Here is a 71713-nt window from a genome sequence, read left to right on the forward strand (position 1 = left end):
CTTGTTTTTTGGACCCGGGGGTGGGAGACTGGAGTACCCAGAGAAAACCCACACACAGCAAGGGAGAACATGCAAACTCCACACAGAAAGGCTTCAGGCTGGATGTGAACCCATGATCTTCACACTGTGAGGCGAGAGCACTCCCCACCGCGCTGAAGAGAAATACTTGAACTGTTGAAATACACAGATAAACACAAGAATACACTTTAAAGACTTTGTAATTTGATAGAAACTGACAGCGTGGGACTGACAAGAGTTTGATGACATAACAGAGGAAAACAGCTTTTCTCCTGCGACTATCGATCAGCTGCAGTAATTAAACACAAAGTGGTGTGATGATCCATTTGGGAAGCTTTATTGATTTAAGTCCACGTTCATCTCCTTCACGTGACTGCAGTTTCTCTGCAGTAAATCAGGCAGCATGTGACAGGTGGCGAGTGCTAATGGTTTGTTTCTATTGTAACTCCTGGCACAGCGGCGGCGCTCCCGCCGCCAGCGTTGCCAAGTTGGACGACAGTCAGGAAACTGAGCGATCAAGGACGAAAACACTGCAGCACCCAGGATCTGAGATCAGAAGAGAGATACGATGCGGTTTACTGTATAAATGAGCTCCATCAGATGGCGATACGCATTTTGCATTATTTCACACCGACATTAGGTGTTGATTTATTCAGTGTGGGTTGGTAAAATCAGTCCCCACTCATAGAGATGGAAGCTTCTTTACCAACAGACCAAACAAAATACATTGAATAAATCTATTTTTAAGTCAAACTTAATGGAGCCTTTTTTTCTTTTTCTTGATTTATCTCAGCAATTCCATGGCATTGATCTCGATCTACTTCAGGACAAACTACTTCATCATAGTTTAGTGTGGTTCAGCTCTACTCACCACAACATAAGGCCATCTGTCTCTTTTCATAGCTACCAGTCTTAACATGGAATCACTGACTAAAGGAGCAGCTCAGGGCTCCTCTCTGGGACCACTTCTGTTTTCCATTTTTATTGAATGATTCGCCTACATTTCTGTCTGACTTTGAAATAAATGTATACTCTGATGATACTGTAAATCCCTAATCTAATGCAGATAAATCCATAACTAATAATTGTCCACAACATGAGTTTGCCTCTTTCTGGACTTACTGGTCCCAGATGGGCTAATGAGACTTTCGTTTGATCCCAATATTCACTTTACAGACTATATTGACTCAGTTATAAACAAAGTAGGTCAAAATATTGTCATATCGTACTGTTCATCCTGATTTACTCCCTTGATATGAAAAATATCTATAACGTTGTTATTGCCTGTTATAGCAACCGGATGATGCTAATTACTGAATTATTATCTCCAGCTTTTGTTGACTAACATCGAGATTTATTGTATTTCTAGATGTAAAAGTTAAACAGTGGGATAATTATACTCATCGTGTTTTGATATAGTTTCATATAGTTGGTTTATTTATTGGTTTTTAAAAGGTTTGTGGTTCAAAGGAATGACTCACAGTCTCATGATGAGTGAACATTCAGATTATGTAGGAAATGTGTGAATGTTTAACAGCTTGCATGTGTTTTCTGGCAGAGGAAGACGGTTGTGTTGGATCTGCAGTTTCTTTCTGGGTCTCCCTGTAACTCTACACTCCTTCAGTGTGGCATCCTGCCAGCTCCGCTCTGCCTCAGACACGTGACTCCTCTTCCTCTCTCCTTCTCTTTCCATCCATCTCTCAGTATCTCCAGTCTCTCTCCTCTGATGAGTTCATAGATCAGGAGGGTGCCGATTCAGTTCAGGCTCATCAGTGATCGATCGGACCTGCGTCGTCCAGACTTCCTCTCACCGCAGTGACGAATCAGTGTCCAGGGATGATCTCTGTTATTCTCTGAAACAAGGGACCGACACAGAAACCAGATTTGAGGAGCTGTTGTCAGTGGGTCTTCACCAAAATTTAAAAAATCTGAGCATCGATTTTTTTTCAGAGGTCGTGAACTCGAGGGCTAAAATTAGCCGACACGGTGCAAACACAGTCCCTCTCTGAGGCGACACATCATATCTGTTTCATCCCGTCTTTAGCGACGAGGAGACACATCGTCTTTCTCACACCTCTTCCAGACAATACCCCCCTCCTCCCTCCCCCCTCCCCCCTTGAGCCACCAACAACTGGACAAAGGCCTTTTCTGTGAGCGGTGTCGCTGTGGGAACAGTGACTCCGAGGTGTGAGAAACGGAGAGGTAGCGAAAGAAACACAAATGAGGGAAGGGACGCGGCAGTTTTACCACATTTCAAACAGCTATCCACCATTAGTGGTCATTAAAGACGGATAATGAACGAAGAAGCCTGAGCTGCAGCAAACATTCATGTGATGATGTTGAGCCTGACGGCTTTGAAATGGGGCAGAAACATCAGTTGGGGTCAAAGGAGGGAGAGTTTTCACGAGCGTCCTGCCAACTTAATCACAAGTTCTCTTTGTTCTGTCGACTTCACTTCTCGACGTGCTCGTTCTCTCCCACCGCGACCATACGGCCGCTCCAATCTGTCGCTGCTGGCAGCAAACCACAGTTCACCATCCTCGACTGAGTGACTTTTCCTCAAACACAAGAGTCTGTTGTCTGCGGCGTTATTGGCGCGTAAAGTCGTTCTGCATCAGCGCGAATCGGAGCGGTGACAATTGGAAGGAATTCAGTTGAGCCCATTTGAGAAACTGCCCGGGGATTTATGTCCACAAAGAGTGAAAAGTGGACTGTAACTCAGGAATCATACGGTGAACAATAAAGATATTTCAGACTGGAGTGTAGCATGAGGGGTTAAATGTTACTGAGCACTCATGTTTCACTCGCCGATGAACTACAAGTGAAATCGTACAGCTGTTGTAACGTTTTGTGTGTCCGGTTCCACGACAACGGTTCTAGGAGTCCCTGCAACCATCACTTGTTTATACCGGCTCCCAAAGTGGAACTTTTCTTTCATGCATGTGTGGTTTCATTAAAACAAGCAACATCGCCATCTCGTGGGCCGGCATACTCACTACATAGTTAGTCATAGTTAAAGTCTCTGCTGTTGCCGTTTTCTGAAATGAAAGAGGCAGTGTCACTTGGAACATTCTCATGTAAACACAACTTTGTGAGAACGGCTCCCAAGGTGGAACTTTTTGAAAACGCTCTGACTCCGTCATCGTGTCAACGGGAGAAAAGGACACTTTCTGGAAACGTTGGGGCTCCGTCCTGAATGGAGTGAGCAGTAGAAACTCAGCTACTGGTCGTGGTCACCATGTTGGTAGCAACTAGTAGTTCTGCACATGCTCAGTAGCTGGACAATCAGAACAATGTTTCCTCTTGTCGTGTCATGACTCCCAGTCCCTATTCTCCTGGACTCAGGAGTTTTATTTTGACAGTTACTGTAATAACAACTGAAATGTTTGTGCTCTCCCATTGTTAATGTTTAGAGCAGAATGTTCTCTGCTGCATGTGTGTGTGGTTTCAATACAGAAACAAACAACAGCGCCAAATAGTGGGCCAACCTGAAAACTACATTGTTTTCTGTGAAAAAGACTTTGTTGCTGTGTTCACGTGAAGCTTTTTTCAAATGAAAACAAGTCGTTTTCATTTGAAACGTTGTCGTGGAAACGGGGCCTTAAAGATGTTGACAGTCGGCCGACGGGCCGGACGTTACCTGCTTCCATGTATCGAGCTCCCAGGAGGCCGTTCGTATCGCTGCTGCATCAGTGTCACATTGTTCCCAAAATAAATCCTGATCAGAGCGGGATAATAAGATTTACCGTCACATTTCAACCTGAGGATCCTCGCAATCAACGAGTGAACACGGAGTGTTGAATTGTTTGTGCCTGAAGCTCTTTCACACAGCGTCAGAGCTGATGTGCCATTTCCTCTCCTGTCCTCTCTGTGACACCATATTTCCACTCACACACCCCCAAAGTCGACACTAATTAATTTGCACATGAGACTTTTGGCCGAACATGAATCCTGAAGAGGAGAGTAGACGCTACAAAGTGCTGATGTATCTCAGCACATTTTGAGGACTCCTCGTCAGCCATTAAGTTCAGTACCAAGCATGATTTCTTTTGCATATTTCCACTAAAAAATAAAGTGCCGTGGAGCTCTGGAGAAGCTTTATAATCACCCAGGAGAAGTGACAGTGGCTTACCAGAACCGGGCTGGAAAAGCTTGTTCTAATCTGACACCTATGATGTTTTTTATTATGTAAGAGTCTTTAAACCCCGAGGTCACACTGAGCTCCTCTGACTCCTCGCCCTGAAGTCCAGGCCTGAAACGAAACACCAAACTTTGTTCTATAGATTTTCTGGATCTATTTTCACATCTGGTGCGGTGTTTTTACCTACAAATGTCTCATTTGAGGAGCTTCATCCTTTTTTTGAGTCGTATTTTGAGTTGGGGAACATTAATTCATGTGTTTCTTCAGATCGTTTCCCACAACAGAACACCAAGTGGCGCTAAAGAGCTGTACGACACTTCATCTAGTAGGATGATTGTTATGTCGACTAAGCGCTATGAATGTTTGGATATTCTTGGCTGTGAAACACACATCCTGAATTATGTGTTCCCACAATAAGGGGGCCGTCGTCAGCATTGCGACAGTGTTGTTATGACCTCGACTCGACCTTCGACGGTCGGTCACATCCTTGATTAAACTCTTTATCTTCATCACTGAATTCAAAACAGACGCTAGCTTCAAGGTGAACACCTTTAACTTCCCGATTTAGCCAAATCAAGAAGGAAAACAGGCTCGTCTTGTCATTAGATGTGCTCCAGTATTCATTGACCCTCTTAACAGTGTTGTTTTCTAAACGTCCACTAACATTCATAGTATTGAACTCAGTCGTCAATATCTGACTTTTACCAATCATGACCTAGACTAGTTGTGAATATTGTAATTGGTTGAAGGCAGATCAATGGTCAAGTTTGAAAAAAACCTCTTTGACCAAAACGAAACTAAAGTTGGATCAACTTGGAGGTGCTTGAGTTTGCTGGATTCCCCCTGTCGTTTGAATCCAGGCATAATAACAGCAGCTCTTCTCTTTTCATTCACAGGTATGAGGAATAGGAGGCTGTTGCAGTCGTCCCACGGGCGTGTTTGTCCTCTCCAGCCGGTGTGTCTCCGCTATGCACACACACACTCTGGGCGGCAGAAGAAAGACCTTCTAAAAATAAACTGACATCCACCAGCAGCAGAAACACAAAATCCAACCAACAAAAATAGGAGATAAAAAGAAGTGTTCTCCCACTCTCTCTCTCTCTCTCTCTCTCTCTCTCTCTCTCTCTCTCTCTCTCTCTCTCTCTCTCTCTCTCTCTATCTCTCTATCTCACCCTGTTTGGCTCTTCCGCTGCTCTACTTCTGTCTCTCCGTCCTCATTACAAGAGGAGGTCATGTCCCAGTCTGGAAAAGTCCTTCATCTGTATGTGGAAGTGAGGTCTGCCCCAGATCAGAATGGAGGGAAGGCTGCGTTCGGAGAGGGTGAAGAAAGCCTTGCTCAGGGGCACTCGGTTAAGGAGAGTCCTGCAGAGCTCCTGTCGCAGCTAGCGAGCCAGACGAAGGCATCGGCGCCTCACCGCCTGGTCCAGGACTTCCCGCACAGCCAGTCGCCTTCTCGACACAACGTCAGCTTCCAGCTGAAACCAGCCGGCAGCTCCCCGACGGCCCCGCACTGGAGTTCTCCGCTCCACTCGTCCCCCTCGCTCGGGAAAGCTCCTCAGGAGGTCGGCGATGGCAAGCGGTCGGTGGTCACGTTCAGCTACGTCGAGAAATCCAATGTGAAGACATTGGAGAGTCCACGCAACTCCGTCCGTGAGAGGCGAGTCAGAGAGGAACGATCCACTCCCTCCCACTTTCGAAAGCGCCTCAGTGACCCCGTTTGGCTCGAGAGTCCAGATTCATCGTGCAGCTCCAGTCCCAAGCTGACGTTCCGATCCCCAGGAAGTCACCAGCAGACGTTCTCCCCCGGCCTTCGACAGCCTCACCTAGACCCCATCGGACGGGCAGCTACCCAAAGGGCTGTGGAGGAGTTTGGCTCACCGTTACTGAGGATTAAGCTGGCTCACGCCCTGGAGCAGGCCTCCTCCCCCTCTTCCTTTTCCCGCTACAGCCAACAGACCCGCTGTCAGTCCTGGGCCGGGTCTCCTGTTCAGCGTCAGAACATTAGCATTAACTCCAAAGACCGCTTCACAGATCGGAGCCAGGCCGTTTATGGTCCGCCTCGGAGCCCGGTGTCAGACCAGCTCTCCTCCAGACAGTCCTCACAGTTTAGACCCAGGTCCTGTGGTGAATTCGAGAGTCCTCTGCACTGTTCCGGAGTGGGCAAAACCATGGCAGGGCAAAACATTGATGGGGTCTGCACCAGCAGTGCCTCACCGCAGGGAGCAGTTCTACAGCTTGGCAATAATGGAGTCGAGGGTTTGAACCAGTTGAGTGACAGTAAGTCTTTGGCTCCAGCTCAGAGTCCAGAAGTCGCCCGCAGGCTCGCCGAGGAAGCCACCGATTTCAACTCCATTTTCACAGAGACGAGGAGGTCCTCGTTGCACAACGCTTTAGGTGAGCTCGGGACCAGCTCACACTCTGGAGACTCGGCTCCAAATGCACAACAATCTAAACAAACGCTGAAGATGAACATCCCTTTAAACGACCAAAACACGCCAGCACCCGACAACACAGACCCTCACCAGCCTGAACACTTGCAGTCACTTGAAACAAACTCTCATACGAACTGCGACGCACACCAGGAGGACTTAAATCAGATCTCAATTCTGTCTGCGGCTCAGAGTTCTCCTGCCCTGCCGTCTCGTGTCCTTCGTCCCACTCATCCTCCCACAGAATTCGGTTCTCCTTTGAGGGACCCCAGATTGTTTCAGATGGAACTTCGAGCGCCAGACACCCCCACCCTGCACCGCCGCCAGCCCCCACAGTACACCGGCGACTGCTGGTCCCCGACCCTGGACCGGAACTCTGACCCGGCTGCTTTTGAGAAAGGGGACTGCACAGAGCTGGCTCGGAGGCTTTTTATAAACCAGAGTGTTGAGGAGGCGCCGGTGAGCTGGACATCCAGACAGCAGTGGGGGAACCAATTGGACAGCAGCTCTACACCCAAAACTGACGCTCAACGAGAGTCCAATGGTGACCAGACCTCCGACTGTCGGTCCAGCCAGTGCCGCCGGCCACTCAGCCCCACCGCCCAGCAGAAACGGGCCGAACAGCGGAGGAGAGAGATCCTCCTCCTGGGACCGGTGGTCCTGGACTCTGCAGACGAGGACGACGGCTGTGAAGATGAGGACCAGGGATACGAGGTGGAGGTGTCCAGCTCTCGGAGGGCAGACGAGCCTCCAGAGGTGGAGCACAACGGAGTGATGGGTGGAGGCTCGTCCTCACGGAGCTCCAGCGGCGTCACCGGCAGTTTGGGGGACCGGGACTGTGTGTCGCCAGAGTCCAGCCAGTCCAGTCACCAGAGCAACGAGACGGGCGCCGCCACCTCAGGAATACAGGTGGGAACTGGACGGTTCGATCCAGAAATCCACACAATCGTAGAAATCAGTCGTTATGGTCACACATGAGGAAGAAGTGGAGAGTTTTTACAATTTTTTTTCATTAAAATCAAAGTTAATTCATGGCAAAGTTAGCTTTTATGTTTTCCAAATGCAAAATTTTACGTCTTCTTTTGGTTATTTCTTTTTTTCTTCCTTAATCATATTGTTACCATAGTAGTTTGAAGTTTTGAAACTTTCTGCCGTCGTGCCCATATCCCAGATCAGCAGCAGTGATGCTCATTTTCCAAACTGGGACTCGTCCTTCAGCTCCGCACTGCAGCTTGAGTTTGTCTCGGTGTGTCTCTTGCAGACGGACAGTGGGAGTGCGGCCCCTGTGCCTTCGCTGCACTGTCAAAGGATCGCTCGTGCTAAGTGGGAGTTCTTGTTCGGGAGCCCTGCTGATGAGGCAGCGAGTCGCGGGGAGAAAAGTGAGAGTCGATCCGTCTCAGTCACACTGCTTCATATCAGCTTTCAGGCTTCATCAAAGACGAGATTTTAAATATTCTTTAGGAAAGTTCACAGTAACAATGCCACAAACAGACACGGACAGAGTCCTTTCTTATGGGATATGGAAATGCAAACTTGTCATCAATTATAACATTTCTCAAATACATTGTGCTAAGAGAGCTTCTTCCTCTAAGATCCAAATTATAGAGCATCTTCCTTCTCTAATATCCAGATAATAGAGCATCATCCTTTTCTAACATCCAGATAATAGAGCATCTTCCTTCTCTAACATCCAGATTATAGAGCATCTTCCTCCTACTAACAGCTCAGCTGATGTGTCACATCAACACTACAATAAAACAGTGTGAAACACTGAGGGAGGAAGATAAATGTAATGGAAAGTTACATTTCATTGGTAGTAGCAGGTGGGTAAACTACAACTTTTTGAAAAAGTCACTAGTACCTGTAATCGTTTGTCCTATTGCTTCCATTTGTCCCTTGTTTAGATCCTCTGGAGGGCTCCACTGCACCACCCAGTGGTAACTCCAGCGAGTCCCCCACCCCGACGCCCCCGTCCTCCCTCCCACTGCTCTCAGCCAATCACGAGGTGCAGCATGTGGAGGTGGAGCTGGTGACCCCTCCCCCGGCCGTTATCGGGACATCCCCTAAAACCGGCATCATCCGCCGCACGCTGAAGTACTCGGAGACGGACCTGGACGCCGTCCCGCTGCGATGCTACCGAGAGACGGACATCGACGAGCTGCTGGCGGCCGAGCAGGACGACGCCGACTCCGCCTTCGGCAGCAACCGCAGCGTGCAGGGCAACTCCGGCACCGGCAGCAGTCCTCTGGGGGGGCCGGCCTACGGGAGGACCAGGGGGGAGGAAGAAGGGGAGGAAGAAGGGGAGGACGGGGGTGGAGGGAAGGAAGATGAAGAGGAGGAGGAGGAGGAAGAGGAGGAAGAAATGGTGAGCTGGGCGAGTGTGAGGATGCAGGGAGACAGCAGGAAGCAGCAGCACGCCGCTCAGGAGGAGCCTGAGGTGTTCGGACACCTGCTGAAGAGGTACACAAACAAACAAACAAAAGAACAAAGGCTATGCAAAAAAGTAAACAAACAACAAGTAAGCACAACAAACCTAAAGCAAGTTAGCTTGAAATGAAAGATATGATAGGAAAACATTATAAACAAATAAGTAAACAAACATCCACACTTGCAGGCAAACAAACACATCAAAGCAAGTTCAAGCACAAACAAAATACAAAGTTTAACACATCACAATGGAACAACAAAAGTGAAGATGCATAATGTCCTCACAAACAAAACTACAACCAGGAAAATAAATCAATTATACACATTTACACAGCTAAACAAGCAAACTCAAAATTTGGGCACATGACACTCAAACAAGTAACACGGAAATACATCAAACACAAAACGAACAGTTAAAAATAGTTAATACAGAAGCCTTTCAATATGCATTTGCTTTAGTTTATAAGCAGCTTTTGGGATCCAAAGACAATTTGCAGAATATAGTTGGAGGCTTTCAGTGAGAAAAGTATAAATATTTACCTGGAACGTGCCGTTGCACGTCACTGATCAGCCATAACATTATGGCCAGTGGTCTCGTAAAGAAAAGGTACAACACATCACACAAAAACAAAATAGAAAACATAAACATGCATAAGAAACACATTAAAATAATATGAAAATGTTTCAGACATTAAAAAACACAAATAAAAATCTTTCAAACTAGTAAACAAAGATTCAAAGACATTAGTAAACACAAATAACAATACATGCAATTAACAAAACACTAAACATGCAAGTTAATATTAAAACGAGAGCATATCAAATAGAAGCAAGTCAACAAATGAGAAAACACAAATGTTCAAACTAGGATGCAGCCGATGGCAATTTTTATTTGCGTTTGTATTTTCCAAGTTGTTGATAAACAGGTTTGGTTGATTAATTCAGTCTCAACAGTTTTTACAGCGTCTGGTTTAAAGTGTTTGGAGTCTGACCTCCAGGGTGTTTCTCTGTTCAGACCGACTGAGACGTTCTTCGATAACCACAACCCGGCGCTGAAGTCGCCGCTGCTGGTGTCCGGCCCACGCCTCGCCGCCGAGGACACGTTCAGCCGCCACTTCGAGAGCATCATGGAGTCTCACCGCGCCAAGGGGACGTCCTACAACAGCCTGGACAGCGAGGAGCTGCTGACCTCCAGCACACAGACCGTGCTGACCTTTGACCTCCCCACGCTCACCCCCGCCATCCACGGGCCGGTCTGCCAGAGCGCCCGGCAGATCGTGCAGCTCAGCTTTGCCCCGCTGGCTCACGACGAGAGGCCCAGTTTCTCCGACTCCATCTTCACCGTCACCGGGGACTCGGACGCCACCCGGGCGCCGTCCAGCGAACGGCTGAGCAGCGGCTCGGACGACACGCCGCCGCGAGGACGACATTACACACAGCTGGGCAGCAGCTGGTACAGCAACCCCTCCTTCTCTCTACCCAGGTGAGCCGACTGACGGCAGGTTTCCAGGGAGCTTCCAACGTGTAGCATAAAGAGTAATACAGCTGATGACCTGTGGGGGCAGTGTTTCATACCTCTGAAAATCCTGTACATTTGATAGAAAACACAAATCTATGACATTCAGTGAAACAAAGTAACCAGAAATCCACAACACTCAGGGGTCATCAAGGACAGACACATGGAGGGAGGAGCAACACGACACCTGAAGGAAAACCTTCTTTCATTACAATTTTAGTCAATTTGTCTGAAAATAATACTTTTCAGGGCCAAAAACAAAATGATTTTTTTGAGCGATGAAACAGAAGTCATGATGTGAGGGGTTGTGCTCAGGGTCGGGGTGCAGGCGGCGTTGAGACGTAAAACACTAGACCAAGAGGTGAGTGTGACCCTGCAGAGCTGCAGAAAAATCTGCTTCTGCCTCAAAGGACTTTTTACAACCTGCTGCAGCGTCAAGGTGCTTCGAATCTGCTGAGTGGTATCAACGGGCAGCTTTTCTCTCTGAGCCGCAGTCCAATTCAAACTCAACTTTATTTATAGCTGGGCAGCAGCAACGTAGACAACATAGTCTACGTTGATCTAAAGCATAACCACAAACAATAAGCCACCAAACAATGACCACAGAACAAAAACCTGAAGCTCATGGAACTATGAAAAGATAAAACTGGGAAAACTACGTATGAAAACCTAAAGGAGGACAATACAGAACTCAACACCAGGGCCATCAGTTGGAGGTCATTGATTAGGACTATGCTTCTATTGTACATATACAGAAATAAAACTGTTCAAATTTAACCAGTCAGTTGCAGTTTTGCTCTATTATAGTTCGATTCACAGCAATCCTCACGTCGACCTGCTTGCAATGAATAAATAGTTCACAAGCAGCTACAAACTCCAGTTTCTGCTGGTAGTTCAGCATTAATGCAGCTTTGATCGGCTCCTCTCAGAGGTCACGACCTCTCAGAGGTCACGACCTCTCAGAGGTCACATCCTCATTAATGGACTGTTGTCGGACTCCAGATGAATCTCCATCTGTGTCGCTGCAGTGCCTTTAGAATGCTTCAAGTGAAGGTCGCTGGGAGGTGTGTGTGTGTGTGTGTGTGTGTGTGTGTGTGTGTGTGTGTGTGTGTGTGTGTGTGTGTGTGTGTGTCTAAATCCATCTGTGCATAATTTATTTTTGCATGTACGTGTTTATGCATGCATGTGTACCTGCACTGTCTGTGTATTTGTGCAGGTGCATTCTGTGTGTGCGTGTGTGTGTGTGTGCTGTAGGTATGTTGTGCAGAAGCAGATGGCTGCTGCTGCAGCAGGAGAATCACCTTGACAGTTGGAGTCCCGGAGACACTTTTTGTCTCAGACTCTAATCTGCATTTCATTATTGTTGCTCTCCTTCGTCTCGATGCTTCCCTCCACTTCTCTGTCGAAGCTGCATCGCAGCTCATGTCTGTGGCTCCTGTCAGTCACTGTCATGGAGGGAAAGCGCTGATGCGGATGTATGTGTCAGTGACTTTGTGAACGTCACCTTAACTTAATGTGACGGCACTGCAGAGGGAGAGCGGCTGTAGGGTGCTGCTTCGGCCACTAGATGGCAGGAGAGGATCGAGATCCCCAGTGCAGAGCTCCAGGTGTGTGTGTGTGTGTGTGTGTGTGTGTGTGTGTGTGTGTGTGTGTGTGTGTGTGTGTGTGTGTGTGTGTGTGTGTGTGTGTGTGTGTGTGTGTGTGTGTGTGTGTGTGAACACATTGGTGTGTGGAGTTTTAGCTGAATCATGCAGATATGTCACAAACAAACATGCAGAAACATGAAGTCACCTTGTTGTGAATGGAAACAGTTAAAAAAAAAAGAAAAACTCAGCTGGTTGCTCTGCGTTGATCTCATGGAGCTGTGCTGAAGCTGTCGGCTCCACAAGAGCCGGAGCTGCAGAAAAACCTCCTCAGGGCTCGTCCATACTTTGATAAAAGTTGGAATTTCGCTCTCCCCCCTTCCAGCCCCCTCCTCTCCATCCTCCCCCTCCTCTTCCTCTCCCTTTTCAGACCCTCTGAACAGCAGACAGTGGCTCATTGTGCCGAGCCGCTCAGCAGAATGAGAGGCGGCTCATTTATGCCTGGATGCCGTTAAACCAGAGTCTGACACTGGGACTTCTCTCAGGACCTTCAGCATTGTGTCGGCTGTGCGCTGACAGGTGGCAGAGCCCCGGACTCCAGCGCACGGCTTAGTCTGGTCATTACAAACCGTCCTGCAGGCCCGACCCAGGCTGGAGTAAACAGACTCCACAGTCTCCCGCCTCCAGGCAGCTAACAGGGACCGATCAGCATAAACCCGACACCTCGTATCACCAGAAAACAAGGTGGATGACAATTCAACAACACGCAGAACAATGAACGCTCTGGAGAGTGTGTGTAATCAGAGAGGCATAGAGAGAGAGAGAGAGAGAGAGAGAGAGGGACAGAGAGGGACAGAGAGAGAGAGAGGAATGAATGGAGGCAGACGGGGGAGGGGAGGGAGGCTGGTTTTTAGGAAAGACACGAGCCAAGTCTCATGCCAAAGCTTCCAATCCAAGGTCAGCAGGGGACGGTGAGAGTTTACACAGTGGAACAGGGAGGGAAAAAGAGAGGGAGGAGTGAAAAGAGGAGGGAGAAACGACAGCAAACAGACTGAAAAGATAGAGAGGAGAGGCTCTGCGGGACAAACGGCTCTTCTACTTTTCGGGTGGAGGACAGAAGGGGGAGGAAAGAGACTCCTAAGATCAGATGACGGTAAACACTGAGCGAGAAGAGAAAGTGGAGGGAAAAGAGTGAAGCGGGGTCCATGAAGCCTCAGACGGCGAGCAGAGCCGAGCAGCGGTCGGTGGAGGTGGGCGCCATGCGTTCAAGTTACAAGGCCAGAGGGAGGAGGGGAGGGGGGAGCCGGGGGGGCGGGCCGCGGGGGGGCGGTGGTCAGGTGATGAGCACGTCGTCGGTTCTCTGCTGTCAGGTCTCGCCTGCAGCTCAGGATGACAGGTGTCTGACTAACAGGAGGCCTTACCACAGGTACGTCCTCCAGAACCCGTCTCACCTGTCTCTCACCTGTCTGTCTCACCTGTTGTTCTCCCTTGTCGACCTTACTTGTCTGTCTCTCCTGTCTCTCTCACCTGTCTCTCACCTGCCACCCTCACCTGTCTGTCTCCCCTGTCTTTCTCACTTGTCTGCCTCACCTGTGGATATCACCTGTCTGTCCCCCTTGTCTGTCTAACTTGTCTCCCCCACCTGTGGATATCACCTGTCTGTCTCACCTGTCACCCTCACCTGTTGAACTGACCTGTCTGTCTCACCCATTGCTCTCACCTGTCTGTCTCACCTGTCTGTCTAACTTGTCTCCCCCACCTGTGGATATCACCTGTCTGTCTCACCTGTCTGTCTCACCTGTCTGTCTAACTTGTCTCCCCCACCTGTGGATATCACCTGTCTGTCTCACCTGTCTGACTCACCTGTCACCCTCACCTGTTGAACTGACCTGTCTGTCTCACCCATTGCTCTCACCTGTCTGTCTCACCTGTCTCTCACCTGTTGCTCTCACCTGTCAGTGAATGTAAACATAAGGTTTGAGGATCAGCTCCTACTTCCTGCGTGTGCTCAGTCGTTTGTCACATTCATACATTCAGACGTTAACGGTGACGGTTGCCATACAAATTCTCTTTGGAGGTTTGCCCAAGGACACACAAACAGAAGAGGAAGCTGGAAATCGAACCGTGAATGTTTGGATTGTGAGTCTCAGATCGTTCAGCAATCCTCTGATTCCACCGTGAAGTGAGACGACTCTGTGCAGAACTGGGTTTGTTTTGTACTTGTGGGGTTTCGTCCTTGAAGTTTTACTCAAACAAAAACAGTTTTTTTAGGGGTTTTTTTCCTGGAGTCTCCCTCAGTGACTCCGTCGCCTCCGTCTTTCCACCTAGTCAAGCCCTGGAAGCACCGCGGGCTTCACACTGACCACCAGGCAGACTGACAAGTTTACAAAAGACTGATGCTTTAGTTTATAAGCAGCTTTTGGGATCCAAAGACAATTTGCAGAATATAGTTGGAGGCTTTCAGTCAGAAAAGTATAAATATTTATCTGGGACGCGCCGTTGCACGTCACTGATCAGCCATAACATTATGGCCAGTGGCAGGTGCAGTGAATAACAGTGATTATCTTCAGGGCACCGATTCACCATAGACCCGTTATTTAGTGGGACAGCAGGTCAACAGCTTGTTGATAATAGAAGCAGAGAAATGGACCGTGTGTGTGTGTGTGTGTGTGTGTGTGCGTCCTGTGCTGGATGTGACCTGTTCTCTCCAGATTATCAGGTGAGTGTGTGATCTGTAACTCCTTGAGGTGTGAAGCCACAGCTGACCTTTGACCTCACTTGTGTTGTTGATGTCTTTGCTCTGCTGTGATGCTCTGGACTCAGTCTGCTGCAGAGTGAAGCTCTGGGAGCTTGTTTTGTTTCATTGTTTTGAAATCCAGTCGAGCGCTGGCCTCGTTCACAAAGTCCTTCTCACTTGTTGGATTCCGACTCGGAGCCTCGTTGTGTTTCTGTCGTGACCAGAATGTTGTGACCATGGCGTTCCGATGACAGCAAGTCTGCAGCAAAAGTCTCCAGCGAGGAGAGTCTTCAGTGAATGAACCTGGAAACTTCCCTCCTCTCCTCTGTTCTCTCCCCCGTCCATCCTTCCTCTCCTCTATTCTCTCCTCCTTTCCTTCCTCTCCTCCCTCCTCTCCTCTGTTCTCTCCCCATCCATCCTTCCTCCTTCCTCTCCTCTACTCTCTCCTCCTGTCCATCCTCTCCTCCTTCATCCTCTGTTCGCTCCTCCTTCCTCTCCTCTGTTCTCTCCTGTCCATCCTCTCCTCCTTCAGCCTCTATTTGGTCCCTCTGTCCATCCTCTCCCCCTTCCTCTCCTCTATTCTATCATCCTTTCCTTCCTCTCCTCCATCCTTTCCTCTATTCTCTCCCTGTCCATCCTCTCCTCCTCCTCTCCTCTATTCTCTGCTCCTTTCATTCTCTCATCCTTTCTTTCCTCCTTCCTCTCCTTTCCTTTCTGTCCTCTTCCCTCTCCTTCCTCTCCTCCTCTCCTCCTCACCTTTCTCACTTCCTTCCTCTCCTCCTTCCCTCTCTTTCCTCTCTTCCTTCCTCTCTTTCCTCTCTTCCTTCCTCTCCTCCTCTCTCGTTCAGAAGTTGAAGATGTGACTTAAAATGCTTCAATTTAAATCTCACAATGATTGAGATTTAAAAGGTTTTGCTCTGAACTGGATCAAGTTTAATGATGATGAAAAGGAGAAGTTATTAAACTGTATAAAAATCTCCCACTACATTAATGGAAACACATTTTTAATATCGATAGCCATTCAGTGAGAGTACACAACAAAAACCCACCAGCATTCATAGATATAAACAGAGTCGATGTATTCAGGTTCAGTTAAACACACTAAACTTACACCAACATGTCCAGCATGGTAAATATATTCGATCAATATATATACAGGTAAATAATATACAATAACACCAATATATCACCAATATGTTGACATGATATATAGTAAATTAACACATGAATATAAACGACCTGCTGAGCTCATGTCTCCCAGCTCCACTGTTATAATGTCTGAAGCGTTTCAGCAGCGGAGCTCCTGACCTGCTGACTTCCAGACCTGATGACCTGCTGACCTCCAGACCTGATGACCTGCTGACCTCTAGACCAGCTGACCCGATGACCTTTTGACTTCCAGACCTGATGACCTCCAGACCTGATGACCTCCAGACCTCCAGACCTGCTGACCTCTGGTTCTCGTCTCTCAGCAGGGACAAGGCTCGTCTGGCCACCGACTCCGAGCTGGACCAGGACCTCAGCGACCGCCTGGGTCTGGGCAGCAGCGACACCCTCACTAACGGCAGCCACCGCGCCGACGTGGCGGCCGCCAAGCGCCTGGCCAAGCGCCTCTTCAACCTGGACGGGTTCAGGAAGTCCGACGTGGCTCGACACCTCAGCAAGAAGTGAGTTCTGACGCCGATGAGCTTTACCTTCTTCCTCCGGCAGGAGTCACTCGGTTCCACGTCCTGTCGCGTCAGGAAGCTCCGTTACCTTCGTCTTACTTTCAGGTTCGGCGTGCTGCAGAGCCGCTGTCGCTCAGTGTTCTTGTTAGGACCACCGTTAGCATTAACACTCGCAAATAGTCTGAATCCTTCTTGAAGATAAAGATAGTCACGATATGAAAAGATTACATGAACAACAAACAAGCACTATCAAACTGTCACAGTCTCTGCTTGATACAATCTAATGCTAATGACGCATTCCTTCGTCAAGAAACATCAGTTTAGTAAAATAGTAACCGAGCTGCTCTTTAGCAGCTTTAGGTCATGCTAATGCTGATGCTAAAGCTAACAGAGGACGAGAACCGAGAGGAAGCAGTTCTGACGCTATAAAACGGTTTCATTCTCAAGAAAAGTAATATAACCACTGTAACTGAGTTAGAGATTTTTATACGTGAGACAGTTTCATGTTAATTAACAAAGGAAGCGTCACGCCTCCACATTAAGAGTCATTTGCTGGTGTTTTATAAGATGTTTAGCTTCTGGATGTTGATCTTTAAGAGCTGGATTACATTTAGTCCGTGTTACTTTCCTTCCTTGTTGTTCATCAGCCTCCGTCAGCCTCCATCAGCTGGTTGCCGCTGTCAGCCTCCGTCAGCTGATGAGAAAGAATCTGGGATGAAAGTTTCCTCGCTTCCTGACAGATGCACCCTGGGAAATCTCCCCCTTTTCTTCTTCTTTTTCCTGCGGCTGACAGCAGAAAGCGTCAGTCACTCCTCTCACGTTGTTTCATGTTGTTGTTTGTCTGCAGTAACGACTTCAGCCGCATGGTTGCAGAGGAGTACCTCAGCTTCTTTAACTTCTCCGGCCTCGCTCTCGATCAAGCCCTCCGGTGAGGAAAACACACTTTTACTACTTTCACTTCTGTATCCGAAAATATGCCTTGTGATTTTAGAGAATGACTGTGCTTCCACCACAGAGAGGCTTCTCGCTCTCTTTTTTTTTTTTTTTTTGTGGCTGTTTTGAGGCCTTCCCTATGACTTTCATGGGTTTAAATGGATTTTAAATATTTGTGAACAGCGCCCTCTTGAGACCATTCTGTTTATTACAAAAAGAAATCTATTTTATTTTAACTCATTTTCCAGACATGTTCAAACTCCAGATGCTTCACCATCGTTACAAAATATTGATTCTGTTACTAATGTTAAGCTGCAGCAGACGTGTGTTTTATTGAATGGATGATTAATAGGTGTCTGCAAGAAATATTAAAACCGCAGTAAAAGCACAAATACTTCTGAATACAAATGTTCCCTGGAACATTAAAGCAGTTGAGTGCAGTTTGAGTCAATGATACGGAAAAGAAAAGGTGAATACAAGAGAAAGACATGCGGAAAATATTCACAAATGTAATTAAGAGGGATTGTTAAAGCTGGAATGAAGAAAATACAATTTAAAAAAGTTTAAAATGACCATTAGCCAACATCAAATAATAAGATCACAAACAATATGCAAATGATAAAAAAAATGGATAAAACTATAGTTAAATATATAATATATATAAATATATAAAAATAGACAAAACAGCTGCAATTACTGAAGAATTACATGACTATTACAATAAAACAAACACAAAGCTTGAAAATGTCTTTATTTATTTATTAATTTATTTAATAAAAAAACAAACTTAGTTAATTCACTTTAAGACAATGTTGAGTGTTTCCGGTGTGTTTGGTGAACACACTGTCAACAGATATCCTTTATCCTGATTCAGTTTAACAATTTAACAGCAGGTTTACAGAGCTCTGCTTTACATTGTTTAACTCTTCAATCTATTTGAAATGTTCCGTCTGCTGGTGAACCCTTTCATTTCTATCCTTTACCTTCTGTTTCTTCATTTTATTTTTCCAGGTTAAGAGAGGAGAAAAGTCTCTTTAAACTAACTTGTACTCGGCTGATTACTGCAGTAAACGACAAAATAAACACATAGATTTATTAAACGAGTAGCTATAGCTTCAATGTTTTCACGTGTTGGATGTCCGGCTCAGATGAAAAGTATTTTTTTTTGTCCATTTCTGCTTTAATCACTGTGGAGGGAAGATGTTTTTTTTTTGTTTTTTTTTAATATTCCCCCTGTGGTGAAATAATAAAGCACAAGCAGAGATGTACAGACCAAAGGGTGGAGTACTCATACATTCATTCATACACTGAAGTGTAAGTAACAACTGGAGCTGAATCCAAAACTTTGGTCATAAATAAATGCACTTTAATCTTCTTTTCTGACTCTGGTTGATTAAAGTGTGAATCTGTAACCGGTTCGCGGCGTCTGTGCTGCAGGACGTTCCTCCGGCAGTTCGCTCTGATGGGGGAGACGCAGGAGAGGGAACGAGTGCTGTCGCACTTCTCCAGACGTTACCTGGACTGCAACCCCAAAGTCATCCCGTCTGAGGGTGAGACGGCGGCAGCAGCTGAAGTCTGCAGCTCCAATACACGCGCACACACTATGCCTGCACTCGTTTCTGTTCATAACATGATGACATTCTCATAATCTGTTGGATTCTTTTAGATCATCTCTGCAGATTAGTTTCGAAACTGCTGCTACTGGAGCCAAACTGCAAACTATGACTGTAAAATGTCTGTGTGCAATGACAGTTAAAATCCACCTCATCTTATTTTAACACAGTCAGTCACAGGGGGGCGCTAAGGAGTATCAGGGGGCTCACACCAGCAGGAGCAGTTAGAATCTGCTGTCAGGGAGAGTCTTTCTCCCAGCAGGGAAGAAATCAGGACTAAAATGATTCATTTCAGTGTAAAGCTATGAGTTATTTCAATAAAATACATTTTGTGGCTGAATTTGTTTCACTTGTATAGGAGAGAAAAGAAAATCATTAAATTGAAAGTTAGGGTTAAAGATGATGTTTTGTTCTGTAGATGCCGTTCACACGCTCACCTGCGCCCTCATGCTGCTGAACACGGATCTGCACGGTCAGGTGAGTGAACCCGAATCTTTCATATCTCAAATATCAAAACAACATATGTAACAACATATATTCTACACTCATGATTCATAGTTTTAATGGTGATAGTTACGACCTCCAGTACAATAAATATGGAAAACTTTAATCGGAGTAAATAAAATTATTTTTTTATAAGTTTGAATGAAATTAAAGATCATCAAAATCAAAGTGAGTTTTTGGAGCGTCATAGATAGAATGAAGGGATTATAAAGTCGTACGTGAAGAAGAGTTGAGGAGCAGCGGAGCTGCTGGCTCTCTACACCCTCCTCCTGTTAGCCACACCTCTAGTTTTTACACATTCCCACCACAGTGACGATTCTGAAAGCCGACTCTTCTGGGGCCTCGTCTGATGAACTGTGGAGGATTTAAGACTCTGATCAGTATCCGATTGTCTCTGCAGCTCCGCCGGCTGAGCTGCTCCACACCGTTAATCCTCCTGCTTCTAGAGAGTCGCAGCTTTTCTTTTGAATCGCTCAGCTCAGAGGACGGAGGATTAATTAAAGAGACGAAGGTGACGGGCTGGAGTCAGTTGGTAGATCAACTGAGGATCAGCTGGAGGATCAGTTGGTAGATCAGCTGGTAGATCACACGGGAGACCACCTACAGGATCAGCTGGACGATCAGTTGGTAGATCAACTGAGGATCAGCTGGAAGATCAGTTGGTGGATCAGCTGGAGGATCACTTGGTAGATCAACTGAGGATCAGCTGGAGGATCAACTGGTGGATCAGCTGGAGGATCAGTTGGTAGGTCAACTGAGGATCAGCTGGAGGATCAGTTGGTAGATCAACTGAAGATCGGTTGGACTGCTTGGTAGATCACCTGGAAGATCAATTAAGGATCAGTTGGAAGATCAGCTGGATTGACTGGAGGATCAGCTGGAGGATCACCTGAGGATCAGTTGGTAGATCACCCGGAAGATCATCTGGAGGATCAGCTGAGGATCACTTGAAGGATCAGCTGGAGGATCAGTTCATAGATGACCCGGAAGGTCGGCTGGGGGATCAGCTGAGGATCAACTTAGGATCAGTTGAAGGATAAGCTGGAGAATCAGTTGATAGATCACCCAGAAGGTCAGCTTGAGAAGTAGTTGGAGGACTAGTTGGTAGATCCACTGGAGGATCAACTGAGGATAAGATGGATGATCAACTGAGGATCAGCTGGAAGATCAGCTGTGGATGAGGAGGGAGGATCCATATTAAGACAGGGAAATATGTGTGATTCCTCAAGAGTTTTACAGCCACTTTGCAACATATTTCATTGAATAATTGTCATGTGACCATGTGACTTCATACTTTCAAGTTTGAAAATGTTAAATTTACGCATTTTCAGGTGTGGTTTAACTGTTAATTACACTTTTCTGCAAACAATAGGAGTGAATGAAAAATATTGCGAAAATAAAAGACAAAACATCTTTTAAACTGAAGGACGGAGTGAATAGCTGCAGTTCACATCAAACAGATAAATGAGTGCAATGATCAGTTTTTTGTTTTTGTTTGAAATAATGTGAAATGTTTTTCACTGCAGAACATCGGAAAGAGGATGTCGTGCTCGCAGTTCATCGGTAACCTGGAGGGACTGAACGAGGGCCAGGATTTTCCTAAAGATCAGCTCAAAGTATGACACACACACACACACACACACACACACACACACACACACACACACACACACACACACACACACACACACACACACACACACACACACACACACGCACATGCACACATGCACAGAGAACACACCTGCACAAATACACAAACAGTGCAGGTACACAGGCATGCATCAAACCACTTCCTGGTCCTCCTGGTTCCACCACTTCCTGGTTCTCTAGTCCACCTGGTCCCACCACTTTGTGGTCCTGTAGTCCGCCTGGTTTTCCTAGTCCCACCACTTCCTGGTCCTCCTGGTCCCCCCACTTCCTGGACATCTCCCACTGCAGCCGGGCTGGAGACTGATTGTTGTGACCTGGAGACGAGTGTTGGGCCTACTATCAGAACCAGAACCATCCGGGTCAGGGCCGGGGCCTCTGGCCTGGCGACGTGCTGAGAGAACCGGGTCGGTGCAGGTTCTCTACTGCAGCTAATGTTGATGTTTTTCTGCTCAGAGTCGGTCGGCACGCCGCCGGCGAGTCAACACGTTGTTTCTTTGTAATCATGAGCGAGCGAGGTCGTGTCCCGCCGTAACGACGGGAACGAGTTCAGAAATGAAAAGCGGCTCTGGGTATCGGGGGCAGATCGTATCAGCGAGCGGCCGCGAGCGCAGACAGAGACAAAACCAGTCGTACATTAGCGGTTTCATTTCTGCTCGTATAAATCCAGGATTTTCTTTCTTTAATCGAGCCCTCGACTTTCCAGCAGCTCCTTTGTTCTTCGTCTTTCTCTTCCTGCAGCCTGGAGCCCAACTCTCTCTCTCTCTCTCTCTCTCTCTCTCTCTCTCTTTCTCTCACTCTCTCTTCTCATCCTCGGACTCCACTTGTTCTTTATCTTTCCTCTTGTTTGACTTCGCTGCAGTTTAATCATCTTTATCTCCTCTCGTTCTCCTTCACACAGCTCTGAGCCTGTCCTCTCCTGTCCACTCCTGTCCTCACCTCTCCTGTTCTCTCCACCGCTCCTGTTCTCTCCACTACTCCTGTCCTCTCCACCTGTCCTGTCCTCTCCTCCTCTCCTGTCCTGTCCTGTCCTGTTCTCTCCACCACTTCTGTCCTCTCCTCCTCTCCTCTTCTGTCCTCCTCCTGTCCTCTCCACCTCTCCTTTCCTCTCCTGTCTTCTACTCCTCTCCTGTCCTCTCCACCTCTCTGTCCTCTCGTCCTCTCCACCACTCCTGTCCTCTCCTCCTATCCACCTCTCCTGTCCTCTCCTCCTCTCTTCCTCTTCCTTCATCTCCTCCTCTCCTGTCCTCTCCATCACTCCTGTCCTCTCCTGTCCTCTCCACCTCTCCTGTCCTCTCCACCTTTCCTGTCCTCTCCTGTCCTCTCCACCTCTAACCACAGTGAAATGAGGCCAGCCATAACTTCCTGACCAAAGAAACAAAACTCTGCTCTCAGTTCTTCAGCCTGAGCTGAAACACCAGAATGAGACTGAAACACACCTGAACTCAACGTGTCACATGACTATTCCTCCAGCAGCAGATCAGGCTCGTGGCCTGTCTCTTAAAATATGCAGGATTTCTGAATTCAGCTTAATTTGATCACAAATATAAAACTGTTTAATTTTCAATTCAGCAGAAATGTCCTTTTCCCTCCGTTTGTCATCATTATTAATAAACTGTATTTAAATCATGCCCCTGCTCTGACACGTCAGTAGAGATCCATAATTCCTCTCAACATTTTGAGTCCCGACAGCCATCAGCCTACATGCTGATCACTCTATAACGAAGCCTCCAGCTTCTGTTCCTCCTCTTTCTTTCACCGTTATCACTCCATCATTTCCTGCAATGAAACAACCTCCTTCCTCTTCCTCCTCCACCTGCTCCATCCATGTGTCCCTCATTTCCTCCGTCCATATTCTGACTTTCCCATTTCCCCTCTCGTGTCTGGTATCTGTGTTTGTACGAGCTGTAAGTACGTTAGCGAGCCAGACGATCGCTCCCTCTGTCCAAACTAAAATCTCTGTCTCTCGCCGCTTTGCTTTCCTCCTCCTCTCCGCTGGCCGCCTCTCCCTTTTCACCACCATTTCTGTCGTCTTGTCAATAATCTGATGCGCCACCTGATCAAAACTCACTGAGTAATTAGTTTAAAAGAATAAAATGAAAGGATCTAAAACAAATCAAACTCAATTAAAAAAAAAAAAATTGGATTTGAAAAAATAAATGAAATCAAAATGAAGCCTTGTTACGTTTTGCTCAGTTTTGAAAACCATTCTTGTTGAAAGTTGCTGACATGTTGAACTTTGTCTCTGGAGTTTGATTCTTTCAATCTGAACAAAAGATTTAAAAGAAAAACCTTGGTGGAGTCGTGAGACTCCTTGATGTGTCGGACATCCATCCCTCCTTCCCTCCTTCCCTCCTTCCCTCCTTCCCTCCTTCCCTCCTTCCCTCCCTCCTCCCTCTCTCGCTCCCTACCTTGTTCCATTCCCCAACCATTCCTCCCTTGCTCCCTCCCTCCATCTCTCCTCCATCCCTCCCTCACTCCCTCCATCCATGCATCCCTCCCTCATCCATCCATCCATCCATCCCTCGCTCCCTCAATCCATCCATCCATCCCTCCCTCCCTCCCTCCATCCATCCCTACTTCCTCCCTCCTCCCTCCATCAATCCCTCCCACCCTCCTCCATCCATCCATCCCTCGCTCCCTCAATTCATCCATCCCTCCCTCCCTCCCCTCCTCCCTCAGGTCGACTGCAGCGCCTCTTCCCTCCTTTCTCTCCTTTCAGTCTTTATCTTCCACAGTAACTCTGAGTTTCCGCCTCTCACTGTTTATTACCCCCCGTTCTCTCTCTCTCTCCCTCTCCCCACCCCTCTCTCTCTCTCTCTGTCTCTCTGTCCCTTCCTCTCTCTCTTTCCCTCTCTTCCTCACCAGTTCATCATGGTTGATTAAACCTTGTGATATGTTTCTCATTACCGCCACAATGGAGGCAGAATGGAGAATCTCCTGACCGCAGCTCCACAAGCAACTCGGACTCGTTTCAGTGACAGAAACACTGAGGCTTTTTATCATCACGTCTTCTTGTTTGCAAAGGTTGAAAACAAATGAGAAGATGCTCGGTGTGCTGAACAGGGATGGTTGGTCACATGGTGCGTAACACTGGAGTGACACTTGTAAATATTTGATATGATAGACTGGTTGAACCTTTGAGACAGAAAGTAAGACAAAAAAACTAAAGTAAGACAAAAATAGTTTTCATTTGACTTCTGTCAATGCTTCTAACTTCAGATGGTGCTGCTCAGGTGGTATTGATCAGGTGGTGCTGATCAGGTGGTGCTGATCAGGTTTTATTCATCAGGTGGTGCTGATCAGGTGGTGCTGATAAGGTAGTGTACTGTGCAGTCAGTTTTGAGATTTTCTTTTTACGGAAATCAAAAGGAGCCGAGAGCAAAATGGCAAAGAAGCAGGATGGAAATATGAAAAGTGAAACATGGCCTGACGACGGAGGTTATTGATGCATTTCTTTCAGCTGGCGGCATCAATTTTTAATCATCTGTGAAAATAGAAAAATCATATATACACTGTCCACAAGAAAACTAAAATCCACTTTTAAATGTGTTATATTTATTATTTGTATTTATTATTCTTTATTATTCTATATTGTTCGCTTTTATAATTTATACTAAAATAAAATAAAATAAAATATGTTATTATTTTCAATTGACAATTATCTATGCATTGATTTTAATTTGTTATTATTATAATTTATTGTTAAATCTAAGCACAATCTGGACCTGAACAAGGGATTTTTTGATAGATAAATTGTTCTAAAGTGCCTACCCTTACACCGATGTGTCCCCTGAAGTTGGTATTATTATAACTTCAAATTCAAATCATTAAATCAATTTACAGTTGTTGTGGGGAGAACATGCAAACTCACTTCATGTGATTTAACATGAAAATGACATTACAAAGGGGAAATCTGAAGGTTTCCAGCTTCAGTCTCTCCTGGAGACATTCTGGTGTTTCCTTGGTTTACTTTGCAGCGTTATCCTCCATTCGTCACCGAGCCATATGCTTCTGCGACTTTACTCGAAGTTGATTGCATTAAGAGTGGGAGACTGAATTAAATATGAAAACGGCAGTGTGTGTGTGTGTGTGTGTGTGTGTGTGTATACACATCATTAAATCCCTGCAGTGGCTGGATGGACGTGCGCTCCGTCGACTTCTGCAGCTTGTTTGTCTCAATCAGCCGTCTCTTGTTCTGGGATTCATAACGATCCAATAAACTATCTTAATGTTCTCCGGAGGATATTTCCTCCCCCGGTTCCCCTCGTCGTGACATCAGTCAGGCTGCGCGTGGCCGCTGACAGGCGGCTCGCCGCTCCGCTCAGACCCGCTCGTTCTTCATCACGTCTCTTTAACGACGGCTGGACGACATGAACCACATCGTTCTGCTTTATTACACTTGGCTTGATGAGGTCTGACTGGAGTCAATATGTTTGTACTGCTGGTGATAAACAAGGGGCTGCAAAAAAACCTCATTGACCCCGGTTAAGTTGACATTCAAATTTATAGTTAAACGAGAATGTGTGAAACAGAATCACTGAGCGTCTCCATGGTAACAGACGCTGATCTCCTTTGATCTCCTCCATAGGGTGCCTCTCTCATCTGATTTGTGTGGGAAATTTCTTGCAGTTTTTTAGAATTTATATGGAAACGGTTAGCCGTTAACGTCCCAAAATGTAAACAATTGGTCTTTGAATGATGGCAAATCATCCCTGAAAAAGGTGGTTACATACATACATACATACATACATACATACATACATACATACATACATACATACATACATACATACATACATACAAACCAATAAATTGTTAAATACACACAGACGGAAACTTTCATTGGCGAAGGTAAATATGTATTTTGATGAGTGGTTGCATGTGTCCTGTCATCATGCTGAACAACAACAGCTCGGTTACTGAAATTAACCATGAAATTAGTGTGAAATGGTGAATCAGTAGGTTTGGGCTTCATCCTCCACTTATTTCTTTATCTAATTCATTTTCATTCTGGGAAAGGCACCCCACCCCTGACCCTTTGCCAAAATGATTCTTAGTTGAAGGGTGGTAGAGCTACATGTTCTTACCATGTGGAGTTTGCATGTTCTTCATGTGTGGCATAGATTTTTCTCTCACACTCCAAACATGCAACTGCTTATTAAAGAAATCAGGGTCTGTAAACGTTAGATCGATCAGGTTGATCAGATGTTTCGTGTTTAGATATCCAGAAACGCTGTAGTTTGCCTGCCAGGCCACTAGTTGATGCTGCACTTTTGTAATACGACCACAGATGTGGACATTCAAGCACCATTCAGCTGTCGTCCTTCATCATTTATTCGTAAAGGTCCACTCATATCTGGAACATGTAAGAAGAATCCAATCTGATTTAGATGAAGGAGTAATAATTTGTCATAAATGTCTTTTTGTTGAAGACGTGACGTTAAATTCAAAACATTCATAACAGTTGTCCGATGATACTGGTGTCAAGCTTCTCATGTAGAAAAGCTTTTCACTGCCTGTGCAGAACTGCACATTTCAGAAAAGTTGTTCTCCCTCTATTTACATTGAGACGTTTCTAATACGCTGTAGTCTGGAAGCCATTTTCATTTTAAGAGACTGTGGTCAGTCCTGTGCAGACAGTCTTAATGTCCAAGTGTGTGTGTGTGTGTGTGTGTGTGTGTGTGTGTGTGTGTGTGTGTGTGTGTGCGTGTGTGTGACTGTTACAGGTGTAACCTTCCTTCTCTTAAGCCTCACTGGGATCCACTAGATATGTTGGACGGATGATTCTGATTCCTTCTTTCTGCATTCCTGTCATCCTCCTTCCTGCAGATGTTGTGTCTTTTAGCGCTGCTGTTTGGACTAATTGCTGCTGTAACAGAGCGGCTGACCGTTCACCACAGAAAACACTGATTAAACCTTGTGGTCCCACTGCTGCTCTGAGCTATTAGTCCTAGAATCACCTCCTGCTCCATAAAGCAGCCTGCGTGGAAACATACTGCCGTACTGCGGCTCCCTGCAGAGCTCCCGGCCTCAGCTTGTGGCCTGAGCTCCAGCTTCAGAGCAAACTTTCCTGCGATCTGGTGAAAGAGACACCCCCACCACCACCACCACCCCCCCCACCCGCTCTGCACTGCTCGGGGCTTACAGCTTGAAGTGGGAGCTAATGATGCACTGAAGTAGGTTAGCAGCCCGCAATAGAGCAGGAGAAGGAATTCTGCTGAGATGAAAATGTTGCACTGCTCAATCAGCCGCTGAAGCGCGCTCTTCAAACAGTAATTAGCTCCACTGATGTTATCGATCGCACGGCCGCATCGATTGTGAGGAGGAAAAGATGGATGACTTATTTGTTTTTGTAAATGAGGGGGACAAAACATTTTGGCTCGTGTGGCCGCTGTCACCCTCACACGGCTGTCAAAGAGCATTAACCAAGCTTATTAATGACCTTTCCCAATAGTGGTAAAGTTACTTTATTAGTTACTGCAAATAAAAAGTAACTGGTTACTTGGAAAAATAATCATTACTTCCAAAGTTCTGTCATACTAATCTGCATACAGCTGTATATATAGCTGTCAGCGGTGGGAGGAAGATGCTCTATAATCTGAATGTCAACATATTCTTTAACTAAATAAAATAAAGTGGCAACAAAACACCTGAGATTAATTCCAAACACGTCGGCTGCTCTTAGAAAGAGAAGCTAATAATGCTAGTAATGCTAATCAAAGCTTTTGTGGCTACAGGCTCCTGCTAATGCTAAAGTTACTGCTTTAATAAGTTTGATTAACGAGGGACTCGTCTAGTAAACAGGAGGTTATTGAAATAACAACAAAGCTTAACTAAATATGAACGCTTCCAAAATTGCTAATGCTAACAGTGAGCTCTGGAGCCAGCCGGAGCGAGGCAGCGGCTCGACAACCGCTCCTGGTTTCTCTGTAATAATCAGTTACTAATCTTACTCAAATAACGCTAATGCTAACGCTGACCGCCAGTTTGCTGCAGGACGAAGGAACGCTTTCATCATGTTGAACTGCAAGTTTCCAAACGTCGAAGGAAATCAGTCCAAGTGAATCTCGTCCTCCATCGTCTGTGAAGAGAAACTTGTGTAAACTTCAGCTACTTGTTCATATTGACTTGTTCTCTGTCCTGCTGTCGCAGACTTCACACCGAATGTGCGTGCCACGTTAATCTGCAGCTGAAAATAGTCCCACACCCCAAAAAACTGCCCCGTCACTTGCGTCTGAGCAGCTTTTAGTGAAGCAGGGATGTTTAATTTGAATTATTCAGCCCTTTTCAGGACTGCTGTTCTAACTCCGGCAGCCTCTCGTGATAAAACAACCATTCTGAGTGAGAGTCTGCCTACGTGACGGCCACCTGCTGCTGCTGGGCTTGAAACGGGTCTGGTTCGGCTTCGTTTCTGTTTGTCGCTCAGGTTCATTAGTATTAGTGTAAATGATTCATTCAAGGCTGTTTTTTCTCTCTGGAAACTAGTTTTATCAGTAAAAAGTCTTGTGTCTTTACTTACATCTCCCTCCCGACTGAATCTTGTGGTTTTGTGAGGCGGAGGAGTTTAAAAATAGCTCGGACTTCATTAAAATGTCGTTTGAGCCGCTGATAGAAAGAGAAGGTAACCAGATGGGTTTAGATAATCACCAGGATGTGAAATAAAAAGGCTTTTTTAATCTGACTCGGGTCAGTTTGAGTTCTCTGCTGTGGAGTTTTACAATCCGAACTCTAAAACCTCGAGCTGTAAAAAGCTCCAGAAAAGGAAAGAACAGGCGTTATGGATCATATGGATCCTGTGCGGTTCATCATTAATTAGCCTGACGTGTTTGTCAGCTTGGAAAGCTTTCTAATAAACCATCAAATAGGTTTTAAGCTGCTTCTGTCCTTAAGTTGAATGAATTTCCTCTTTTCCTGCTTCTTCTGCCCAAAGCGGCAGCTGCCATGAATCAAATAAGACTTCGATTTGTACCACTCTGTTTCTTGTCTGAGGATACTTGTGAAATGTTTTGGACTGGAGGACGTTGAGGGCAGAGAGAGACGTGGAGTGGAAGAGACGTGGGCTCAGGTCAGCAGAGACGTGTGGCTGTGGACGATCTCACCGGACGCTCCGTGGCGGCAGGACGTCAAATATTAAGAAGGCACTGACAGCGTGTCAGGAAACTCAGAGGACATAGTGATCTGTAGTTTTCCACATTGTTTCGTTGGTTTTAGTGAGTGCGCTGCTTCAGAAAGATGAAAGAGTCAATGAAAACAGAATTTTTCCATTTCAATAAAACAGTAAAGATAAACTTGAGATCATTTATGGTCGACTTTACTCCCATTGTGCAGGGAAACATGCTTCTGATGTAGAGATCACGATGAACTTGAACCATTACTGACATTTGTCATTGAGGCCTCGTTTCCACGACGTTTCAAGTGAAAACCCATCCATTTTGCATTTTCGTTTCAGAAAAGTTTTGAGTTTACACGGCGACGTTTTAAAAACAATGTTTGTTTCCATGGCAACTGCAGGAACACTTAAAACAATGTAGTTTTCATGTTGAGCCACAAGTAGGTGCTGTTGTTTGCATGTCGTCTGCCATTGTTGTTGTTGTTGTTCTGTGACGTCGATTAGAGGGCCCCCATTTACACCACAATGTCTTTGGTTTTTGTTTCAGAAAAGTTTGACGGAAACGGTAGAAACTCGGAAAACAATGTAGTTTTCATGTTGGCCCACTAGATGGTGCTGTTGTTTGTTTTTGTGATAAAACCACACACACGCCGCAGAAAACAGTCCGCTCTAAACATTAACAATGGAAGCACACAGACATTCTAGTGGACAGACGACCAAGTTGGATTATTATTACGGTGACTGTCAAAATAAAACTACCAAGTCCAGAAGAAGATGGACTGGGAGTCATGACACGACGGAGGAAACATTGTTCTTATCTACGGAGCATGTGCAGAAGAACTGTTATAATTGATTTGACAAAGACGATAGGGTTACATGAAGCGGCGTTGTTGCGTGGACAGGGCCTAAATTCTGATTGGAAGAAATCCAAGCAGCTGATGTGTTCTGAGTCTGAAGGTTCATCAGCTGGGAGTTTGTCTGAAACAGGCCCTGTGTGTTTCAGTCTACTTTGCCGCGGCCTCACGTTAGTAATTCAGGGTTAAGTGCTTTGCTCAGAGCTGCTCCGTGGTTTTCTTGGGATTCGAGCCACAAGCCCACAAGCTGCCGCCGCCGCCGCCTACGTGGTCAGAGAGGAAGCATTACTGTCGGAGAGGAGCACGAAGCAGAGTGGCACAGCTTCCACCTCCTCCTGCAGTGGGCAGGTTGTCCGGGGGTTTGCAGTCCGGCCCGACTCGCTGATGTTACTTCTTTTTTTCCCTCCTGGTCGAGTCTCAGACGCCGGGGGCGGAACGGACTCACATCTCGGCTCAACAAAATGTCCTCACTGATGTCAGAAGACAGTTGCTGGTCATGAGGGAGGAACGGTGTCTTTTCCTTTTTTATTTTTGTTTGCAGCAGAAGCAACCACAACGGACACTTTTATCATATCGTCTTAAATTTAACATGAGACAAAGGCAGGAGGACAGAGGTAGAGACAAGTCAAACCAACAGATGATCTCTGTTCATTCAACATGTTCAGTCCAGTTTGGCTCGACTTTTGGATTATAAATGATCAACTCTGTCTTAGAATTGACCTTCTTGTACATATGATACTCAGATGAACTGAAACATGTTGATGGTCCAAAGCTGACAGACTACTCGAAATAACTCTGCTGTATTGTGTTTACTTATCAGACTGTGTACTGGCCATAGCTGCCCTCTGTGGTCGTTTATGACCCTCCCATGGACCCAGAGTGGAAAGTTCTGCCCTGTGGGACTCTTTGCTGGCAAATCGCAGTTAAAACTGTTCACAGTTGATTAAAATGCGGAGACTAAAACAAAAATTGGCTCATATCTGTTAGACAGCAGGGTCCATTAACGTTCCATAATGCCTGACGTCATGGAAGTCTTCGGGGATTCACCCCTCACGGTTCTGGAGCCTTTCGGCACAGGACTCAGACTAGAACCACTTCTGGTCACAGTGTGTACATCATCATTGTTTCATTTGCAATGAAAAAATAAGGTTGTACCAAATTTAGAGGGTTGTATTTGACAGAAAATCTCCACAAGACTCTGCATCAGAGAAGCTTAATTCAGGCCCCGGCCACACGACAGTGCCGTTTCACGTAACCATCGTTTTCTCGCGGTTGTTAGCAGCTGTAGTTGGTAGTAGCGGTCACACTGTTGGGAAACTTGTTAAACTGTCAGAAGATCTCAGCTTTCTGTGGTCACATGTGACTAGGATTATCTGTGAGCTTGTCTCACATAACAACATACGACCACATATGCTGCTGCTGCAACGCATCGACTTCAGGAACAAAATGTTCAGTTGCTGCCGAATGTAGCCTGACTACCAACAGGTTGGTTTATGTTTCCTCCACTTCAAAGACGTCTTTCAGAAGCTTCCATCCGGACCTGATTGTTGTTTTTTCAATAGGTGTTTTCAGGAAAGAGAAAGGTGGAGACGGATGAATGACACGTGTTTTGTCAACAAGTTTCTTTGCAGCCGCATTCCTCTGAAATGTTCCGCTTTAGCGTGGCCAACGCACATGCAACAGAAAACGGGAAAACATGCATGATTGAATAAATGATTGAGGATGTGCATCTTGAGGTGTAATTTTGATATTTTGGTTGCCGCTGAATGTGCAGTTTCCCTGGATTTGGTAGTTATTGCACACACTCAGAAGAAGCTGATCGACGCTTCCTCCCAAACTACGGACTGCCCCTTTAATTTACAGTTTAGTAGCTGAGGTGGTCGAAGAGGAATTTTTTTTTTTTCTGTCAAGGTTCCCCTGCTGCTGATGTCTCTATCTCTCTCTCTCTCTCTCTCTCTCTCTCTCTCTCTCTCTCACCTTACCAGACTCTCCCACGAGACGACCGCCGCATACTGATTTCTACTGGAAGTATATTTTTAAAAAGTGTGTGTGTGTGTGTGTGTGTGTGTGTGTGTGTGTGTGTGTGTGTGTGTGTGTGTGTGTGTGTGTGTGTGTGTGTGTGTGTGTGTGTGTGTGTGTGTGTGAAGCAGTTTTGAAGACTGTGATTTGCTGGCGATGACTGAGAGAAGGAGGGAGGGAGATACGCATTGACGGAGAGAGAGAGAGAGAGAGAGAGAGAGAGAGGGAGGGAGGGAGGGAGAACACTGTCCCTACCAGCCTCTCTTTTCACTGCGATTGAGGCAGGCAGCTCTGCTCTCCTCCTCCTCTTCTTCCTCCTTCACCTCCTCCTCCTCTTCCACGGCCGCGGCAGCAGCAGCGAGAAGGCAGAAAAGAGAGAATCTGGACTAAAAAGATCGGGATCAACAAACAAAAGACGAGGAGGAAGGTATGAAAGACATGAGCGGTGGCAGGAGAGCGACGGCTGTTTCTTCTTCACCCCCCTGCTCCGAACACCCACACCCGCCGACTGTGCGATGGGGAGAACGCTGCGCCGGGAGAGTGTGAGAGAGAACGGAGAGTGAGAGAAGTGGATCACAGAGCGGGCGGAGAAAAGGATGAGAGCGGAGCCGGTGGACGGAGAGCTGGAGGAAGAAGTGAGGCAGATGATCTGACCGTCAGCACTGTGACTGAGGGAGAAGAAGAACTGATGGTGTCCATTTTTCACAGGGAGCAACAGGAATAACCAGCAGCCGCTTCCATTCTTCTTTTTCATTCAGCTTGTTTGTGATTTTTGGGCTTGTGACGAAATCGAAGGTGCTGTTTGGAATCCCTCCGAAGTCCGAGGACGGCCGCCCCCCCCCCCCCCCCCCCATTTTCTGCTGTTGTGTGTGTCTGTGTATTTGTGTTTTTTTTTATTTATTCTAATTTGTGTTGACATAAAGAGCTTTGTGTAACGGCCTGTGTGTTTGGTGCCTTCTCATTCTGCTTGTCGCTGGCTGTCCGTTCACACCTCGGCCATCTGTGGACGGCTCCGCTCGCTTTGCGAGTGCGTCGCCGTGCCGCGTTGTCACCGGCTTGGATCTGGTTCAGGTCATGTGCAGACGCAGATTCATGCACCAGCCCGCCGTGAGCTGCGCTTTATTCCAACACCTAAAGTTGTGAGCCATTTCGCGTCCACAGAGCAGAGCGACGCCTTCTCGGAGGGATGTATAATACATGGCTGGCCAATCAATAATTCAGCATCAGGTGGGCATCCCTGTGTTCCCTGGTGAGTGTTGATCAAGACATCGGGGGACGGCACAGCCGGCGCTGGAGACCTGCTGGGAGCACTTGAGCGACTTGACAGCAGCTCCACGATGTCTTTCCTCCCTCCGCGGCTTCCGCTGATCACCGGCTGCTTCCTGTAACAGCTGCGTTCACTTCCAGCTGTCTGCTGGCTCCTCGGCGTCCACTGGACTCCGTCAGACACAACTTTTCTATCCCCCCCCACCACCACCATCACCACCACCGGGCAGCGTGCTTTCTGCAGGAACTTTAAAGACAAATATTGGGGAGGATCTGGACGTGTCGTACTTCGGCCATGATCGGAGTCAACAGCCTGCACTCTGCGGGGCGTCTGCGATCTCGCTCTCTGTGCACTGTGCGCTACGGCAGAGACTTCCGGATGATGGATCCGTTCCGGTATCCCAGAACCCCGCGCTCCCGCTCCCTCAAGCCCCTCGTGTTCCCGGACCTGCTGGGCAAAGCTCAGGACGGACAGAACCACCCGCAGGCCCGGAAGAGGAGGAAGGTACTGAAAAATCTTCCTTTCCAGACAAATCTTTACAGGTTGACACTGATTCAGGAACCCAGAGAGGAATCATAACACCAAAACCACTCACTGATAATCCTTCAGCTGCTTCTGTAAATTACAGGAAGAATCACGACAATAAGACAGCAAACCTGGTTTAAAACCATCAAACTGGGTAATAAATCTAGTTTATATTCAGGTTGGTTTGAAATTTAACCAATTTTCTGCTAGACTGAATGCAACACAGGAAAACATGACAAATTGTTTTTAAACCAAATCTCCAATGAAAAATCCATAATTAATGTTAAAACCTTAAACTGTAAACTGGTTAGAACTGCAACCTCACGGTGAAAAATCTCCTGTTCGGATTCTCACCTTATGGACTTTAATGCTCTTTCTGTGCGTTTTCAGTGATTTAAGGGAAGTTGGTGACTGTTGGTTGTGTGATTGTGAGTTTGCGGGCTTGTTTGACCTGAACAGGAAGTTCAATGAATCAGTGAGGAAGCTGGATGGGTGAACATGACAAAGGTGCAAAATGTAGGCAATGAAAGACTGGAAAAAGCGTTTCAACACATGGGTCTCGTGGGTCCAAAAAACATTGTATTTAAAGTTTATTGCCTCAAATCCAGCTTTTTCTTGATTTTCTTCATTTGCATATTGGATCATAGGAGCTACATTCAGAATCTGCTGTGTCTGTGTGAGCTGGGCTGGCTCCGCCCACACATGCCCATCTTGGGAAGAGGAGGAAGGACTTCCTCTCGTGGTGCCATGTGCCAGAGCATAGCTGCCTAATTGTGGGAGGAGTTAAAGAGAGGGTCTGCCTTGATTGGGATTGGCTAAACCCCTAATGACACTATGTAGGGTTTGACTTCTGATTGGTTGGTTGGAGCAACACACTTTTTAAAACTGAAACAAGCCAGGGAGAGAGAGGACAGACTTTCTTCACTTCTGGGGCATCATTCCAGGTATAGGGACGATTATTACTGTTGGAAAACCGTTAGAAAGTGCGTTTTCTTTAATATGACCCCTTTAAATGTGAAGACAAAAGAGCAACACAAACTGGAGCTGCTGACAGACTTGACGTGTCTTTTTAAATCGCATCAGATAAAAGATCTGACGTGTTTAACTGGCCGACCCGGCAGGCCGAACATCCTCCGCCATGTAGCGCCGCCACTCAGCACTAATGGCTCTCGTTTGCCGGCACTTGGTGACGCTGATGAACCAAGTAGGTGAAGGTGACGAACATCCAGCGTCCCTCCAGACTGAATGAGTGTGATTGATTGATGCTCCACCTCCATTTAGTCTCTCTCTGCTGTTGTTCTTTATATGGACTCAATTAAACAAACGAGCTCCAGAGAAAAATCCTTCGCTCTGACGAAGCATGTGCACATCCAGCTTTTATCCACAGTGAATTCACCAAGCCCTTTCTTTTTAGTTTTATCTTAAAAAAAGCTCTATAAACTCAATTAATTACATTTTTATTTCAGAACTATCGATGTCTGTGGATAGAAACACTTTTAATGTCTGGTTCCAATCAAAAGGTTTGAATATTAGCTCAGATTGTGACTGTGCTCTGTAGTGAAGTCGATCACACACTATAAATCAAACGTAAGCCTCAGTTACATTGCATTTTGGAGAAAAAACACCAGTAAAAGTACAAGTGGTCAGCGTATTCAATCACACTCATGCGAGTGTGTAATCCAAGATTTCCTCCTCTAAAATAACAATAATCACATTGCCTGAACTCACCCAGGTAGACGTCGCTCTTATGAGGTCGTTGAAAGAATCGACGCTGACGTAGTTTGAAGTGTGTGTCACAGCGATGTTTCAGGTCAAACTGCACTTCATGTTCGCGTTGTACGACTGAAGGTGACTTTATTGGCTCCCTGCGGTGGATTTGTTCTGCAGCAGCAGGAGAGGACATCAGAAATACGAAGGATCCTTCAGTGGACCAGCAGAGGACGAGAACCAACACTCACACCGGTCAGGCTTTTAGAGGCGGCAGAAAACAACCGCAGCACAACAAATCTATTAACAATGGAGCACAACATTCACCAGATAAAACTACAAATGTTGGGGGTTTGGTCCTGAGACAGCTGGGAATCTAAATCATTTTTATACTGGGTCTCTCAACAGTCCAGCAGTGATTTTTTTTATTTCTAATAAGACAGTAAAAACCAGAGTGCTGATAAAAAAAGAGAAAAAAAGCTGCTAGTTGAAAGCCAGACTGACATGCTGGAGTTTTATTTCCTTTTAATTCGTTGAAACTAAACTGAGGCATATTTGAGACATTTGAAGGAATAAAATGTTCAAATTAAATAAAACTTTTCCATGTTTAATGTACGAGACTTGTAACTGATGACTGTGTGAATGTGAGTGAGTGACTGTTTGTATTGTGATGGGCTGGTGACGAAACCTGAGCTGATGAAGCAGTGAGGACGATGATGGATGGATGACCGTGAGACACGGAGGGGTTTGCATGTTCTCCCTCAGCCTGCCGGGGTTTCTCCAGGTGTCCACATGGAGGCGGGTGTGTGGGCTCGTTCTAGACACGCAGCTGATTTATTGAAGCCGACTGAGGGAATGAAATGTGGAACGTTTTGACGCTTTGGCCTCGGCTCTCATTTCACCTTCACGTGTTCACTTCATGTCTTCTTCTCCATTTGAGACGTATTCCAGTCATTCTGTGGTTACAGCGCCTCTACAGGCCTGGTGTGAATTTTGCAGTGTTTTCAGAGCTATTGAAGTGGTGTGACAGGAAACTGGTTTGGGACCCGTCATCACAGTCATCCAGTTTAATTTAAAGTGATTTGTCCTTCTTTCACGGTTCGAGTCTAAAAACATTTCATTTGCACCACAGTAGTGCTCAGAGTAACTGAAAACACAAACACAACTTTTGGAAAAAGTTGTGTTTACTCTACCAGAATCCACAGGGGGAAAATGAAAAAAGTACACGTACCTGGGTTTTTCCTTCTTTACGTTTACAAAAAAATCTTCATTGCCACAGACCTGCAAATACACCTGGTTCAGAGCTTATATGAGCATCCAAACCTGTAGGGGGCAGTGTAACAAGAAGCATGAAGCCTTGATAGCCAATCAGAATCCTGGAACAAACGCGACGTCACAAATTCTAACGTAAACCTGTGTCTCCCCTCTGTGAACTGAGACACTGAGCTTTTCTAAATCTCCTCTGTGGCCGGAGTTTTCAGAAATCGTTGTTTGTTGCAACTCGTACGCAAGAAACACAGAGAAATACCACCGTTTTGTTGATGTACATCTCTAATATGTTGTCAGTGCCTTTCTAAAGGAAATTCATCATTACACTCATACAAACACGTATTTCCACCATCTAAATTTGGCGGAACATCCCCCGGTTTGTTGACATCTTGCGGTCATGGAAACTCCTGAAGATTCCCAAGACATTGTCTCACAAAATCCCGTGTGTACACTCGATCTCGCGAGATTTTGATTTGAACTGGAAAAACGATCAACGATCAGTTTCACAACATTTAAGACTTTCTTTGAGAAAGTCTGGCTTTTTCTTTCGGGCTGAATCGGTCAAATGTTTATATTTTCACTGGAGCTGCCGCAACGCCATCTTCGATATCCCAGAATCCCTTGCGGCTGGTTTCCCAAGATGACTTCAGTTAGGAAACAGTTTGATAGCAACAAATTCTGGTGGATCGATTTGGGCAACTGCGGGTTGGAAATTACTGGAAATGTGTGGTGATGGTCTTGTTTTGCTGTTTTGGTTTATTCTCCGTGCAGAAGCGATGCATTTTATGGGAAAAAATTAAAAAAATTTCTGGTACAGTAACTTTAATAAGGCTACATGTTGGATTTGTTAATTTCTTAATTTTTTTTCATGCTCTGTGTCATCTTCTCTGTTTTTGGTGTATTTCTTTGGCAACGTTCCAGCACCACCTATAGGCCTGGCATATGTACTACGTCATTTTGACTAGTTTTCATGGTGTTGCGCGGATGCAGATGTTCCTCGTGTAGACGGGAACCTTTTGAAGAACGAAGGGGACAAAAAAAAAGTTTTGTCTCGTGTGGACGGGGACTTAATGTCCTGGAGGTGTGAATGTGAGTGTTCCTTTGTCTTTGTCTAGTTAACGGACTGTTGTTCTGTCCACAGTGAAATCTTCCTACCACACACAGACACACTGTGAACTCGTTCTGAATATTTCAAAACATTTTGTAAACCTCTTTGTGATCTGACTTCAATTTATTTCATCTCAGTGAAATTACAGATTAAAAGCTCAAAAACTGAAGGTTTTTTTGTTTCGGCCCTCGGCTCAAAGTGTAAAGGAGTCGGTTAGTGAGTCAGTGACATGGGGGTAATGAACCTGCTCCAGAACAGGAAGCACAACACGACGCGCTCTGCCTCGACGCTGAATGAGCCTCACTCGACGTCGCGTACGCTTTTAATGACGCTTCAGCCTGAGTTCAACATGATTGGCCTTTTGGCATCTTCCACTGTTTTATTCCTCTATCCCTGCACATTTAGTTAAACTCTTGAGTTCTGTGTGTTTCATCTGCTACATGACATTTGAATCCTCATCATGTCTTCATGTCTGGAGGTTAAACACCTTGTTTTGGTCTCCGGTCCTTTACAATCGAGTTTCTCTGCTGCTTTGTTGCGGGCGGATCGCTGCAGCGCCCCTGCTTACAAATTCACTCTTAATATTTGATGTTGACCAGATTTGTGCTACAGAAGCAGTTTGTCTCCGACCGGCTCCGGCTTCCCGGGAAGCTCATCTCGTCTGTTGTGATCTATTAAAATGCAACGAGAACAGTTCAAGTTTGAGACGAGCTCTGAATGCAGGGACGTTACAGTGGAACGGCAGCGAAGGCAAACTGAATCTGTGACGGTGCATGCTGGTTAATATTCATGAGGCGCTTGTGATTAGGCCGACGTTCAAAAGGGAGAGGCTGGGAGTGAACCTGATTAGTCACACAAAATCACAGCCCATTATAAATCCAATTTCATTTGACTAAAAGTCACAATGCAGGAAAATGAGGACGATAACGGGCCGAATCGCAGCGGCAGCTTTAGTTTTTTCCTGCGTGGAGATCATCGTGTTGGTCGACAAGGCTTTCAGATTGAGCGAGGAGGTGACGGAGTGTCCTCTTCGTCACCTCCACCACCTCCATCACCACAGCTGTCACATTTGTCTGACAGCTGGATCCATATCAGAGAGAGAGAGAGAGAGAGAGGGGAGATGCTGTTAGTCTGCAGGTCTGTTTATCTTTTAGTGATAATAATGAAACTGAAACTTTACTTTTATTCTTGTGATAACAAACAGTGACTCACAAATACCAACAACTGCTCCAAAGGAGCTGAAATGGATTTAGAGAAAAGAAAAATCCAATGAATGAAGTTTTTGAATGAACAATCTTTTCTACATAACTTCGCGACAACCAACCACATCAAACTATTTAAGTCGTATCGTCTGTAAACATTCAAGCTCACAAAACACAACTAACCTGACAATGTCGACTCTGCAGCGCCCTCTGGTGGATGTTTCAATCCCAACCTCAGCAATGTTGGGAAGCAGAAGGAGACGTATAACGAGTCAGTCTGAGGTGGAATATGAAGAACGACACTCTGCTTAACTTGAACGGGCCCTCTATAGAGCGCAGACCTTCGCCAACGCCACCCGGCAGTGTTAAGGTTAAATTCTGACATTCTGTTAGTTCCCATTCTTTTGTGCCCCTTAAACGCACCGTTAGAGGGAGCAGAGTTAGCAGTGTGCTAGCAGACGGTTAACGGCAGCTGCAGCCCTCCAGTGCGTCTCCATGGCAACGGACGCTGATCTCCTCCATGAGGTGCCTCTCATGGGACATTTTTTCAGTTTTTGGGGGATTTATCCAGAAACCGTTTGCTGTTAGCAAGTCGACCGTCTCATGTGAAGCGAGTGGCCGTGGTCCTCGTCACATGGTGGTTTTCTTTCAGACTGTCATGGCCGCCGCAGGTTCTCAGCGTTGCTTTGTCGGGCAGGACGACATGCGGGGTCGTCCACCAAATGGATTTTACCTTCACAGACAGACGACGGAATCCTTCTCGCGGGCCTTTGATTTCTGCTCTGATGTGTTTTCATGAGAAATGAATCTTTTGGGTTATTAATGAATTATTCAGCGACTGAAATGACTCAGCAACAGTCCAAAACAACAACGCTCTTCATTATTAACCAGGCAGTTAATCTTTAAAGTTGGAAAACTGGAGCTAGTTTTTTCTTTTTTTCTCATTGAGTAACTGTTTCAGTGACTAAACAAATGTGTTTTTCTACTCGGATTTCATGGTTTTTGTTCCCAAAACTGTAACTAGATTTTGCTTCGCAGCGGTTAGTGTGGAAGTCTAAATTATTCACAGGCTGATTGATTTGTTCCTTCTGTTATTGACGAGCCATTAATAGCTTTGTTAGCGGTTGTCCGGCTGACGGGCTGGTTGATGAATCGTTCGGGAGAAGAAAGCAGGTTAAAGATGGAGGAGACATTTCTCTGAGTACACAGTTATTGAATGGAGCTGCAGTTTGTTGACCGCTCAGAAAACAAACAACAAAGACACACACGCACACACGCGCGCACACACACACACACACGCTCATCTAAATGTGATTTTGTTGTTCTTTTTGTCCTTTACAGGCGCTTTACAACTCGATCAAGAATCAGAAGCTGCAGTGGACACTGTAAGTAGTTTTTCACCTCGCACTGCTTCCTGCTGCGTTTCCTTTGTCCTGCTTTTCTTTCACTGCTGATTGAAAACCAGCACAGCTTCCTGGAACCTCTGATTCTGGTCTATGTGGGTCTTTACTGGCTCGTCCTGGATCAGCTCAGAGGTCTGCAGCCTGCAGCCTCCTCAGCTCCTCTGCAGCTCCTCTGCAGCGGCTCGACGGCACTTTCAGAATATATCGTGCAAATAAACATTTTGTTTTCATTTCATTCTTTTTTGCATTGCACACTGATTTTCAAAAATCCCCGGGATAAAAACAAGTAAAATGAAGTAAAAGAGCTAAGTCACCTATAGATTTTAGGAAAACAGAAAAAAAAAAAAAAAAAAAAGGAAGAAGAAAAATAGCCAAGATGTATGAAATACTAAAGTGGGAAAAATCTACGTTTTAAAAAAAAACTACTTTAAAAATGGCCACAACAGCTAAAAATATAATAAAATACATCTAAATTGTAGCTATGACACTTCATTAATGCAGACTTCTTTTTTAGATTATTTTTACTTTATTTCAGATTATTGGATTTTTTGCAGCTTGAGACAATTGGTGGAGAACGACTGTTGGTAATGAAGGTTGCAGACCCCCGAGCTGGATGAAAGAACATGAAAACAATGTGTGTTCTGGTCAGACCAGCTGCCGGATGCTGGATATTTCTTTATTAATATTTTGTTATTTATCGAACTATTAATCAGTGGATGTTGTGATAACATGATGGTTTACCTGCTAAACCAACATAGACGTAAATAAAACCAGATCTGCTTAGATCAGCACCAGTCCAGCATCAGACCAACATCAGGATGACATAGACCTTTATGTACCAACATAGACTTGTATGTACCAACACAGACCTGTATGTACCAACATAGCCCTGTTTGTACCAATTTAGAAACGCATGTACCAACATAGACTTGTATGTACCAACATAGACCTTTATGTACCAACACAGACCTGTATGTACCAACACAGACCTTTATTTACCAACACAGACTTGTATGTACCAACACAGACCTGTTTGTACAGACACAGACCTGTATGTACCAATATAGACTTGTATGTACCAACATGTTTCGGGGCAACATAAAACCAGTATAAATCAACACTGAACCACAGAGACATGAGCAGGATTTTTTCCCTATGATTAAATTAACCACACACACACACACACACACACACACACACACACACACACACACACACACACGGTGGTTAGTGGGATATTGATTAACTTGTTTGCGTCTTCATAATGACGTGCGTGTTGTCTGGCGTGTGAAGCAAACATTAGTGTGTCAAGGGTTTCTATTCTGGATCGCGGCTCCTCCTCGGTCCCTGCGAGTCTCCGAGCCGCCCAGATGCCAATTAAGTCACCAGCTTTCCAGGCTTTGTTTCCATGGCGACAGCACCATGGATACGACTCCATAGTTACCGCATCGCTCTTCCCTCCCTGTGTTCTCTCAGCAGCTATCACACTCACACACACACACACACACACACACACACACACACACACACACACACACACACACACACACACACACATCAACCTTGCATATGAATAATAGCACGTACGCTCCACTCCAAGATAATATCGTATTACAATATAAATAAATAAATAAAATTCAATTATTTATATTTTGGAAAAAACACTTTTTTAATGATGATCCCACTACTTTTAATAGTGGCTGTAGTATTGTTAGTATTAAAACACAATATTAGTAAATTAATTAATGCATGAAAATAGGCCTACATTCATCAACAGCTGAATTATAATAATAATGATTCTTATATACTTATTTATTCCATCCTCATATTAATTAAACATATTTCATTTGCTGATTTGAAGCACATAAAATAAACGTATTTGAGAGTCTGAGTAAACCAGAGGCTTCTAATGTATCAGGAGGTAAAACTCATGAAAACAACTTGAACTCTCGCATCTTAGACATTAATACTACGTTTTGGTGGGATGCCACATTTTGTGTTTTTTCACATGAAAAGGATCCACAGATGAGCTGAAGCATTAGTTTTTCGTTCTATTTATTCAACATTTTTTCATGATTCCTTCACATCATACACAAGGTACACTGGGACTTATTTCTGCACACTGAACATCAGTATTATTACTTTGTGAAACTTATCTTAAGTCAAATGCTCAGTGACGTGTTGGTGCACGTGGAGTTTTTGAATTTGTCACTTTTGCAGACTTGAAAGGACTTACCTTCCTGACAATAAAATCCTGTTTAATTCCACTCATGAATAAATAAAGAAATCGGTCAATAGTTGCAGGAAAAGCCTGCTTCTGTGTGCACAGGGTGTCTCCTGCGCATGTAAAGAGGAAGACGTGCGAAAACGCCAGAGCAACTGCGTCTAAACGGCTCTTTACCTGCATCCTGTGCAAAGGTGTGACCACAGCCTCCCACTACGTTTCCTAAAATAGCAGCGGCAGCAGCAGCTCCCGGAGCAGCCGAATAAAAGTGGTCAGAGCTGCAGATCGAGGGAGGAGATCCACAGAGAGGCAGGCGATCCAGTTCAAACATCTCCACTGACATATAGACGAGCTATTTAAACTCCGCCGCCACTGAACAGGACGATGGAAAAGACGTGTCTTCAGACACGTAAACAAGTTCAACTGGATGAGCTCCAGTCTGGACTTCTGTGTATATTTCATCAGCTGAAATGCAGTGAAATGCTGAATCTGTGCAGCATTTGTCACTTTGGCCCCCCCACTTTCACACCCTGCTCGCTTCGACTTGATGCATTTTTCATTCTGGTGAGTTTCACAAGCACCAGGGACCGACACACAAACCCACACTCGCCATTTCTGAGCCGTAAAAAGCTTGTTTGTTTCTCGTTGCACGCCTCGATTTGCACGTTTGCCATTGTAATCGCGGCAGAGTAACGGCTGTATTCTCTTTTTTTTTCTAAATATAGGTCAGGCCTGCATTGATTTAGTAATTTACTCCCAGATTGAGGCTTAAAAAAAAAAAAACAGGCTCCCCTGCCAAGGCCTGCGATCGAGGTGTGAGATCCAGACACTGAAACAACCCGTGAATATCAGCTGTGCATGTGAAATCTGGCATCTCATTACAGGTGTGTGCGTGCAGAAGGCGCTGTGTGTTTTGTGTGCGGTGGATGTTGTTTCACACCCCCGCAGTGAAAGACGTGCACATGGCCACTCCGAGCGAGCGGTGGATGCACCCACATGTTCTCCACTCACACAGAACAACACAGCAGACATGCACAGCGCTCACATGCTCCCTCATTCAGGAGGAGCGGGGGTGGGGAGAGGAGGAGAAGATGGAGGGAGGGAGGGAGGGAGGGAGGCATCGTGCACTCAAAGAGAGACGCAACAAGTGGGAGATATGGAAGGATGCAGATCCCGTGTGAAAACGATGGAGAACGAAGTTGGAAGAGAGACGAGACCAATCTGCTCTGTTGTTTCTTTTATTCTGCTTCAAACCCCCCCCCCCCCCCCCCCCCCCCCCCCCCCCGTCCACATTCCACCATGAAAAATACTCAAAACGATGTAGTACATCAGCCAGGCCTGCAGGTGGCGCTGTAACTCTGCCACAGAAATACCCCCCCCAAAAAAGAAAGAAACGAAGACACGGATCATGAAAAACATACTGAAATTGGAGAAATCCACCATGTGGCCTTATTAAAGCGACAAGCGTCAGTAGCTTCTGCAGCGCCACCTGGAGGACATAGCCCGCCATTGTTGCTGTTGTGAAGCGACGTCACGGAGAGGGTTGCGGGGGTTAAAGGTCAAGAGGTCGCTGATGACATCATAGTTTTCAGCGAATGTGCACTTCTTCCATTCATGCGTCAAAGCCGAGGCGGCGTTTTCAAACTTCTCCACTCTGAAAGCCGTTTTCAGGCTCCTGAAACGTCGCGTCGGCGATCGGCCACAAAAACGATGGTTACATGAAACGGCGTTGTCGTATGGGCGGGGCCTCAGAACGACTCCAGAACTCCTCTGCCGATTCCAGTGAAGCCAAAAGCGGGCGCATCACGTCGGTCTTCCAAGTGAACGCACTGCTGAGAGTTACAGGTTTGCTCTGGATTCTAGAAACTGACTTCAGCCTTATTCACACAACATTTCCACATTAAAACAGTCAAAACTTTGTTCTGATTGGGAACAAAACTTCCGTGGAGACGGACATGAACATGTGAACACGTGAACACGGAAAACTCAACTTCCCTGCGACATGCAGTCCTGCACACGAGCTCCTGTTGTAGTAAAGAGTTGCAGTAACAGAGTCTGTGCTCGCTCTTTTATATTTACCAGCTCTGGAAAGTGTCCACTTCCTGCTGTTTACTCCTCCTGGGACTCCTCTTTTCCTTGTATCCTGTCCTGTCCTTTCCCTCTCTCTCTTTCCATTCTTTCCTTTCCTCCTTCCCTTCTTTGATCATTTCCTTTCCCGCTCTTTTCTGTTCTCCCATTTAGTTTTATTTCTTTCCTTTTATTCTTTCCTTTTGTAAGCTTTATTCTCTTTCTGTCTCTTTCCTCCTTTGACTTCCTTTCTACCCTGCTTTTATTCTTTTTGTCTCTCTTCATCTTTTTCCATCTTTATCTCTCTTTTCTTCCTCTTCTCGTGTTTTGTTTTTGTTTGTAATGTTCAGCCTGAGAAGCATCGTCTGTCTTTTTTTCCTCCTACCCTCCCTCCATCTCTGTCCTCTACGTATGCATCCCTCCATCCACCCCCCCGCTCTCTCTCTCTCTCTCTCTCTCTCTCTCTCTCTCTCTCTCTCTCTCTCTCTCTCTCTCTCTCTCTCTCTCTCTCTCTGTTGTAGAGAGGGATGCAGCAGCAGGCTGCAGTTACCAGGCAACAGGCAGAAAGCTCATTGGCTCGGTCTGCTCCTCTCTTCCTCCTCCCCCTCTCCTCCTCTTCCTCCTCCTCCTCTCCTCCTCCTCTCCAGCTCCTGCTTGGGGTTAACTGCTGTTGGTTACTCATAGCGTGGTCTGGGGGGGGGTTGGGGGGCTCCTTCCATTTTCTATTTCCAGGCTGAACTTTTGCTCCGGTGCCGCCTGGTGAGCGAACAAGTGGCATTGCGGCGTTGCAGCAACGCCCGCCGCCGCCGCCGCCTAAAGCCTCCATCATCTGCTAATGTGACAAATCCCTTTAAAAACACCAAGAGACGCACGCAGAGCATTGTGAGGGATTATTTAGAGGAGAACGGGATTATCGCTGCTGGAGCAACACACATTGTGAGCTTTGTCTATCACTGGAAATCCACAAAAACAGTGAAACATAAACTGTGAGATCCTTTATATGGGCTGCATGGCAGGAAGAATAGCCTTTTAATCAGTTTCACAACCAAAACATTCAAAAAGATTCAAATACAAGTGGATTTGACATGTATAGCTAGAAAGAAATTTAAAGTTGAAAAATAAGTTACATAAGTAAAATATTTGGAAAATAATATTGAAAATGATGATAAAATACACATTTTAAAAACAAAAAACGATGTGGCAAAATATATTTCTATATTTAATAAAAGACAGAAGACCAAACATAAAGCGTTTAAACAAAACTGCAATAAAATCCAATTTATTGAACAACATCATGTATAGAAGTAACAAAAACTGAAAAATAAACATCACAGTCTAAGTTAGAGTCAATATATCACATGTGGTAATGTTTTATTAGAAATATTTATTAAGATATAAGATTATAGGACAGAATATTACAAAATGTGTTTGAATACAAGATGATCTGTCAAACAAGAAAACAAAACAAAACTCAACCGAAAACTGTTAAAAACTTTAAGATGAAAATAAAAAGAAAAGCGCAGTAAAAATCTAAATATTTCATTAAGGGGAAAATGATGTAAGAAACTAAACTGATCATAAAATGGTAACAAAAAAAAAAGTTTAGAGTTCTAAAAACATAAATAAATAAAAAATAAGTGAGAAATAAAGTACTTTCGGACATTCAAGTTTTCAGAAATATAAATATACACAGTGAAAAATAATGTTAAATTCTGAAATCTAATGTTGATTATTGTTTTACAATAACCAACCAATCAGAGGAAGAATTAAACCCTAGAATAGAATTTGTTGGAAATCTTTGCGGATTTCCAACACCTCCATGTTTTATACGTTTCTTTCCTTTTTAAACATAATTCATCCTCCCGGCGGGTTGAAGTTTCTCACCTCAAAGCCTGAAGCAGACGATGGTGTCAGTCTCTGAGCACTTCAAAACACATTTACTGTAATACAAAGATAATTCATTGAATACTTTAGACAGAAATGCTGTTTAGATCCGCTAAACACATCCTAACAAAGTGTTGCTGGATTGAGCTTTACACCCCCAAAATATTGTCGAAGAGAAGTGGGCCCAGGATGGAGCCTTGAGGAACTCCAGACGTAATGTTGTTCACACAAAACAGTCTCTGTCCTTCAAGCGAGATTTAAACTCTGTGACGCATGTTTATGAGCTAACGCTATAGCATTCAGCGAATCTTCTGTTGAGGGTCCTCATAAAAAAAAAAAAATACACAAGCAAACACAAAAACATAGCGACAACAAAACTGACATAAAAGGAGAATTTTCTAGAGAAGATCAATATATAAAAGTAGAGATAATTTCGTTTTGGATGAGGGGAATGCAAACTGGCTGTGTGTAGAAACTTTAAAACAGTGTGTATGACAGTGAAGTGGCTTTACTCTCCATTTTTTCTGTAGATTTCACTGTAAACTCCCCATAATCCTTTGCTGTATCTCCAGTCAGCTTCTTAATGTCCCCCGCCAGCGTGTCCTTCAGTGTCTCAGTTTCCCGTTCGTCCAGTGAAACTCTGATCAGAGGAAAGTGACTTCAGGTTTCCTTCAGTGGACTGAAGCCGTGTGAGATTACTCATGTGTTCATGTGTGAGCGTGTGAAGTCTCCGGACCTCTCGTCCTGTGACAGGATGGAGGAGGAGGATGATGGTGATGGTGGTGATGAGGATGATGAGGATGATGTTGACGATGTGTTTTCTTCAGTTGTTGATGACACACGTGCGTGCCGATCACCCCCGGGATCTGCGTTTTGTCCCCGCAGTGACGAAGAGGAGCTGAGGAAGTCGTTCTCCGAGCTCGGCGACAGCCTGTGCGACTCCAACCCGTCCACCTCCATGAAGCGGGTGGGCAGCAGCGGGAAGCCGCTCTCCGAGGACGCGCAGCCGTCGGGAACGCTGCTGTACAAGAACGGCTTCCTGGTCCGGAAAGTCCACGCCGACTCCGACGGAAAGAGAAGTACGTGACGGGGAACTGGGAAGCGGGAGTGGTTCACAGGTTAATCCCACAAAACCCTGGAGAGAAGTAACACTCATGGTTTCATCACGTCTATGGAATTACTGTGGGTTGTTTAGTTTTTAAACGTTATGAAGAGAAAGTCCCGTTTCCCAGTTGGTCGCCTTCACATGAAATCAGAAAACATCCGACAAGCTCCAGAAAAATCTGTGTTGTTTTAACTCCCAAAAACCACCAGGCAGGTGAAACGCGTGCGAAACTTCCCAGATTCCTAATGGGAAGTTCCCAGTTCACAGCATACAGATGCTTTTTTTCTCACTCTGAATTGAGAACTTTCTCATTTCCCAGTCGTGATTGCACTATATCATCAAGGTATTAGATTACTTCTCTGGGACTGTACCACATTCATTTTAAAGTAAAGTCTATTTTTTAACAAAGGACTTAGAGAGATACTTGAAATAGTAATTAGTTACTGACGACTGAGAAAGTAATGAAGTTACAAAAGTAATTAGCTACTTTACTTTAGTTACTTTTAGCGCCTTTTAATATAAAGCAATAGACCTTTCAGTCTCATTCTATTCTTTATGCGGATTCCAGCATATAAAACTGAATTTAATTAAATCGTCTTTTTTTAAAACCTGTTTTGTTCGTTAAAGTCTTTTAACTTTATGATCATTGCCTCAAGCAGAAGTTAAATTAAATGCAGTCTCTGACTTGAAGGAACTCATTGAACATTTAAACCTATTTTCTGCACCTTGCACCATATTTTAATGGAATTAAGTATTTCTTCTGTTAACTTGTGTTCTTCATATTCCATATGAAACTAAATAAAAATAGTTCTGTGTATGTACTTCTTCATTTGAATAGATGTCAATAGAAAACAGCAGTACAATGATTGAAGTCAAAGTCTCTCCTGACTGTATTCCAGATTATTAACATTTACGGTTCAGGCTTGATGGGGGAGGTCATCCGGGGTTTTCTCATAGAGTTTCATTTTCCTCTGCTGCTTTATCGCTGCCTGCTCAGAGTTAAGGTGGAATTTTCACCGTAGATAAAAGCTTTCTTCCCAGGCAGCGTGCACAGCGTGCGCTGAGGTTTTTGTCACCTTTGACTGAGTCGAACTCAAAGTAATGTCGGTATATTTTCGAGCACAAAATGCTGCAGGTCCTGCTCCCTCCTGCTGCTCCATGTTGTCTGTTGTTGATCAATACACGTCTCTGTTGTTTACACTGACGTCGCCCGGCCGATCGTCATTGTTACCAGACTTATCTCTCCAGACAGAATCACGTTTTAGTAATGCAGTAACGCAGCCTGCTTGTGGAAGAGTAACGGTAATCTAATTACTGTTTTTGCAAAAGCAATCCCTTACTTTACTCATTACTTGAAAAAAAAAGTAAACATTAATTAGATAACATTAAATAAAAATTCACATTTTAAAGATACAGTCTGAGGTTTAAATAATGTCCCTTTTGTGCACTGGGGGCAGTAGTGAGTCACTGTTCCTCAGAGTTGCAGTAGAACTCAGTTAATGTTCTGCTTCTTCTGTTCGTGGTCTGAATGCAGAAACAAGGTAGAGGGACTCACTGCACCATCTTGTGGTGCAAAGTGGTACTGCACAACAAATCACCATGTGGTTCGCTACATTTCCTGCAACCTCCTGCTGTTTTTTAGCGAGGTTGGGCTGTGTTTAAACAATATGCATATATTATATGTATCCTTACTTCTAATAGAAAACAATTTGTTCTCCGTTGCAGCACCGAGAGGAAAAAGAGGCTGGAAGACTTTCTATACTATACTCAAAGGGCTAATTCTCTATCTGCAAAAGGTAAGATTGTCACATTAAAGTGTGTGTGAGTGTGTTGGATGTGTGTGTGTGTGTGTGTGTGTGTGTGTGTTCAGTTTGGGAGGAAAAGCCCTTAAAAAGCTGCGTTTGGAGCAATTTGTAACAGCAACTGCTTGATATTCATTATTCAACCTTTTAAATAGCGGTTGACTGCATCTCCATAAACATCCTGTTTCACTTTCATGCCAGCAGCAGATTCTTAACAGAAGGTGATTCTTCATCCCCGCGGCGTGCGTCGCCATAGAAACCAAACGGGCTAAATTTCATATCATGCTACCGTCCTGCCAGCACAAATGGTTTTATTCAATCTAAATATCAGAGACAGACGGTTTGGCACTGCCATCGCTTTCTGTTTACATGATGTAACTGTGTGGCGGAGAACCAGCACCGTACGGCCGGAGCACCGGCGCCGTGCCGAGGACCCGTACTGAGAGGAGAACCTGGCTTTGATGAGTGCGACCTCTGCCAGGGTTATGAGGCCGCTGCCAACGACAAGGCTGGAGACGTGGCAGCTGCAGGCCAAGGCTCAAATCAGGACCATTAAACGCCTTTTTCAAAGTTAATTTTAAGGAAATTATGTAATTTAGACATACAGGACTGTGTTGAGTGGATCACAGACCGCAGTAACACTGACTAATGCTCAATGGGAGGCTTTCTAAGAAACTATCTTTCATGCTGCTCAAAATCCAGGAACCCAAAATGAAAAGAACATATTTGAATAATTTTGTTGTTAAAATGATGTGAACATTTGTGAGATTTGTCCAAAAAGTACAAAAACCACGCTGCATATGTTGCATAATTCATCTCATTGAAGCCTGAGTTGTGCTTCGAGCATATTTCAATTATTTTTTATTTTATTTGATGTGTACCATTACTACATTTCTACATGATTAGTTTAGTTTTGGTGGGGTTTTTTTTTGGTAAAAGTTTCCATATGATTGTTGGACCATCGTTTTTAAAGGACCAAGAGGAAATGTGTCAGTCATCTCTCATTATATTGCTTATGAATGTGCACGTCTTGATGTAAAGGAAACATGTAAATTACATTTTAAATCATTCATGATGTTCAGAGCTGATGGAAGGAACAGACTGCAGAAACCTGCTGTTCAGTTATTTTTCCTGACTCTGCGATGTAACCAGGTGGTTAGAATGTAAATACACTTAAAAACTAAAAGATTAATAAAGTTTTTGTTCTACTATTTATAGAGATCTGTTGGAGTCCACATTTCCAGTATTTAGTTTTTTCCTATTTGAGTTAAATCGATTAAGATGAGAAATAAATATTTGACAAACATTTGGGAGAAACTGAAACAAGATTTGGTGCTTTCATGAAGAAACTGTCGTTTCCCTCCGCCCTGCCTCCTCTGTGGGTACTAAGTGTTGCTCCTGCTCTGTGTGGACGGCGGCTCTCATGTCTTACGTTGAACTCGTCTCAGGGGGAGTACCGGCCCGAGAAGCAGCTCTCCGACGAGGACCTGAAGAACGCCGTGTCCATCCACCACTCGCTGGCCATGAAGGCGTCGGACTACAGCAAGAGGCCCAACGTCTTCTACCTGCGGACCGCCGACTGGAGGGTCTACCTCTTCCAGGCACCGTGAGTCTCCATCGCAGCAGTTTGTTCGCTGAGACAAAGAATTAAGACTGGAAGAACGCAACGTCCAACCTGTTCTGAAAAAAAATGAATAATGAAGAGTCAAAGAAAATATTGAATTCATTTTGAAAATCTGTCTCCTCTTAATAATGTGCAAATAGATTATTATTATATGTATTAGTATATATATATAATTAAGTATTATGTCAGTGTTGCTGAGCTATCAGCTCTGTGGGTCAGTGGGAGGAAGATGCTCTATAGTCTGGACGTTAGAGGAGGAAGATGCTCTATAATCTGGAGGAAGTGGAGGAAGATTTTAGATGTTTGTTGTCAGGTTGAAGAGAAGAACACAGAAATTATCTGCTAAATGTAATAAAAATGCTCATCTGGGGACGGAGGCTGAGTGACCTAATTATCCTGGATATTCATCCTCTCACTGCAGTTTGTTTACATGTGTCAGGCCCACTTTCTGGAAACTCCCCCCTGTGGATCAGTCACAGGCCACTTCAGTCTCATGCTCAGCTGTGTTTATCGAAATCAACAGATGAGAAGCTAAAATCTAAGACGAGACGCAGGGTGCCGGGAGGAAAACGCCAGGGCTAAAGTCATCCGGAGCCACCGCATGGTCAGAGAGGGTTCGTCTGAGGCCAAAATACAGACAATACCGTTTTTAATGGGTTCACAAGTAGGAAATTGCAGCTCGTTGTCTCTTAAAGACAGCGGTTGTTAACCTCTTTAGTCTGGACCCAGATTTTCTCTGAAGGCAAACGAGACACTATGAAGCAGGACAAGATTAGGCCCATCAAGAGAGGAATAGATAGGACAGAATAAGTTAAGACAAGATGAGGCACGGTAACAAAACAAGACAGACTAAGACCATACAAAAGAAGAAAATAAATATTAAAGAAATACAAGACAAGACGCCACCTGATGAAAAAAACCCAGAAATGACAAGACGCCACAAGGCACAATAAGATTAAGCACCTGAAGACAAGAGAAGACAAGAAAGAACCGGACAATTTCATGTGAGACACGTTAAGACAACATTAAGTGCAATAAGTTAAGGTGAAACAAGATGAGATCAAGATGTGATGATAACATCAGGTAATATTCAGGTAAACTTAACCAATCAGACAAAAAAAAAAAAAAAAACAAGATAAGAAAACTAACGAGGTAACACAGCGTGACGTAAGACGAGACGTGATCAGACAAATTAAGACGAGATAAAATCAGACAAGCTCAGGCAGCCATCTTTCATCACTGCTGTGTTACGATCTCCACGCTCTCTCAGACAGGGAGACCCCCGGTGGACACATTAGGAACAGCAGTTCTTTTTGTTGAAAGTTGCAGTTCAACTCGTTGTTATTTTTACGCTGTGGAACGGTCAGACTCTGATGGCATGTTCAGCAGCCCTGATGTAACTGATGCATCACTCCGCTGAACATCCATGCAGTGTGTTTTTACCCGAGATAACAACATGGGGAGGCGGCTGAACACAGCTGTGCTGTCACATGTTGGCTGGGACGCTGCGGTGGAGGTGTGTGTGCTGCGGCGGACGTGTGTGTGTGCTGCGGTGGAGGTGTGTGTGCTGCGGTGGAGGTGTGTGTGTGCAGGATGCAGGATGTGGCACATGAATGGCCACATGTTGGATCCCCAGGAGGACTGGCTCTGTGCTCCAGTTGCAGCATGCGTTTGTCCCAGATAGTGCATCTCTCTCTCTCTCTCTCTCTCTCTCTCTCTCTCTCTCTCTCTCTCTCTCTCTCTCTCTCCCTCTCCCAGGGGATTTAAGCAAGGCTGTCTGATTCAATCTGATATTTCTCATGGGCCCCTAATGGCTCTGTTAGTGTAAAACAGCCTCCTTTTCTCTCATGTGTTAATTGGCTCCAGAATCATTTTTTTGTCAACATGGGCGCTGCTCTCGCCGATAATTATCGCTTTGATGTTGTGAGTGCGATTTGGGCTCAGCAGCCACTTTCTGCATCCTGTACGTGGTTTGTTTGTAATTAGTTTCTCTGCATTTCCCGTGCCCGGAACAGGAACGCCGAGCAGATGCAGAGCTGGATCACTCGCATCAACACGGTGGCGGCCATGTTCTCGTCCACGCCGTTTCCCGCCGCCATCGGCTCGCAGAAGAAGTTCAGCCGGCCGCTGCTGCCGGGGACGATGTCCAAGCTGTCCGAGGTAAAGTCCACCGCCCGGGAGGAGTCACGTCTGAGTGGTGGTTGCTGGATGACAGAGGTCCTTCCTCTGTACTTTCTGGAGGCTGAACTCATTGAGTTTGCGTGATCTCTCTCTGCTTGTCTGGACTTTGTTCCACTTCCTCTGACTCATCCAGTTCAGGTCTTTCAGTCAGGATGTCCAACTCTTTTCACTTCAGGGGCCACATTCAGCCCAACTTCACAATGCTTATGATCAGACAGTTTTTCATGTATTCACTGTGATTAAGAGATACTCCAGAAATCGTGCTAAGACATTGTTACCATGTCTGCTGGATGAAATTCTGTTTATTTGTCCATTTATTTCCATCCAATAGTGACAGTATCCTCTTAACTTATTCACGTGTTTCCAAACCAACCAGTTTCTTCAGCTTCAGTTTTTTCTCGCCCCCCCCCCCCCCCCCCCCCCCCCCATAATCAGTCTTCCCTGCTAATGAAACCCAAAACACTCGCATCATAGATACATCAGCTTAGCTTCTGCTCCTAAATGCACATAAATACAGAACGACTGAGCTACACACTGTGGGCAACATGAAGAAATGTGTGCGGTGAAGGTTTGAGTGGTAAAATCCAGAGAAGAAAGGAAGCGGGTCATTTTTTCTGCTCCGCGCTGGATGTTTGGACTCGTTGTGCTGCTGCTGATTCTCTCTCCGACCTGCCGAGCTTCCGTCACCTCGTGGTGTGTTGACAAGTACTCAAACAAGTGTGATGAACGTCCGCTGAAGGACGCGACCCGAGAGCATGGCGTCCACTCAAGGGCGTCCAATCCAGGGCTCTGAACGCTCAAATGCGCCCGTGTTGAGCCTAACGCAGACCAACGAAGTCTCAGAACTGAACTGATAACTGTGCTTCACTGTCCTCCGTCTTTCAGGAGGAGCAGGTCCGATCCCACGAAGCGCGATTCAGAGCCATCTCTACCGACCTGGCCGAGCTGCGCTCATACCCCCCCGACCGCAAGGTCAAAGGGCGCGAGCTGGAGGAGTACCGCCAGCGAGACGAGTATCTGGATTTCGAGGTGAGCCGCATCAGAGAAAGCTTCAGAGCAGCACTCTCAGTACAGTTAATTCTGAATTCTTCTGATAATTAAAAATGCTAAACCAGAAACGGTGCAGGATTGAACTGTAATAATGGACAACTTCATAAATAACTTCATTAAATAATCAACAGTTTTTTTACTTAAGTTTCAATGAGATTGTAACTCATCCAGTAGCTTTACTTTTGCAATGTCCAAGACCGTTTACACAATGACGAGTGAAAAAACATTTTATTTTTTTAGCATTTTCGTGTCCAAAAATGTTCACGTTTACACGGCAACACTTTGAAAACGATGTCCGTTTCCACAGAAACGGCAGAAACTGTGAAAACGATGTAGCTACCTGTTGGACCACTAGTGGGTGCTTTTGTTTTGTTTTCTAATGAAACCAGACACACATGCTGCAGAGAACAATCGTCTACAAACATTAACAATGGGAGAACACAGGCATTCTAGTGGACAGACGGCCAAGTTGGACTCCTAGTCCAGGAGAATCTGGACTAGGAGTCACGACACGAAGGAGGAAACATTGTTCTGATTGTCCATCTACTGAGCATGTGCAGAAGTACTAGTTACAATAGCCGTGGTGACCAGAACCAAGACCAGGAACAGCTTTTTCAACGAGAGTCGACGTGCCGGGCTTCGCTCATCCTTGTCTTTCCCTCTTTCTGTAGAAAACGCGTTACGGGACGTACGTCATGCTGCTACGTGCTAAGATCCGCAGCGGCGAGGAGGACCTGTCGGTGTTCGAGTCCCAGCTGCTGGAGGACAGCTCGCTGCAGCGGGCTCACTCCAGCCCCACGCTGCAGGACTCCAGCCTGGCCAGCCAGGTCAGCCAGGCCAGCAGCGCCCGCGACGGCGGCAACAGCAGCAAGGCCAGTGGCTGCAGCGGTGCCGGCGGCGCCAGCGCCAGCAAGGCACGGCAGGAGGGCCAGAGACACAGCTACCGGCAGGCCGTGAAGAAGTGAGCCGGGCGGGGCGCCGGGAGCGGCACGGCGTTGCTCTGCCAGCGGCAGGCCGTCTCCCTGCACAGGTTTTTATTTGAGATCCAGGAGGGTTTGGAGCTCTGCTTGAAGCGGGGGAGCAGGAGTCGTCCTCCACCCCCCCCCACACAGACCGTGACGCCCCCCTCCCCCCGGCTCCCGGAAACACCGACTGGGAAGCTGGGAGCCGGCAGGTCTGCAGAGACGAACCGGCTGCAGCTCGCACACACAGAGGCTGCTGAGGGATCGAACCGGGGCACCACACGGGCACCTCCATCCAGCATCCTTTCCTTTCTCTCCCCTTTTTTTCTTCTTTCTTTTCTTCGGGACCAAACATGTTTACACTATGAACCGTCATGGCATCACAGACGTCCGACGGTTTGATTCCCGCTCTGACGTGAAGCGCTGTAACAGACTCATGGAGGGAGGCATGAAGTTCCCGCCCCTTTTTTCCCGCCACATCTCCACGGGGTGTGTTCACATTCCACCCGGGAGCTCGTAGCTCCCGGCTGAAGGCGGCGTGGCTCGCGGCGCGGCTCCGGCGGGAGGCGCCGCCGTGGCGAGAAGATCGGAGAGCTCTTTTAGTTCTCGCTCGACTTGAACATCTCTTCTTTCTGGCTTCTGTCCCGTGACGTGCTTCTGTTCTCTTTCTTCTTCTTCTTGGCCGAATGTTGTTTTCTTCAGTGAATCTGCATGCCTGCATCCAGCACTGCTTCTTTTAGGCCTTTTTACTACTTTGAGGGCAGAAACGTGGAGGGCGGTGAAACGCTCCTCTCGTCATGTGTAACCTGACTGTTGTACTTATAATCGCTCATTTTATCACTCACCAGGCAGACCCTGAATGTCCGCGTTTTTGATATTTTACAGTATTTTACAGCCATTTGTTGATGTTGAACCTCCTGTGTTTGTCGATGAAATATGATCAAAAGGAAATCTGCTATGTGCACTCGGGATATGTTGTATATAACGCACCACCTGCTTATATTGTAGGATATATGAAGGTATATTTACAATATATTGGGCGCACTCACTGTTGTGACGATGCATTAGGTACACACACAGTTTTCTTCTTGTAAATCCCAAAAGCGCTACATGATAATCACGTGTTGTCCTTTTTCTTATATGAATATTATCGTGACGCCTATCAAAGATTAGTAAAGATAATTCATGTGAGGTATTTAGCTACAGAGGGAGGTTTTCCAAAGACAGGGCATAGTTAGCTGTGACCCAATAGCATTGGATGAGGGCTGAAACTGTTGTGGACCGGGCCGAGGGAGCCGGGCGATGTTCTGGTAGCCATACACACCTCATAGCATTATCGATGCACAGCCATTTACTACTCAGGCTTTTAAGATTAACCACACCTTGAGCAGCTGCGGCGCCGCGTCCGACCAGCAGGGGGGGGCGCTGTCAGCGCCCCTTCCCTCAGCCATACTCACCTGCTGCACCTGCAGCCAATATGCACAGCATCATCATCATCATCATCATCATCCTCACCGGCCGGGGGGTGGGGGGGAGGGGGTCCCCACAGGGCCGAACCTCCACCGCACCGGTTTGTGTTGGGTTGTGTGTGTTGGGTTGGTGTGCATGCCGGAGCCGTGCTGGGGCCACTTTCAGTCCCGCCCCTCTCGCCTTCTGTCGACGAAGGTTTGTACAGTTTCTAGAGCAAACGAGTGAATATTCAGGCTTTTTGTTCTGTGTTTGTCCCGGTCCCGGTCCTGCCTGCTGCGTGGCGACGAATCATTCTGCCAGTATTTTTAACGTATTTGAAGCATAAAATGTGAAACATTCCCCTCTTTCACCCCCTGCTACTTAAACACATCTTTTCTGTGACTGACAGGTTTTTAGAACTGAATTTCTTGGTGTTCATCTCTATTTCACCACGACGGCCAACTTTTACACTCAGACACACACACACACACACACACACACACACACACACACACACACACAGAGTAGTAAACAGTGGGTGTTTCAAGAAAAAATAACAAATACAAGTTTTGACTATCATTTGAAATCATTAGAGAAAATTAAAAGCTATCAATTGTCCAATTAGCCACTCGTGTGATAAATATCAAATATTAAATACAGACTGAGCTTCTAATTGTGTATTTTATTTGCTCGACCACGTTGAATCGGAATTGTCAGTAAAAGTGGATCGTGATCTTTGATTTTGAAACTATCAGAGTGAAATGTTTGACAGTTGGCAGCCAGGTCTTCACATACGACCTGGTGTTTATTTACTGGGTTTTAAAGTTTGGGCTGATCAATACCACCACTTCCTGAACCCCACTCCCCCCTTCTCAAATCCATTCGTTCCCCTTTGTAGCTTTAATCCCATGAATAAATTATCAGGCAGAGCAGCAGGAGTGTTCTCATCAGAATTCGTTTGGGAGATTTGTTTCCTGTTCCTTCGACCCCTCTGAAACTGCGACCCCCCCCCCCCCCCCCCCCCCCAACACCACCACCACCACCACCACCAGCCCCACTGTGACCTCTTGTTTCAGTTCTTCTGCCTCTGTTCTGCACATGAAATCTTCGGTTTGCTCTCTGCTGGTATTGAAGAAAGGTTCATGTGTGCCATTGCCATGATTTAGCATGAATTTACTGTTGTGTATTTATTTATGGTGTTTGTTGCTGCTGTTCATAATGTGGCCAAATGTTGAAAAAGAAAAGAAAAAATATCCCAGGATCAACACATGAATCACTTTCCAGTATTGCAGAGATATAAAATCACTCCACACTTCATAAGCCTCTTTTTGAAAGTTTGATCCACGTTTGAGTTATTTCACCTGGTCCGGAGATTCACGTCGGATGTCAAAACTTCAGACACAAACACACAGTGACAAGAACTGAGCAAAAAAAAAGGAAGGAAATCTATGTTTGATAGATTATTTTTCTGTTGTGATAAAGCTGCTTGGCAATGAAACCGACACCGTTTCAAAGTCCAATTATTAACCTGTTGAATGGTGCCACATCTGTACAGAACATGCATTTGTGGGATGAGCAGCGGGGCTGCGTCTGTGGGTTATGCCCATAAAATATAATTGCCAAACCACATTTTCTTTACAAACTGCAAACACACAAAATTTCACAAAGTTTCTTTACTTCATCTCTGCAGCCTTTAATCGGGGGGGAAAAAAACCCCACTGAATGTGAAGATGTGTTGGTCACGTGTGGCTTGTTTGGACCGTCGGGGGAACTTTTCTTCTGCTGTATTTGTAAACTTTAACAGTAAAATGTTGTAAAACGTCCAACAAAGTCCAAAAAGATTTGAGTTTTTTTTATCTTGTCTTCATGCACAAGATGCACTGTGCTAACAAAGCTGCAAACTAATTCCAATGAATGAATGTTGAACATTGTTTTAAACACACTTGAACCAGAAATCAATTAAAATTGCTCAAAGTTACAGCATTAATAGCTCAGATTAAAATTCCTTTCTGGACTTGAGATTGTGTTGAATTTCAGGGAGAATGTATACAATGTCCAAAAACACAGGTATTTACAGAACCTTAATGAATGAACCTGTTTTGTGCCCACGACAGGTCCCCTAATTATTTGCATTCTGCGATTTGACCACTAGATGCCACTAAATCAGTCAAAGTGCTCCTTTAGACGTGACAATGGTTTAATAAAACCAAACACGTGTAAATATTCACAAAACAAGAATATCCTCATATTAGTAATGATATTGATGATAATATTGTTGTCATGGTGTCAGATTTTAAATCATAAGCTGCATGCAGCTGTCTGCTAACATTGTGACACAGTTTGGAGTAGATACAGGTGTCTGTTTCTTACTGGTTACCATGGTGACACACTGCTCTGATTTCATTTACAGCCTAAAATTACTTCGTGAGATTCAGTAAATATTTGGATTTTTCTTCTTTGTTGACTTTGTTGACACCGAAATCAAACACTTATCTACCCAAAAAGCCGATCTTTATAAGACTTCACCTCTGAAATCGAGAAAACCATCAACAAATTAACTGATCATCAACAGATATATCTCGAGGTTTTAGAAGTGTTAGCTGGAATTTAAATCAAATCCACTCTGGAGAATAAAATCTCTTAATCCTGCTCTGCAATGAAAAACTGAACAGCAGGCTGTTTTCCTTCCGACCCCACAACTGGGATTCAAACCCGGGTCCCCCACACTCACCGTCATACTGAAAACCAATGCACCAATTACTTTGTAGTATTTGTGAGAAAAGAAAAGAAATTTTTCGTTTTGCGTTATTGTTCGCCACATAAATGCTTTGTCATTTTAAAGGTATAGTATGGGAGATTACAGAATACCACTTTTGTTCAGTGGGTAGCAGCAGTGAGTCGATGTTCCTCTGAATTTCAGCCGTTAGTTGTTTCCAGCAGCTTCTGTTTTAATCCAGTTACTTGTTTTTACTCATGTTGGACTCACTGGACCCACTGGTGGTTCAAAGTGGTATTACCACATGAATCAGGCGAGCTGGTTAGCTTGTTCACTTTGGTAGATTTATGTTCAACATTTTGTTCTTTTTGACATACTATACCTTTACAATCACATTGTTAGTATAAATGACAGCTGATCAATCAATGAGAGCCCCGTCCCCTGCCCATGTCGTCCATATTTACCTCACTTCAACAATGACCACCTCTGGTTAATCAAGAAAATGTCTTTACAAATGGTGCCAATTTCAGGTTTGTTCTTTTCATAATTGTATTTACATGACTGTAGACATGAAGGTTTGAGTTCAGAATTAGAACTGGAAAGGAGATAAGTTGCTTAGAGACATCTTGACTGAGTCTCCGCCCCTTTCCTGAGCTGCAGGATGTTGGCTCCACCCCCTTTTCTCAGCTGCAGGATCTCCATGGCGTCAGTTAGCACGGATGGCCTGGTTTCCCTGGTGAAGGCTCAGCGATGCTCCAGTGAAAGTCACCCCGCAGTCTCTGTTAAAGCTGCAGCCACTGCAGCGGCGGCGTGCAGTGGCGGCGCAGCCACTGCAGCGGCGGCGCAGCCACTGCAGCAATACATGCCTGCAGTGGTGCATGCATGCAGCAGTTTATGCCTGCGCCTGTGGCTTCTGCAGTTTGTGGACAAACGGCCTCTAAAACGTGCACTTGTACTGTTCCCACCTCTGCCCATCGTTTCTGAATGTAAATAAAGCATGAGATGTTATGGCCTGCTTTCATTTATATTATGATTAGAGTAATAAATGAAGGGTTAATCTGTAAGGTAGGTAGGCATTTTTTTTTTCTCTTGTCCTTGAGCTCATGGTCATTTCTCTTTGTGTTTCTTTTTAATGTGAATGAAGGAAATGGTTGTACTCGGCGCTCTCGTACGCTGCGGTTGTGTTCTAGAGACTCGAGCCGGCTCATGCAGATCTTTTCCACACGTAGAGGTCTGATCTGGTCCATCTCAGTGTTTTTTAGACTGGTGCAGGTTGAAGGCGATGTTCATTTGATGCTAGACATTTGAGTGAGCTCCATGTGTCACTGCCTTGTTCCAACTCACCAAGGAAATGTTGTCTGTGAGCCTCTCACCTCGGGAGGCGTAGAAGATACAAATAAAAGTGTTTTGAAAGGTTTTCTGCGTGTGAGCATCATTGTGTGTGAAGTACGTTTACTCAGGTACTCTGTGTGGGAGCACAGCACTTTACTGGAGTATTTTTATGCCGCTTTAATAGGAACGAACACAGTGCTTGGTTAAAAGGTCACTTAAATGGCTGTAAAGTATTCAGATTTGTTCCACCTTGCCTTGCTGCAGTATCAAGTGAAGGGAGGCATTCCTGCTGCAGAATAACGTCATGTGTTTTGATCTCAGGCATATGAAATGAGTTTTGAGGGAAATATTTAAATCCTGCTTGAAGCATTTGATCTCAGCTCACAAGTAGAAACACAATCTTCTCCTTTCTCAATCAAATGAACATATTTGGTAACTTCCGGATTTCTTCCTGACTGTGATTTCTATCACAGTAACACAGCTTATGCTAATATGTGTTGATAAGAGTAGTTGATTATGTAATACCCGTATGAGAATCCATGCTGATAACCTCCAAAATCATTGGAACAGTGAGGCAAGTGCCTTTATTTTTACAATAGATTGGTCACATTTGGCTTTGACATTAGATAAATCAATATGAGACAATAGACCAAGATGTCAGCTTTCATTTACAGGCGTTTACATCTGGATCTGACTCACAGTTCAGAAGATAAGAACACATGATTGACAGTTTATTACAAAAAACAGCTTGAGGTGTATCCAACATGGAAACCAGAGAGTTTTTTCAGAAAAAAACTGAAAGATGGAAAATCATATATATGGACAAATGCATCACAGTCTGCTGTAATAATAGTTATCTTTATAATGGAATCCTCCATTAATGTTACCATGGTGGAGGAAACCTTGAACGCTGCTCGTTCGGTTTATAAGCTTTGAAAACAGCATGTTGAAAACAGTATACTCTTGTTGGACAATATACTTTAATTGAACGTTTGATTATTGTTTGTTCATAAACCAGGCGTCGCTGTGTTCTTGAACTTGTATTTTAGCGGCTCTGAACGCTCCCTCGCGTGCCTCTCTTGAACGCCGCTCGTTTCCTTTATAAAGAAACACTGCCGGGTTGTGGTGACGCGCTGATGACGTAACTCGGACTGGGAAAGTACACAACAGATTTCTGCATCGGCTGAAAACAAGCAGAGCCGCTCGGACCTCGGATTTCTACAGCCCATGACACGGTCATAGAAACACACCGTAAGTCTGAAACTCTCCGCTACAGATCCCCAGCTCGCAAACGTCCTCGAAACGGCTTCGTGGCTTAATTTTCTTCTGCCTGACGGCAAGCGGCGCCGTGTATTTCCTGGAGCCGTATCGGTTTAACTGCGCGCTCATTAGCCAGTGGAGCCGATATGAAAACATTTGTGTGGGTGATTTTACACCCACTGCTTTAACACAGATGTTTCACCTATATGAAAATCTGCTCCACTTCTGTCACATCACCATAAACCATCAATATGGTGACGTGTCTCGCTAGCGTCGAGTATAACCTGTCATCTTCTCCAGGGTGTAGCCGCCTCCGGCGTCGATCGCTTGTCATGTACAAATCATAAATGTTTCTGTTGTCATAGATGGTTTCTTCATGTGGTGCAGGTTGTGTTACGACCATGGAGAAACCTCCGTTCAGACAAAACCAGGACTGCGGGGACTGGCAGCTGAAGGAGAGGCTGGGGATGGGGGGCTTCGCCCATGTTTACCTCTACCAGCATCACGTGAGTGTCAAACCAGGACCACCGACACACACACGGACACACACACACACACACTAGACATGCCCTAACCCCCCCCCCCCCCCAAACACACTGCATGTATGAAGCGGATTAAAGGACGACAGAAGATGACTCAGTTTTATTTGTTTCCTTCTCTTCTATCAACAGTAAATCTGTCCTCTGATCAGGGATGAAAGTAAGAGATTACAGATGCTTTCGTTTAATTTAGTGTTGTCACAATTTACTTATTCATTCTTAAGTAATTAACGCCATGCAATCTACTTGTTTAAAAAAAAAAAAAAAAAAAAAAGCTGCTCCTGAATACCCCCACAATTGAAATAATTACTTGTATAATCACATGTTTGTAACCGTCTTAGTTTTTCCAAAGAAAAATTCAGCTTTATGTCCACATTTACATTATTTTTTATAGATTAACTGAATCAAACTGCTGCTAACAATTCCAATAATTGTGTTTGAAAAGGTTTGGATAAAAGTACTGGTCTGAGACACTTTTGTTGGTTGAATAAGAAAAATGTTTCTAATACTTCCCCTGAATATTGTGTCTGTAAATCAGAAGAGCTGAATCAAGTTAAAACCAAAAGTGAATGTAAACAGCAGTCTCGGAGAACAACAGTGACAATAGAGAGTCAGAATGTGGTCATCATTCTTCCTTCGTCTCTTGCAGCTCCCTTTAGTCTTTGATCGGCCCCGGCTGCTCTCGCTACCACAGCTACTTCCTGCGTCTCTAATAAACCGGTTCAACCTGCAGGATGTGATCAGTTCCTGCAGTAACTCACTGGTTTTATCCTCCTCGATCAAAGTGAAGCCAGCTTCGCTGGTCGTGATGTTTTGTCCCTCCATCACTTCCTGCTGTCCTCTCGACAAGGCGACGCTCGGCTCGGGGATTTAAAGTCTCGATTTAAGGTTTCGCGGGGGTCAGAGAGCTGATTGACATTGAGCCTTTGAAGTTGGATAATTGAATTTGTTTGGTGGAATAGATGGAGATTTTTAGTAAATGGGGAGAGATTGTGGCATCAACTACCTCGTCTGTTCCAGACTTTTTTTTAAATAATTTCACGTAAATGGTTTCTTTAATCTGAACCGTCAAACTCTTCCCTTTCTCTCTGTCTCTCTCTCTCTCTCTCTCTCTCTCTGTCTCGGTCTGTGTGTGTGTGTGTGAGACAGCAGATGACGGAGGCAGATTGTCTCCCGAATTGTGCAGCGTCGGCACATTTTGATTAGAGTACAGTTTGGACACATTACAGCCCCAATCTGTCAACACGGTGTTCATTTCAAGACACAAAGCTGCTACTTTTTTACTTTCGGTGAAATATCCTGCAGTTTTGTAGACGTTACTTTGCGTTTGTGACGGGACTTCAAATGTTTGGCTCATTGTTGACTCTTATTTACCATCCACCAGAAGTCCAGTACACCACCATAAGGACCAGAGTGTTTGGGGTAGAAAGTATATATATATATATATTTCTCTTTTTCCTGGTAGTTGATTTTTAGAGTTCTCATTTGATTGTGTTAATTAGCATTGGATAAACTCCAAAACTTCTCTGATAATGTTAGAAAGACCAATAACTTGTAATACGTGATGAATGTGGCGGGTTTCTTCTCTCCTCAACCTGAACCTTGTTTCTTATTGAGCCGACGTTCTCCTCGCGCCCTGTCCGCTCTGCAGCCGCTCCAGGAGTAAACAACGGGCCACCTGCTGGATTTGGATGTATTGTTGGCGTGTGATAATGTAATGGGATTTTGTTGTGTGCTCTGCAGGTAACCAATGAGAAGCTTGCTGTGAAAATGTGCCGTCTGGAGCTCACGCCGCGGAACAAGGACAGATGGAGCAGAGAAATCCAAATCATGAAAAAGTGGGCGCTTCATTTTTATCTTCGGTTTGTTTCCACGGTAATGTCCCACAGCCTGGTGAAGCCCGGCGCGGCTCGATCAGCGTTTGAATCAAACACTGCTGCTGATAATAACGGAGACAAAATGTGCAACTTTCTTTCTTTTGCGTCGTCGGTCGTTCACTCCGACTCTGACTGGTCCCGTTTTTTGTTTGTTTTGTTTTTTTTCACACCGACAGCTAATAACTTCTGTATCTACCAGGTATTAATCAATTCCATATGTTAAAGTAGTAAGTTTTGAATTTGCTGATCATGAACATACAGTTCACAAATATCAACCTGGGTGAGTCGGTGTTTTTGCAGGATGTACAGTAGATTAGCTTCAGGGTAGACTCGATACTCTGGATTTTGTTTGGAGAAAAGTCATTTATATATGAATGTTTGTTCCACAACAAATCTACATGAAATCCAGAACAAACCATCCTTAAATGAATGAAATCGCTTTACCCTGCAGATCTTTAGATTCAGCGTGAAGGAGACGTAAAATCTCTTTAGTAATGTGCTTCCTCTTCCTCTTCCTCTTCCTCCTCGTCCTCTCAGATTAAATCACATCAACGTGGTGACAGCCCAGGACGTCCCGGAGGAAATGACGCCCATCGCCTTAAACGATCTCCCCCTGCTGGCCATGGAGTACTGCTCCAGAGGAGACCTGAGGAAGGTGAGGCTGCTGCAGTCTGGAGATTAGTTTCTAACACCTCAACTCTTTCTCAGACCGCTGAGGTGCTAGAAATTCTTTGGATGTGCAGCATCTGTTCACAGGAACATTTAGAAACGGCAAAGTCTGAAGTGACCGAGCTTCATGTTGTGACCTGCAGGTTCTGAGCAAACCCGAGAACTGCTGCGGTCTGATGGAGAGCGAAGTCCTCTCGCTACTCAACGACGTCGGTACGGAAACACTCTTGCTTTAGTCTGCGCGTCTCTTCAGTCACGAAGATTTACGGTCCTGGCTTCTGTTCCAGGGTCTGGGATCCAGTACCTGCACGAGAACAAGATCATACACAGAGACCTGAAGCCCGAGAACATCGTGCTGCAGGACATCAACGGAAAGGTGAGCGGCCGCGTCGAGTTTTATCTGCTGCTTCGGTTCAAATCCACTGAAATCCTCTTTTTACTCTGCAGCTGGTTCATAAAATCATCGACCTGGGCTACGCTAAAGACCTGGACCAGGGCAGCTTGTGCACCTCCTTCGTTGGCACGCTCCAGTACCTGGTAAACGCCGGAGATCCTCCACGCTCTCGTCTGTCTGCGATAAATGATGAAGGCATTCTGACTTGAGTGAAGCTGAAACGCGGCGTCTTGTCGTCTGCAGGCTCCGGAGCTCTTTGAGAACAAACCTTACACCGTCACCGTGGACTACTGGAGCTTTGGCACCATGATATTCGAGTGCAGTTGTGGTTATCGTCCGTTCCTGCACAACCTGCAGCCGGTGCAGTGGTCAGTTCACTCATCGTCTCGGCTTTCAAACCGCTCCAGAAAAACAACGGTCCTCCTTGTGACCGTCGTCATGGTCCCCGTTCTGAGCACATGGTGGTATTTTTATGAGGATGAGGATTTAAAAACGATTTTTTAAAGTGCACAGTCGGCATAAATCCATTTTCACTGTTCTCCTGTTGAGTTCATCCTCCGAATCTGAAGGAGACATGACGGCAGTGTGGAATTCAGGGTACACATTCAGCCTCTGAGTGGACCGGACTGGTAAAATGGTGCCATGCATACCTTTTAAATTTCAATATTAAAGTTTTTCTATGTTATGAGGATATGTATGAAAATGTCTATTTTAACAAAACCAAACAATTACTACTGAAAATGACTCCCAATTTCAACATAAAGCCCTTTTTATTGAAACCTTGAACAAAATCCAGTGGAAAAAAAGCCTGTTGCATTCTGGGTGTTTTTACAAGCTCCCCCTGACGGCTCCCCCTTGAGGCCAGTTTGATAGCAACCAGGTCACCCAGCTTTCATGGCAGCATCATTTATATCTCAGCTCAGGTCTCATTGTCGTGTTGTGTCCGAAAGAGGAAGAAAAGAAATCAATGTCTTCTTTAAAGTTTTACAGTTTGCTCGGTGGTTTGGCTGATTGGAGCCTCTTGCCGGCCGGTTTTGGACGGCGAGCTTCTTGTTTGACCTTGAGAGAAGCTGCTTCATGTCATCAGAACTCGTCTTCGTGTCTCCGTCTGGAGTTTAATGGTTCTTGTTCACCCACAGGGCGAGCAAAGTGAGAAACAAAGGTCCAAAAGACATCATGGCCGTGGAGGAGCTGAACGGAGAAGTCCGCTTCTCCACTCACCTGCCGTACCCGAACAACCTGAGCAGGTCAGGATGACGACGACGACGACGACGATGAAGGTGTATGAACTGAGACTGTGCGTTTGGCTGTAACGTCTGTGGTCTGCCTAGGACGCTGCTGGAGCCGATGGAGGCGCTGCTGCAGCTGATGTTGAAGTGGGATCCGGTGCAGAGAGGGGGAGAGATGAACACCGACACCAAGAAGCCGCTTTGCTTCGAGGTCCTGGAGCAGATCCTCATCATGAAGGTCGGCGCCGCCGCACACTGTCGCCGCACACTGCCGCTGCACACTCCCCTTCCTCACTCTGGGCTTTGCGTTCATTTCAAATTTTTGGTTGGAATTAAATCCCAGAAATATAAAATTACACACACAAATAAAATTCAATTTTTCTGTCTTTGGTTTTTGATTGAGTTTTCGATTTTCAGCTTTTAATTGAAATTCAAGGGATTTTTGTTTTTTTTTCCTCATTTTTTTTTTCTGACTTATTCACATTTTTTAGTTGAATTCTTTTTGTGTTTATTATTTTAATGTTTAAATAACGTTGGGATAGTTAGTTTTTAATTAATTTGTGATTTTAATTCAATTTAAAGCGTTTTGTTGCCGATCCATTCATCTCTTTTTCTGTTTTCCGTTCAGCACCGTGTGGTTGATAATGTCTCACAGTATCCAGAATGATCCGCGTTGACCGTGGCGAACGATCTTGTCGTAAAATCTCCGACTCTCTCTGCCGCTTCTTTGCCCTCAGGTGGTCCACATCCTGAACATGACCACGGCTCAGGTCCACTCCTTCCAGCTGACCCCCGACGAGAGTCTGCACAGTCTGCAGAAACGCATCGAGGCCGAGGCCAAGATCGAGGTGGCGAACCAGGAGCTGCTGCAGGAGACGGGCGTGTCGCTGGACCCCAGGAAGCCCGCCGCTCAGTGTGTGCTGGACGGAGTGGTACGACGACCGCCGTGCAGCTTCGCTCGCTGTCTGGCTTCTCGGCAGCAGCAGGGAGGAAATACGATCAGAGTTCAGATGAAAACGGCTTTAATGTTCCTTGTAAACGTATTCAATATTCCCTGAAAATATCTGTAATACTCCTTGTAAAGATTCTTAATAGTCTCCAAAAACTTCTGTAATATTCCCCGAAAACATATTTTATTCTTTAGTGTCCCTTTAGAAGATTTAAAAACGTGACCTCAGTCTAGAAAAGACGAATGAATATTAAGAACGATTCTTTAAAAAAAAAAAAAAAAGCTTAATTCCAAGTGTTGTGACTCGATGTCCCGAGGCCTGATTTCTCCACCAGGTTTCCTCTGAGCTCCAGTAACTTGTGCGGTGATGGATTCTCTCTCTCCCTGCAGAGAGGCTGGGACAGCTACATCGTCTATTTGTTTGACAAGAGCATCACCAAGTACTCGGGTCCGTTCAGCGCCAGACGCCTGCCGGAGAAAGTCAACACTATCGGTGAGTGTGTTTGAACTTGTTTGTGATTGGACACAAACACGCCGTCTCTCTCTGAAGACTCTTCAAGGCGACGGTTCATGCAGTGGACGGTCGCGTGTTTTCATCCCGCCTGTGCGTTAATGTTAATGCGCCGATGAATATGTTTTCAGTTTAAAGAGTCTGTGTGTCCATCAGAATGTGTCCTCGTGTAAGAGGCGCGAGTTCAAAATCTCTGTACAAGTTAATATTTGACTTTATCTCACGATGGAGGAATTCAGTGTTGTCAGCAGCAGTACACACAATCTAAACAGACAAATTTACAAATGGAAATATATAAAAAATAATAGATGGAGCACAGAATATGAAAATACACGTTAAAAAAACAGTGCATGAATGTAAAACAACAGTGAAAATGTGAATATATAGATAAATACATGTTGGGAAATGGTGACAATAATCAATGTCAATAAATATTTGTGAGTGAATCAAAATGTATGCATGAACAGATTTATTAATTTAACACGCTAAATGTGTCTTTGAGGATTCCTACATGCATGTTGTTATTTGCATCATTTATGATTAATTAATTTTCATATTATTTATCCAATAATGTGAAGGAGTGAGACTCTCCAGACAAAACGTTTTCCATGTTTCCTGTTGGCAGTGCAAGAGGCGAAGACGCAGCTCCCCCTGGTGGTGCTGAAGAAGGTCTGGGGAGAAGCTGTGAGCTACATCTGTGGCCTGAAGGAGGATTACAGCCGACTGTTCCAAGGCCAGAGAGCAGCCATGTGAGTCACCTCAGTCTGTCGTTTGCCCACAATTCATTGCTGCAGACAAACTCACCGCAAAAAAAACTGTAAATGAAGCTTAACCACCTCCTCCTCCTCCTCCTCTTCCTCCTCCAGGCTGAGCCTCCTGCGCTACAACACCAACCTGACCCGCTGTAAAAACAGCATGTTCGGCTTCTCGCAGCAGCTCAAAGCGAAGCTGGACTTCTTCAAGAGCAGCATCCAGTACGACCTGGAGAAGTACAGCGATCAGATGCACTACGGCATATGTGAGTGTTTCCTGCCGTCTCTTCTGCCCCGGAGGCTTTTCCTGGACGTCTTGGTGACGCTTGTTTCCATGTGTTTGCTGAAAGCTTCTGAGAAGATGCTGAAAACCTGGCAGGAGAACGAGGAGAGAGCTGCGGCGTTCGCTGAGGTAAATGAGGAGAACGCGCGAGTTCAAGCCCTCGCCGTGGCCGCTGGTTGACTCCCCGCTGTGTCCCGCAGGTGGCAGAGGTGAGCCACTTGGACGACGAGATCCTGGCGCTGCACTCGGAGATCGTGGAGCTTCAGAGGAGCCCGTACGCCCGGCGCCAAGGAGACAAGATGGAACAGCTGTGAGTGGGACGCCCATCGCGGCAGCTGCAATAATGACCTGCCGTCGCAGTAACACACATTCCCAGCTCAGCTTTCAGCGTGTGGATTTAAGATTCTAAACAATCGTGTGTTGTCGACACACTTGAACCTTTAAAACCAGTACAGTGATTCGTTATTACACGACAGTTGAGCCGTCAAAATCTTTTGAAACGTGGCGTGAATCTGACAAATAAGACGCATTTCTCATGTTTTAAAGCAAAATAAACTCAAATGTTCTTCAAAACCCCTTAAAGATTGTGTGTACAGTACTGCACACTGCTGCGTTCCAACACAAAGAGCTATTTATCAATCTGAATATAAAGAAGTAAACTAAACATGAGTTAATAAAATAATTGGATGTCATTTTTTTGAATTTTTGCTGTATTGTGCATATCGACACCCTCTTAAACTAAAATTAAACTAATATATTATAGTTATGGGCCACATAAAAACACATTTTTTTTTCCTCAATGTGGCGAAACCAGTATATAAATACAATCCTATAAATAACCTCTATTCCAAATGTTCTTTGTTTTAGTGCAAATAAGAACATTTCTATATTTAGACAGACTATTCCGGCCAACAGGCGTCATCAAATAGGTAATTTTATTTGTTTAAAAAAATAAAAACCAGAGATTTGATGTGTGAAAATAGAATTAGTTTTGAATTGTGCTGAATGTCCTTCCAGTCTTGACGCAGACTGTTAATGAGGGTGATTTCCACTAAACACGTCTCTGAATAAACAACCAATCAGAAGCGGCCAAATATTCCTGAAGCGCTGGGGGACGAGTCGTTGGAAACAAAAGAGTTTTTCGGGGAGTTTGTGGACAAGTCTGACTGCGACTGTCTTCTGGAAGCAGGAAACACGAGATTATAATCCCACACGGTCCCAATCCAACCGTTTGCTCTCCTTGCAGAGAGGACAAGGCCATCGAGCTCTACAAGCAGATGAAGATGAAGTGCAAAAGTAAGAAGATGCTTTTAAAGGAGAAGGGGTTTTTTTATTTTTTTTTTTTAACACTCGTTCGGAGGTTAATCCCGTGTGTTTCTCTCTCAGTGCCGGATTCAGACGTGAGCAGCGACAGCTCCGAGATGGTGAAGGCCATCATCCAGACCGTCCAGAACCAGGACAAGGTCCTCAAAGACCTCTTCACCCACCTCAGGTACGAGTCCCGCCGCTTCTTCAGGACTTCACACTCGCGCCCGGAGCTCTCAGGCGGAAGTTTGGATTTATTTTCTGTATTTCAAACAAACTGCAGCGGAGCGAGACGCGCACCAACACCACTTCCCTGTTTGAAAAGCTTTTAGAAAGTTAGGCAGGATATTTTAGGGAACTTCTCTCCTGCGGTACATTTTAATCTGGACGATCTAACAGATTGAGCTGGAAATGACTAGAACCCCGATGAGAGCAGTGAAAAAGGTAAACTCCTGGTTTCCTGCTGCCACACAGGCTGAACGTCACTCTTTTCTTTAGACTCACTGTATATAATCGACGGGAATATTTTACAAACATTGCCTTGATTTAATTTCCACGTTTTAGATGCATTCTACTCTAACCTTAAATATTCAAAAACTTTTATCTTTAGTTCCTTATATTTTAAGCTTAAACGTCAAACATTTTCTCAAATATTAGAAGAATTCATGAAATCTGATGGGTTTTTTTTTTATTATTTTTAATAAACTTATGCCATAAATATCACAATTAAACTTTTTAAAATGGTTGAAACCTTCCAGTTTGTCGGTTGTTTAAATTACTGCAAGTCCAGAGTTTGATTTGTAAAAAAAAAAAAAAAAAAGAAAGCCTCCTCCGGTTCTTGTTGTTGACACAAAATCAGAACAT

At 45.1% G+C, this 71713-nt stretch overlaps 2 protein-coding genes across 3 annotated transcripts in view; both read left to right on the plus strand.

Annotated features, from left to right (window-relative positions):
- Positions 1 to 5391: 5391 nt before the first annotated feature.
- LOC308120097 (uncharacterized protein) lies at positions 5392 to 55587 on the plus strand (the record flags this gene model as incomplete). The annotated part of the gene is made up of 16 exons (XM_080480503.1): positions 5392 to 7497; positions 7850 to 7967; positions 8493 to 9048; positions 10031 to 10498; positions 16324 to 16518; positions 17366 to 17446; positions 18889 to 19001; positions 19483 to 19541; positions 21095 to 21184; positions 40624 to 40667; positions 47746 to 47939; positions 49691 to 49761; positions 51216 to 51373; positions 53407 to 53551; positions 54458 to 54601; positions 55294 to 55587. 16 exons carry the CDS (start codon positions 5392 to 5394, stop codon positions 55585 to 55587), a joined length of 4836 nt encoding a protein of 1611 aa, XP_080336629.1.
- A 6600-nt stretch (positions 55588 to 62187) lies between these two features.
- Positions 62188 to 71713, plus strand: part of LOC308108180 (inhibitor of nuclear factor kappa-B kinase subunit alpha-like) — a 13289-nt gene continuing 3763 nt past the window's right edge. The window contains exons 1-18 of one of the 2 annotated variants that reach the window (XM_080460942.1): positions 62188 to 62332; positions 62729 to 62847; positions 64624 to 64718; positions 65295 to 65412; positions 65570 to 65639; positions 65714 to 65802; positions 65874 to 65963; positions 66064 to 66188; positions 66960 to 67067; positions 67152 to 67287; positions 67787 to 67981; positions 68389 to 68491; positions 69135 to 69258; positions 69376 to 69527; positions 69612 to 69673; positions 69745 to 69854; positions 70791 to 70840; positions 70931 to 71036. In XM_080460942.1, coding sequence (XP_080317068.1) covers positions 62743 to 62847; positions 64624 to 64718; positions 65295 to 65412; positions 65570 to 65639; positions 65714 to 65802; positions 65874 to 65963; positions 66064 to 66188; positions 66960 to 67067; positions 67152 to 67287; positions 67787 to 67981; positions 68389 to 68491; positions 69135 to 69258; positions 69376 to 69527; positions 69612 to 69673; positions 69745 to 69854; positions 70791 to 70840; positions 70931 to 71036 — 1838 coding nt within the window. In that variant the 5' untranslated portion in view covers positions 62188 to 62332; positions 62729 to 62742. Of the gene's footprint in view, positions 62333 to 62728; positions 62848 to 63012; positions 63041 to 64623; positions 64719 to 65294; positions 65413 to 65569; positions 65640 to 65713; positions 65803 to 65873; positions 65964 to 66063; positions 66189 to 66959; positions 67068 to 67151; positions 67288 to 67786; positions 67982 to 68388; positions 68492 to 69134; positions 69259 to 69375; positions 69528 to 69611; positions 69674 to 69744; positions 69855 to 70790; positions 70841 to 70930; positions 71037 to 71713 lie in introns of those variants that run through there. The other variant, XM_080460943.1, reaches the window with a different exon arrangement.

This window comes from Lipophrys pholis (genome assembly GCF_963383615.2).
Source record: "Lipophrys pholis genome assembly, chromosome: 1".
Lineage (NCBI taxonomy): Eukaryota > Metazoa > Chordata > Actinopteri > Blenniiformes > Blenniidae > Lipophrys > Lipophrys pholis.